General features: G+C 38.7%; 2 protein-coding genes and 2 pseudogenes across 9 annotated transcripts; 1 reads left to right on the top strand and 3 right to left on the bottom strand.

The window, feature by feature from the left end:
* The first annotated feature begins 21,339 nt into the window (after nt 1–21,339).
* Nucleotides 21,340–27,689, top strand: LOC148877857 (uncharacterized). 2 transcript variants are annotated; one of them, XM_088945243.1, is made up of 7 exons: nt 21,340–22,148; nt 22,957–23,097; nt 23,183–23,296; nt 23,384–23,557; nt 24,684–24,799; nt 27,231–27,312; nt 27,403–27,689. In XM_088945243.1, exons 1-7 carry the CDS (start codon nt 21,642–21,644, stop codon nt 27,406–27,408), a joined length of 1,140 nt encoding a protein of 379 aa, XP_088801369.1. In that variant the 5' UTR covers nt 21,340–21,641; the 3' UTR covers nt 27,409–27,689. The 2 variants fall into 2 exon arrangements, with proteins under 2 accessions (XP_088801369.1, XP_088801361.1); XM_088945235.1 differs by having other exon boundaries at nt 27,400–27,689.
* On the bottom strand, nt 27,656–30,310 carry LOC148877856 (pentatricopeptide repeat-containing protein At1g08070, chloroplastic pseudogene; annotated as a pseudogene). Of its 2 annotated transcripts, XR_016099341.1 has the most exons (2): nt 29,940–30,246; nt 27,656–29,826 (listed from the first exon to the last, which is right to left on the bottom strand). The product of XR_016099341.1 is annotated as a pentatricopeptide repeat-containing protein At1g08070, chloroplastic pseudogene, transcript variant X2 (transcript). The 2 variants fall into 2 exon arrangements; XR_016099340.1 differs by having other exon boundaries at nt 27,656–30,310.
* A 6,589-nt stretch (nt 30,311–36,899) lies between these two features.
* On the bottom strand, nt 36,900–39,385 carry LOC148877855 (pentatricopeptide repeat-containing protein At5g27110 pseudogene; annotated as a pseudogene).
* Nucleotides 39,386–58,838: 19,453 nt separating this feature from the next.
* On the bottom strand, nt 58,839–65,733 carry LOC148877854 (putative protein phosphatase 2C 52). Of its 5 annotated transcripts, XM_088945288.1 has the most exons (7): nt 63,968–63,985; nt 63,709–63,828; nt 63,109–63,607; nt 62,678–63,025; nt 62,461–62,578; nt 62,155–62,378; nt 58,839–59,405 (listed from the first exon to the last, which is right to left on the bottom strand). In XM_088945288.1, the coding sequence occupies exons 3-7, from the start codon at nt 63,370–63,372 to the stop codon at nt 58,935–58,937; spliced, it is 1,425 nt and encodes a 474-aa protein (XP_088801414.1). In that variant the 5' UTR covers nt 63,373–63,607; nt 63,709–63,828; nt 63,968–63,985; the 3' UTR covers nt 58,839–58,934. The 5 variants fall into 5 exon arrangements, with proteins under 5 accessions (XP_088801414.1, XP_088801405.1, XP_088801380.1 ...); XM_088945279.1 differs by lacking the exons at nt 63,709–63,828; nt 63,968–63,985 and adding an exon at nt 64,953–65,733; XM_088945254.1 differs by lacking the exons at nt 63,709–63,828; nt 63,968–63,985 and adding an exon at nt 65,092–65,495.
* Nucleotides 65,734–72,089: the final 6,356 nt, after the last annotated feature.

Below are 72,089 nucleotides of genomic sequence, written 5' to 3'. Positions count from 1 at the left end.
TCAACTGAATTAGGAAAACACAAGGTTTATTATGGCTATCCTAATAAATCTAAGGTTAAATGCTTGAATTGCAAGAATGCTGAATTGTACCTAGGATCGATGGCCAATCGATTCAACCCGAACCCTTGAACCAAAATTCGGTAAGACTGATTTTCTCTTGTTTGTTTAGTTTGTTATTCTTTTAATTTTAGTTATTTAATTTTCCCACACAATTACTTTACCCAGTCAGCTAAGAGATTACTAATTTGCTCCCTGTGGGATTCGACCTAGAACCACTTTTACTACAAATATTTTATTGTGGGACTAGTAAAAATTTTGAGGGCTTCGACAAACCCGTCAGTGGCCTTCTTCTTGGCATCTTCAATGCCTTGAGAAAAGATCTGCGTCCTCTCCCTAATATCCTCCTGAAGGTATTCGACCTGATGTTGCAAATCTAGCCTCAGGTCCACCATATGCTTCACTACGACTCTCATGGCCTCGGCATCTCTCTGAGACCTCATCTGCCTGGTTTGTGCAGCGCAAGCAGCCACCTCAGCATCTCGGGAAGTCACCTCTGCAGCATGGAAAGCCTCTTCGGCAGCTTGCGCCTGCCTCGAGCTCCTTTCCACCTGGGCCACCAAGGCATGGATAGAAGAATTCACCTACCAAAAGGATAGAACAAGTGATCAAAAGAATGACAACAAGAGGGATGAAAGCAAAGAGTCTGACAAGAAATCCGACTTACCACCATGGAATGAGTGGCAGCACGACAAGACATCTAGTTCAAAAGAAGATCAGTCCACGCCGCAACCTCCTCGGGGTAAATGGCCTCCCTACTCTTCTGAAGAGTGTGGTTCAGCGACAACACGCTCCTAAATTCCCCTTGGGTTCTCGAGCCTGAGGACCCAGCTCGCGTATAAGCAGACCTAGAGTAAGCGGGAGCCCCAGGGTAAGCGAGAGCCCCCGCGTAAGTAGTCTCAACATAAGGGGCCCCTACCGCTTCTTGCATTGGAGGAGCCATCTCAGGCTCCCTGGGCGGATCCTCTGATAGGTAGTCTAGTACCTCAGGCTCCGCATCTCGGGGCAACTCGGCACGAGTTCGTTTGGCGACTCGCTTCCTCCTCTTCATGCCGTGAAACAAGTGCCCACCACGAGTCCTTTCTGAGTCCATCACACCTGCGAAAAGAGTTTGGCATCAGAAAAAATGAAAGGATGGAGCAAAACAAAAAATCTCTAAGTAAGGAACCTAGCCGAACTCAGACCGGCCGCAATGAGCTTGGCCTCCATCAAATAATGATGGCATTTTAGCCAAGCCGTGCCCATTGCCGGAGGCCCTTCGCTGTCACCTTATCAAGCGTAACACCGGCGTCAGGGGCAGCCATCTCCCACCCAGTTTGGAACGGTCACCCCAATTCACTTTGCACCCCGAATTAGTCCCGTTTCCACGCTAGGACTTTGTTGGGAAGTTCGTGTAGAAGCTTAAAACCCGGGCAAGGAGACAAGTAATACGCTCGCCTACGCTCGGGAAGGGGACCCACTTGCTTCTTAAGCATTAAAATGGAGGAGAAGATCTCCAAGTCTAAAGGCAAGGCCTGTTCGCAAAATAGGGAGATTGTCCCCACCAAGTTATGAATAGAGTTCGGGTGAAGCTGGTCGACTGTAACACCGAAGTGGTTCATTACCTCGACAATGAGGGGGTGGAAAGGAATGCGCAACCCAGCAGCGAGCTGCTCCCGGAATATCATGATCTCATCAGGACCGTGTTCCTAAGGGAAACTGCCCGAAGGTATGAAGCAGGTGTACTCCCCAGGCAAGTTGAACTATGTGATAAGGGAATGAAGCCCCTCAAGCGTCATGGTTGAAGGCCCAAACTTGTCCAACGTCCGACCTCGATGAGAGGAGGATGCCAAACTACCTGAGGCGACTCGACCTACGGGTTTGAACTCTTCCTCGAGTTCTACTTCAGGTTCACTAGGACTGTCGGGGGACGCAACTCGGTTCGTAGAACCTACATCCGACTCCCTTGAACTGTCTGAGCTATCCGAGCTAGACATTGGAAGGAAAATAAGGATTATAGGAAAGTACTCACTCGAAAAAAAGCAAACGGACTACGGGAACATGAACGCGAGCTACAAGCTGGGACATTAACTGAAACTGAGATGCGAGCTCAAGAAGCAAAACGCAGGATAGTGACAGCAATTGAGGTCCCCCACTATTTATACCCACAGTAACCGAGAATCAACAACTCAAATCAAAAGACAATTCGACGGCCCGCAGTCGCGCTGATCGCATGTCTCCAAAGACCAAGACGTGACTGGCCGCACGTCTCCTGAGACTGAGACATGATTGGCCACATGTCTTTCTGAAACTGAAAGTGCCAGCGCACATCTCCTCGCCTTAAAGGCGGCAGCGGCACATTTTTTTTCAAATTTGAAAAGACGCCTGCTATCACGTCTCCCAGCAGCGCGCTTTTTAAGTTTTGAATTTTGAAATAAAAGTGCGCCATCATGTCTATCAGCATTCATAGACAGACTGGCGCGTTTCCCATCTTTTTTGGTGCTCAAAAAACCCGAAAAAATCCTAACGAGCGCACACTTCACGCTATCAGTCAAAACCTGTTCGAAGTACGGGACAATCCACCTGCCACCTCGCAAACTCCCCACGCTAGGGCAAATCCCTTAGCGCGAGGAGTGGGGGGCAATTGATGAAGGAAGATTTGGCCCGACCTCATAATCACTCAACACGTGGCAAAGGCAACAGCTCGGTACAACAATGCGCCCAAGGCACGAGCTCCAAAAGGAAGAACCAGCAGTCTGAACTCCCTACTAGGAGCCTGAACTCCCTACAAGGAGTTCGAAGTCCCCGCAAGGAGCCGAGCTCTCCCTTAGGCCCCAAGCCTTACAAACACAAAGGGAAACAACCCGAACTGGCCTGCCCCATGGCAGTTTGGGACACTCGTCTATCTGAACTCAAGACTTCACCTCGCTCACCACTCCAGCGTTTCGCCTCCAGGACGCCAAACTGAACAACCGTACCAGGCCTGACACCGAGGAGGACCGTATCCAAGGGCGGCGCACCTGACTGACTTGGGATCTGACGCTTGACAGCCGCACTTCAACGGCCACCTACCAGTTGCAGAGACGGCTCCGACAAAGAGAGCAGTGGCGGTTCTGTGCCAGCAGAGGTGATGACACCCGAACTGGCAGGAGCGCCGAGATAATCATACCCGACCTGGTAGAAGCTTAGGAGTGAGTGCGCAAAATGGTTATAAAGGGTCCCTACCCCGCAAGAACAAGGTATGTGAACTTTGTGCTATCTAGTTTTATCTTGCCTTTGAGAGAATACTAACTTGAGCTTCGAAGCAATCTCATCGGGTTCCCCCCGGAGATTCCCCGCTTTATTCTCCATTTCAGGCCCCCCTGTTGCTCCAGTTAGAGGCAAGGTCGTTGACAGTTAGGACCGGCCGGATTGCACACCATCGCTAGTGTTTTAAGAGTAATTCGGATTATTGACATGGTATTTTGTTTGTTTCACCAAAACATTGGCGTGTTAAAAATATCACCAAAACATGATATTTTGTTCGGCCACCCTGGTTACATACAGGTAATAATTTGTGTGTATTAGCTAGGTGCTTTGATGCTTTAAACAGGATCGGGGAGGAAATAGTTCTGGGTCCGGTTTTTGAGTTGAACGGTCTGATTGTCTGGTTCAAATAGACGGCCTGTTCTTGATCGACAGTTTGACGATTCGACCAATCAGACAAATCAATAGTTCACTGATGAAATCAATATTTTTAGCCAAAAAAATGGTTTTAAGTAAAACGAAACCAGTCATATGACCAATTCCCGGCTTTTCCAGTCCAATCCAATTTTAAAAACCATGCTTTGAATCTTGCTCCATCCATCAACGGTGATGCTATTTCCTTAATCCTTGGTGTGGCTGGTCAGTGTAAAATTAAATAAAAATTGTTTTGAAATTGCATGCAGGATTGGAGTTCATTGGTGCATACGGAGAGAAGCTAATCGTGGAGATGAATGGTTGCTATCCTCGTTGGTTTGCAATTATTTTCGCTGCTATGGTTGAACTTGCATGTGCTAGAGGCTTAGAGGTTACCTTGGACAATGCAAAAAATATTTTTAATGAGAGAGACAAGTGATGCTTGAAAAGTAAAAAAAGATTATTTAATTACTTCATCAGATCTGTTGTGTTTAATTAATTTCAAAGTTGATCGATTATTGACGTCCTCTTGTCATTGATTTGTACTTAATTAGAGCTTAATTAGCTTCCCCTTGCCGGGTGCAGTGAGAAGCTTGTTGATGACGAATTTCATCATCACCATCCTTCACTAATATCATATTTGGAAGCGTTGCCTCCAACGTATATATGAATATGATATTAAGCAAGAAGAAATAGTCAAACATTTGAGCGAGGACGGTTCCAAATTTCAATTGCCCTCTGCCACAGCACAAGAGTTTATGGCTACAGGAGATGAAAGGTGTCGGCTGTATTTGGAATCTCTACTTGCAAGATGTGATAATCAAGGTTGTACCACTTTCTTTCGCCTCTTATCATTCTTATACAACACTTAAAAAAGTTTAAAGGTATCATTCAAGGTGCATAAGTGTTTATTTAGGTTGGGATTACATTATTAACCATTTATTGGTGTTTTAGAAATAAGTGTTTATTTTAAAAATTAGGACTTATTTTTTTTAAGTACTTATATTTTTTTTTAAATTATTCCTAGTTAAATGTTAAAATACCACTTATAAAATTATTCTCAGTATTTTCATGTAAAAATACTTTTTATAATTTTTTTTATAAAAATGATTTTGTAAAAGTGTTTTCATAAAAATAATTTAATAAGGGTTATTTTGAAATTTAAAAAAATAAATGAAGGACAAAATAGTCACAATTGCTTTAAGTGCTTATTCAAATAAGCAATACCAAAAACTGTTCCAACAAATGGTTTAGATGTAAATAAGTGTTTATTTGAATAAGCACTTGTTTTTAAGCACTTATTCAATAACCACTTATTTTTACCATAAGCACTCCCAAACATGGCCTAAGTTAGGTGATCATACTTATTCTCTAACAATTAGATGTAGATGGCAATTTAACCCATTCTCGTGGAGCTTGGCCCTGCCCCGCCCCGCCCTGGTCAACATGGAAATTTTTACCTCTAATTGGGGTTTGAGATGGATTTCGGTGAAACCCAAGACTTTGGGAATTGGGAACAGGGTGGGGATAATATTTATCCACTCCCCCTCAATCCTGACCCCGAACCCACCATATATATATATATATAGGATTAAAAAAAATGAATTTATAAATAAGCAAGTAGGAATGACCGGGGAGACGAAAATTCAGAGATCCCCATGGAACGGGGATGGATGGAGTTGGCATTTCTAGCTCCTATGGGGTTCAGGGTGGAGCATTTGAATTTAGGGTCAGAGGCGGGACATGCAAAACCCTGCCCCACCCCGCCCTGTTCCCATTCCCACTAATGATGGGCCTTAGGCTAGTGTTTTCAACATGTGGGTGAACCAGTTAGTCCATTATATATATGGTTACATTTCACCCATAAACTGTTAGTCCATCCTGTCAGTGTTTTATTTATGATGCCATGGATTGATCAATTTGACCTTATGAAATCACTACTGGAAATTAATTGTATTTATGGATGATTTTGACATTGACATTGCTTTCAGGCTCTGGCCATTAGGCCAACTGAATCGCAGTTTTTCTGTACAGTTCCTCCAATGTATCCCATGGATGAAGATCTAACTTATAAAGCTTTGCGTTGTCAATCAAGTGGAACAATTGGGGTTGGCTGAACATTTCCTTGAAGAGATTGAAAATACACTGGCTCAAGTATAGAGGTAATGCAATATTGATAACTTATACAAAGATGTGCCATGCTTGCTTACAAAGCCCCCTTAGGTTAATTCGATTCATTAAATTTGTGAATGAAACATTGAGGAGTTGCATGGATCGACATCATCAATATGTGCAAGTACTGAAAGTTACACCAACACAAGTTTACAAGGACGCATTGGCTTTCCAACTACTTAGAATGCATGGGTACCCTGTATCTCCAGGTAAGGTAATAAGGTTTCTCTCTTAATTTGTCTCTCTTCACTCTAGCTAGTTAGATAATGATTTATTGAATTAATTACACAGGGAGCTTCCTTTCGTTCTTGAGGCGTCAGGATAATATACTAGTTCAGTACTTACTGGATGCAATGCATAATGTTTACAAAGCAACAGATCTAATATTGTTTCTGGGGGAAGATGAACTTGAGGAGGCAAGATCACTCTCAAGGAAATTACTAGAGAAAGCAATATCTTTCAAGGCTACAAAGAATAATGACACCATTTTACTCCCACCACGTTTCCGGAGACTGGTAACTCGATGATCTCCTTGCAAAATCAAACCCCCTCAAGGATTTCCTGTTAGGCAATACTCAATAGGGCTTAATTTGGTTCAGAATGTATTATACTACTTAGCTAGGCCGGCCTGCAAGTCATCTACTTTTGTTGTGACCAGATCCTCACTCGAATGGGATCTTATCCATTAATTGGATTGCAATGGAATATTGAGTAGTATACATATATAAATTAAACTATTAATACATTGAATTAGAAATGAATTTCATATTGTGTTTCATTAACAAAATGTATGGAAGATTACTGGATGTGTTAGAAAATTAATACAATATATATTAGAGTTTGTTGACCAAGTGATTTGGTGTTCAATCTTCGTCGCCCATTATGAATGGGCCTATATTTGACTACTCTTCAAGCTTGACGGAGTTTAGGACAAGGGGGTATGTTAGACAATAAATACCTATTCAGGGACCTCACTTAACACCCTAAGCTTTTCGGTTTTCAAGATGTAGACTTGAAAGGGATAATTGAAATGATTTGGACTGCATTGGTGTTGATTACATGCATGTGATATAATATAGGTTGAGCATGAGTTGAGGCTTCGGTGGTGTGCTCGAATGGATCATGTAGAGCATAGGATGTGAATTGAAGTAAATAAAACGACCTCTCCTTTGATGGGAAAATCTTCCTTGTACAGGTAAGAAGTAAGAACCTCATCAGTTCTTGTAATAACCTTAATTTAGATTAATTTTTCATCTACAACTTAAAGTGTCAATTAATTACACGTACTATATATCAGGCAGTCATTCCTTCATATCGATAATGTCCTACTGCAACTGGCTTGGAAGAACTACTTATTTCGGCAATCTATCTACAGAAGCGAACTAGATGAGCTGAAAAGGTACACAAAATCTAAATAGAATTGGCCCCATTTGATTCGTCCTAATAGGGTCCGAAATAGGAATTGGAATGGGCTATTTTGATTCCGATTGTTTGATTGAAGAGATTTCTGCTGGAATGATATTCTCCCATTTGAGGAAATAGCTATTCCATGCCCCTCTTTTAGAGATTGGCTTCAGTCAGTGAAAATCCCGTTCGAACAGTCTCTATGACTTTGCGTTGGAATATCTCCCTATGAAATAAAGTACATTGATACGGAGATATGTTCCCAATGCAAGGCTGTTCGAACAGGCCTTACATTGACTTAAGCCAAATTCCTCCCTTGGGATAGGAAATCGGATTTACTCCAAATGAGAGAGCATAAAATCATAATATAAATGTGCAGCAACCAACACTCAGCTTGGATCAAAGGTCTTATAACTAAAGTATGAGTCATTTCGATTCCTCCAAATTCTCCACAATACACATACATGAAAAGGTGATAAGCCTATATTTATACATATTTTCATACATCTAACTTGATGATTTTGGGTAATAATATTTTTGGAATTAGCATGGTATTGCACTAATTATGGTAAATTTGTCTTGCAAGATGATTTGGAGCTTAATTGTGCAATTTTAAGGAGGAATTTGATTTAATTGATCAAGATAATAATAGAGGAAGGACCACGCAGCAATGATACTCCATGATGTAGCCATGAAGGAGAGAATCCACTGAAATCGGATTTGATATGTATGCACAAAAATCGGGAAATTTTTTATTTTGATATAGTTCTCGTATTTTGTGAATAACTTTCTGCCTACAACTTAGACTAAGATGATTCAAATAGCTAATTAAAGCTAAGAGATAGGGATACAATACTTATGTTTATAACTCAATCTAATTCCGCCAAAAACCAAGTGAAATTCAATATACAAGTTTCGGGTCTGGCAGTTGGCAATGCAGAAGAAATAGGAATTCAACTGAAATAAAGACTAAGAGACCTAATTTGTATTGAATTAGGAGTCTGCATTGGAAAGCAATTGAGGGGAGGCTGTACTATAAAAATGACCATAGACTCAAGGCAAAGGGGCACATCCTTAGAGAAAATTCAATAGAGAAGAGAAAAGGAAGCAGTCTCAGTACATCAGAAGATAAGAGAAAGCAATTTCAGCACGCCAGAGAATGAGAGGAAAAATCCGAATTCAAGAGGGAGAATGGCTTAGTTGTTGCATTTGTCTTCTACCTTCAAAGGCTAAAGTTTTCTTGTTATTCTATTCAATCTTTGATGTGTTCTTGTTGTGTTTTCCCTTTAATTTTCTTGAGTATGTTGAATTTAATGATGTCTAGTTAAATTCTCTTAGCTAGGGTTTAGATGGATTGTGATCTTAAAATTATATATTTATTTGTTTAATTCAATTCAATAACTTTATTATTAGCATGGAGAATTTTTATTGCTATACTTAATGCTTTAAAAGAATTGGCCAATCTTTTAATGGTTTATTGATTCATGCATGACTGACCAAATGATTGTTATGAATTAAATCCCTAGGCAATACAAATCGCATGCTAGACTATGATATTGAAAGATGATTAGCTAATGTGTGGGAATCAAGGAAGCTTAATGAGTCAAATCCCCCTTCTACGATTAGAGGCTTCCAAAGAAATTAATGCTTATTTTTCCTTTTAACAACCACTTAGAAATTTGATGGTAACATTGGATTAATAAAGGAATTAATCGGGACATGTTGTCAATATTATATCATAATCCTAAGATATAATATTGCAACTAGTTGGATAATAAATACCTGATAATTCATTATTGCATCATAAAAATGTTTCAAAAAATCTCTTATACAAATTGCCATTTCCGAGTCTTATTCAAATATAATATCATTAGGCATTTTTACATTATTAAAATTAGTAAGAACTTGTTTATGAGAAATACAACTTTCTAATATAGAATAGGTGGAATTCCGTCTATTTTTATCATCTAATATAAAATGTTTATATTTTAAACCATAATTTTGACATAAATATTTAAATTATTGTTTTCTTGCTCTAGAACTTTTAATATATAAAATACAATTTCTAATTTTAGAAATATGAGTAGAAATAATATTTAAAGCATCCTGAATATAAGATGTGACATGCACATCTATATAAAATAATTTACCATTTAAACATGGTTTTAATTGAGATTTTAAAATATTTGTTATAGAATCATTATTACTAGCATTATCAAAACTAATAGAAAATAATTTATTCTTAATTCCATAAGCATGCAAAGTATTTAAAATGCTTGCAACAATAACTGGGCCAGTATGTCATCATTCAAGCCTAGTAAAACTTAAAATTCTTTTATTTAAAAGTCATTTTTCATCAATAAAATGACTAGTGACACAAATATAAATTATGTTAAATTTAAAAGTCCAAATATCAGAAGTAACGCCACCGTGTTGGGACCGAGGACTCCAAACCCTAGGCCCAGCATGACCGTGTGTCCGTCATGATGGGCCTAGCACGGCCCACATGCCATCATGTTGGGCCACAGGCAACATGACCCAATTTACACCTTTATTATAGATGTTTCAACTCAGAGCAAATTCGTAAATTGACAACCATTTGACATTGCTCAAGATAGTACATTCTGTATTGGTGATGCAATATATGAATTACATATAAAAAATTTATCAGATGTCTGAAGTTACCATTTGTGTAAGATAATTTGAGAAGAGAGAGCAAGAAATATTGTAGGCTTAGAGAGGAAAAGCTATATAAGGTTTGTAAAGGTTTTCCTACCTTTCCTTATTTTTTCCTTCAAAGCAAACAGGGGCCTAAGTTAAATTATCAAGCTAAGTGCTTCTCATCTCTCAAATATAAATGGGTCTCATTGGATCAGACCAGTTGGACCACACAAGGCTAATTAATATTTTGATTTTGATTCAACTAAAATCTGGGATATCTAACTTCAATTCAAAATCCAATAGAATCGTAAACTTATATTCGGATTTGATTCAATAAATCAACTGATATCCTCTTAGACAGTGTATTCCCATAGCTACAATTAGCTTGATGTACATTATGACATTTATTGTAAATAAAAAAAGTACATATTTGATTCAGGTTATATTGGTGTGTTTTTGTGTAATACCCTTAAACTAGACACTTATGAGACTTGCGTTACTTTAGAATCTTCACAATCGTTGGATAGATCTGGAGAGATTTATCCTGCCAAGTGCTGACACGGATGTGCCGCCAAGTTGGTTGGGGTGGCTTGTCTCAGCTGTTAGGGTTAGACCCGAGGTACATGTAGTGTAGGTTTACTTGAAACCCTGAACCGGACCAGAATTCCAGTATTGCCCTGGACCTTGGTGATTAGTGGGCAAAACTAGAATGTTACATCTGACCCCTAGACTCGATTATGATACTACACTAGGTGTCGGATTGGGATGTCTTTGATATGCCAATCAGTGAGATCCTTAGAGGGGGTCAAAACCTGGTTATGTTGGGACAGTCCAAGAATTCATCTGAGTGGGTGATCATAGTGACAGGATTAGCCTCTTTGTCGGACAAAGTGAATGATTGGGGAATGCACTCTCTCTAATGGAAACCTAAACTATCAGTAGTTGATTTCAAATTGTTGAGACTTGTTTTTGCAAAATATATTTATATAGAAATATACATATATATTATGGTTTCACAAAATGTTCGCAAAAGAGTTTTAATTCCCGAGATCCATGTGAGTAGAGAGTGCAACACTATACCTTGTAGCCGAGGGAGAGGTCCTCTCTTGTCGAGTAGTGTTTGATCATTATAGGCTGAGAGGTTAAGTGTAAGACCATTTATGGATAATAAATCTGATGGCCTAATCTCACATCTGCCCACAGTCTTTGGGCCTTCATAAGATGGTTGGACCCAATGACCATCTATTGTAAATGTTGAGCCCATTAAGAGCCCATACTGATGGACTTAGGGGTTCACTATATTCAATAGTGAATTCGGTTAGGCCTTGTAATAGAGGTTGGGCTGAACTCATGTGGCTGATGTGGAGATCAATGATGGGGTCCCACGCCATACAAAGAAAACCAAACTAGCAAGCACTTAAAGGGAAATGAGCCTGAAAGCTTAATAGGCCTAAAGCCTAATTCAAATTAGGCTTAATATGATTAATTAAATAGGGGGCGAATCTGGGTATGGATCAACAGAAAATGATAGGAGGATAACTCTTATCCACTTAGAGAGTCCAAATCTAAATAGATATTTGGATTAGGAAACTTCTAATTTGATTAGGAGTAGTTGATCTTGATCTGTAGATATGATAAGGGATAAGCTTTATCACTTAATCAGTTCAGATCCAAATAAAGATTTGGATCCAGAAACTCCTAATTAGATTAGGAGGTTAACTCTTTAAGGGTTATATAAAAGGAGGAGGGTGAATTGGAAAAATGTTACATAGTTTTACTACTTTCTGCATTCAGTCCTCTCTCCCTCTACTCTTACCGCCCTACCATGTTCGATCTCCACCTCTTGGAGTGATAAGATTGGATCTTGATATTGTTTTTTGGTAGAAGAAACAATCTTGAAGTTGTGCTCACAACCCTATTCGATTCTTGTTGAAGAATCTGAGGTTCTTGCTGAAGAACCCCTTGTTGATTCTTCTTCACCTTAAGCTATGTCATCTTCATCGGATGAAGGATTTGGCGACCTCTTTGGGCGTGAACACCTACATTGGGAAGAGCTTTTGCATGGATTCCATATCAGGTATATCTCACCCTAATCATGGTACAAATTTGGTATGGTTTGTTTCAAGAAAGAACCTTGAAAAAAGTAGTTTTCTGAAATCAATAGGATTCTTGGAAGGGAGAACGAAATTTTGAAAATTCGCCCAACCACCCTGCATGGTTCAGCCATCCATATGATGGATCTCCCTTCCCTTCGGTGATATTAGAGCTAGGTTCAAGTCTTGAACCAAATCTGGACCAGATCTAAACCTGCACAAATGGGCAAAAATTGTTCTACCCGATTTGCACAAGTTTACTATTTTTTCTGAGAAATTTGTTCTCAGTAATGGGTGTATAGATCTTAAATTAATTATTTATTATTCTTTAATGATTATGGAATGGTTCTGTAATTGTTTCTTAAATTCTTGGGTTGTCGTGTGGTCGAGGTCGAATTCTTTAAAGGTGGCAAGATTTGCATACCCTACAAATTTTATTCTATTCGTTTTGGTCTATAAATATATATTTTTTAATTTTAGACAAATTATATAGGATTTAATGTGATGTAATTAATAGAAAAATAGGTTTTTGTATTTTTTTTTTCATGTCTGAAGACTTACTAGAGTGCTTGGAGGAAGAGCATACCTTTTGTAGTTTGAGAAACTACAAACTCTAATTTGTAGATAACGATTTCACTATCTGCGATTAACCCTTTGGTTTGTAGGTGTGAAATCACATGTACAACCCTCTGATTTGTTTTCTTGTTGATTCTTAATTGCCTTTAATCGGTTTTAATTAATTTTAGATCATAATCTTGAATTGGATCTTGCAATGGACACTAAACCTTAGGTAGGTTTGACCCAAGATTGGTCCAAACTAGTTGGACCGAACCTATGTTTAATAAGGGTCTATTCACAGCCCCAAATTCTGATTTGGGCCAGGGTTTGATGACCCATTACAAGATGCAATTCGGCCCACCTTGTAAAACCTAGTTTCATTAAGTTAAAACTACATTAGCCCTAATTTAGCATAAATTCTATATGATAATATTATGGGCTTTAATGGGCTGATATTGATTTAACTTAATTAATTTAGGGTTTTACAGTTGATTTAATTGATTAGATTAATTATGTGATGCATATGATGTATGTATGTGTGATGTGCTACGTACATGGGCCATAAGCACTTGGCCCATGTTCATTCATTTAGTGTCTCTTTATGCACACTATGGCTAAACTCACATCATTGCCATGGTGTCTATAAGATCATTCGATGATCTCCCTTCATAATGGGTCCCACATCAGGAATTGTGTCATGGTGTCCACAAGAGGAATCATGTGGAACCCTAGCCTATTCAAGGCCCATCTGAATATGACTTTAAGAAAATCAGTGAGAGCCACTTTGGTTTGACCTAAGTCAGAACTAAGGCATAATACTTGTTCCCTCCAAGAAAATATAAGTGCATGTGATAGGGAGATTTATATGATGAACTCTCTCAAGACCTTCTATCATTAGCATGAAAATGGGCTTATTAGTAATTAAGAGATGCACCATAAAACTGGGTTATCCATTTGCTAATGAGTCTATTGGATTGTTTCATAAGATGATAGGGGTGTCATAGACCGATGTGGAAGGGGCCTATCCTAAAATAGAAGACTCTCTCACGGTACCTTGGCGTTTACAAATATGATGGGTAAACACTTACTAGACAGAAAAATTTAACCTAAAATGGCAATGAACCTTGTGTGGTAGAGGCCAAAGGGAAAGCTCATAAGATGAGTGGATATGATCCTTCACAGAAGGAGGTGGGGTTATATAGTTGAAATAGTTGGATCTATGCACTCTATGTGATTTCCCACATTTCCAGAGACATACATCGCAACTTCCGTCACTGAGAAAGGAGAGAAATTTCATAGATGAACAAATGGAAATGAAACATAGATTAAAAGTCATTTCTATATAGATAACATAAATCAAATCAGGTTGTGGACTAATAATTTGCTTTGCCCAAACTATGCTGACTAGTTTCGTAACCTTATGCTAGTTTTGACGTCCGAAAAACTGGACATGGTTGCTAAAAACCCTATCCCAGATCATCCGGATCATATGACTTCTAAGGTCCATAGGAAGGAATATCAAGAATGGGAAGAGAAGAACTCTCTTGCCTAGTGCTACATCATAGCCTCCCTCGACAATCTAATACAAAGACAATTCAATCAGATCGAAGTGTCTAAAGATATCCTAAATAGTCTGAGAATGATGTATGAAGAGCATACTCATTCTACTCGACAGAAGGTCCTAAAGTTGTTTATGACCACTAAAATGACTGAGAGCCAAATGGTTCATGACCATTGTCTAAAGATGATGGGCTACATCAATGAACTGGAGGCTCTCAGGTTAGAGCTTGATCATGTCACCAGGATTGATGTCGTCCTAAATGTTAGCCTTCAAGAACTCAACAGTATGTTACAGAGGGCTGAATAACTAATTAAGAATGACAAATCGATAGCCATGCTTGTTGAAGGTGTCAATTCGGGTAAGAAAAAGAGGAGGGCAAAGAAGAAACCTCATAAGAAGATTAGCAAGCCTAAAAGGCAAAAGAAGGACAAGACATCGAATGTTTGTCACTTTTGCAAGCAAATCGACCACCGAAAGAGGAATTGTCCTCAATATCTGGAGACTAAGAAGCAATGTAATTTTGAATCTTTTGTCATAGAGATCAATTTGTTAGTCACTTCTACTTCATGGTGTATTGACTCTAGGTCTTCTATTCATACATGTAACACATTGCAGGGGTTCAAGACAAGCAGAAGACCAAGTGACGGAGAAGTTACGCTCTACTTGAGGACTTCTACAATAGTTGCAGCTATAGCTATAGGAATTGTAGAATTAGTTTTCAGAGAATGAATTATTATACTTAAAGATTGTCTTTATGTACCTACACTTAAATGAAATTTGATTTCAATTTCAAAATTGTGCATGGATGGTCATTTTATTTTGTTTAGTAATATGATTACTATTAAACGGAATAACAAATTTCTCGCATACGGAGAACATGAGAATGGTTTCTATGTTCTCCATCATTCTCTAGAAGCAAACTTAATTGAAACTACGTCATAACTAATCCCTAAGAAGAGAACTCGTGATACATTTAATCCCATATACCTATGTCATTACCGACTTGGCTACATTAATATATATTGTATCACAAGGTTGGTAAATGATGGTCCTTTGGATTTTCTAACTATAGAAGATATCTTAACCTATAAGCCTTGCCTTCATGGTAAGATGATGAAATGGCCATTTACAGGTAAGATTGAAAGATCTACAGGCACGTTTGACCTTATACATACTGATGTATGTGGTCCCATGAATGTTAAGACACGTAACCAACATGCTTATTTTATAACATTTACCGATGACTTCTTACGGTATGGTTATGTGTATCTAATGAGACACAAGTTTGAATCCTTTAAAAAGTTTAAAGAGTTCAGCCAAGAGGTCGAGAAACAATTGGGGAGAAAAACTAAGGCCCTTCGATCAGATTGATGAGACGAATATCTCTCTGATGAATTCAGGAACTACTTAAAGGATAATGGGATTATATCACAACTAGCTCCTCCTACAACACCACAATTAAACGATGTATTGGAGAGGAGAAATCAAACTCTATTGGATATGGTCCTTTCACTTCTCGTCCACTCAGAATTGCCTATATCCTTTTAGGATTTTGCATTAGAGATTGCGATTTATGTGTTGAACCAGGTTCCAACCAAATTCATTACTAAAACTTCATATGAGCTATGGACCGATAAGAAACCAAGTGTTAGACATTTGAAGATTTGGGGGTGTTCGGCACATGTTAAAAGAACAAGTGCTGACAAATTATAACCCAAAATCAATCGTTGCCTATTTGTAGGTTACCCCAAAAGCTCTATAGGTTACTTATTCTATAATCCAAAAGGGAAAAAAGGTGTTTTATAGTTGAAATGCCTACTTTCTAGAGGAAGATTACATCTTAGATAATCTTCATCAGGAAGTTGTTCTTAATGAGGAAAGCCCAGGGGTAATGGGAGATGTCCCACAAGATCTAGATAATAACCAACCTAAAAGGTCTACCTGGGTATCCAGGCCTCTAGTTCATTACAGTTATGATCAAGAAAGTTACTTGATGGAAGCCATGATTAGTGATGAAGATCCCATGACTTATATGGAATCTATGTTGCACATAGATTCTTTGAAGTGGAAAGATGCCATGAGAGTTGAGATGGACTCAATGGAGTCTGGACTCTAGTAGATCTACCCGTTGGGGTGAAAGCAATTGGTTGCAAATGGATCTATAAGAGGAAGAAGGGCCCCGATAGTAAGATTGAGACCTATAAGGCTCGTCTTGTTGCAAAAGGGTACACTCAGAAAGAGGGAATCAACTATGAGAAAACTTTTTCGCTAGTGGCTATGCTTAAGTCTATTAGGATCCTACTAGCTCTATCAACACACTTTGATTATGAGATTTGGCAAATGGATGTCAAAACCGTGTTCTTGAATGGAGATCTTACTGAAGATATCTAAATGCAACAACCACAAGAATTCATTGTTGCAGGTCAGGAACACATGGTGTGTAAACTTAATTTATCCATATATGGACTTAAATAAGCTTTTAGGAGCTAGAACATCTGATTTGAGTCTACCATCAAACAGTTTGACTTTGAGCAGAATCCAGATGAGCCCTGTGTTTACAAGAAGACAGTGAGAGATAAGATTACATTATTGGTTCTGTATATAGATAACATTATACTCATTGGGAATGATGTAGGAATATTAACTACAGTGAAAGTACGGCTTTCACAACAATTTTCCATGAAAGATCTTGGAGAAGTCTCTTACATCTTGGGACTTCGGTTCTATAGAGATAGATTAAGGAGGATAATAGGATTATCCCAATCTGCTTACATTAACGAGATTGTTAAAAGATACAGCATGGAGAACTCCAATAAAGAAAATGTTCCTTTCAGGCACGGAGTCACTCTCTCCAATGGTATGTCTCCCAAGACTCCCGAGGAGATTAAGAGCATGAGAGAGGTAAGCATATACCAGTCTAAACCGGGACAACAACACTGAACTGTTGTATAAAACATACTCAAATACCTTCGAAGGACAAAAGAGTTTTGTCTAGTATTCGATAGTAGTTCACTACAGATCCTAGGGCATACTGATGCCAATTTGCAATCATATCCAGATGATAGAAAGTCTACATCTGGTTACATCTTTACGATGGGGTCCTTTGTAGTCAGCTGGAGCAAACAGGGGTCCACAGTATATTCCACAACCGAGGCCGAGTACATTGCCATAAGTGAAGCTACCAATGAAGCCATTTGGACGAAGAAGTTTATTCAAGAATTAGGAGTTGTTCCATCCAACACATCACCCATTCCACTATTGTGTGACAACACTAGAGCCATTGCTCAGGCTAAGGAGCCACGAGCCCATTCGAAGTCGAAGCACATCGAGAGGAAGTACTATATATTACGAGAGATTGTTGGCGGAGGGGACGTTCAGATTTAGAAGGTAGCATCGGCGGAAAATGTATCAGACCCATTGACTAAGCCACTAACATAGAAAGTGTTTGAGAAACGTGTAGAAAGTATAGGACTTTGGCATGTACCCGATTGGACCTAAGTGCAAGTGGGAGTTGTTAGATAGTATATGCCCTTAACTCCAATCAACTTGATGTACATTATGACATTTATTATAAATGAATAAAGTACATATTTGATTCATGTTATATTAGTGTGTTTTTGTGTAATACCCTTAAACTTGACACTTATGAGACTCATGTTAGTTTAGAATCTTCACAGTCGTTAGATAGATCTGAGGAGATTTATCCTACCAAGACTAACACTGATGTGCTGCCAAGTGGGTTGGGGTGGCTTGTCTCAACTGCTAAAGTGAGACCTAAGGCACATGTAGTGTGGGTTTTCTTGAAACCCTGAACCAGACCAAATTCTAGTATTGCCCTGGACCTTAGAGATGGATGGGCAAAACTGGAATGTTACACTTGACCCCTAGACTCGATTATGGTACTACATTAAGTGTTGGATTTGGTTGTTTTTGATATGCCAATTAATGAGATCCTTAGGGGAGTCAAAACCTAGGTATGTTGGGATAGTTTGAGAATTCACCTAAGTGGGTGATCATAATGGCAGGATCAACCCCTTTGTCGGACAAAGTGAATAATCGAGGAATGCACTTTCTCTGATGGAAACCTAAACTACCGACAATTGATTTCAAATTGTTGAGATTTGTTTTTGCAAAATATATTTATATAGAAATATACATATATATTATGGTTTCACAAAATGTTTGCAAAAGAGTTTAATTCCCGAGATCCATGTGAGTAGAGAGTGCAACATTGTACTTTGCAGCCGAGGGAGAGGTCCTCTCTTGTTGGGTAGTGTTTGATTATTATGGGCTGAGAGGTTAAGTGTAAGACCATTTAGGGATAATAAACTTGATGGGCTAATCTCACATCTGCCCACAGTCCTTAGGCCTTCATAAGATAGCTGAACCTAAGGGCCATTTAGTGTAAATGTTGGGCCCATTAAGAACCCATACTGATGGACTTAGGGGTTCACTATATTTAGTAGTGAATTCGGCGAGGCCTTATAACAGAGGTTGGGCTGAACTCATGTGGCTGATGTGGAGATCAATGATGGGGTCCCATGCCATACAAAGAAAACCAAACTAGCAAGCACTTAAAGGGAAATGAGCCTGGAAGCTTAATAGGCCTAAAGCCCAATTCAAACTAGGCTTAATATGATTAATTAAATAGGGGGCGAATCTGGGTATGGATCATTAGAAAAGGATAGAAGGATAACTCTTATCCACTTAGAGAGTCCAAATCCGAATAGAGATTTGGATTAGGAAACTTCTAATTTGATTAGGAGTAGCTGATCCTGATATGCAGATTAGATAAGGGATAAGCCTTATCACTTAAAGAGTTCAGATCCAAATAAAGGTTTGGATCAAAATCAAGAAACTCCTAATTAGATTAGGAGGTTAACTCTTTAATGGTTATATAAAAGGAGGAGGGCGAACTAAAAAAATGTTACACAGTTTTACTGCTTTCTGCATTCAGTTCTCTCTCCCTCTACTCTTGCCGCCCTACCTTGTTCGATCTCCACCTCTTGGAGTGATCAAGATTGGATTTTGATATTGTCTCTTGGTGGAAGGAACAATCTTGAAACTGTGTTTACAACCCTATTTGATTATTGCTAAAGAATCTAAGGTTCTTGCTGAAGAACCCCTTGCTGATTCTTCCTCACCCTAAGCTTTTGTGTGGATTCCATATCAGGTATACCTCTCCCTAATCTTGGTACATATTTGGTCTGGTTTGTTTCAAGAACGAACCTTAAAAAAAGTAATTTTTCTAAATCAAGGAATATGATTCCTAGAAGGGAGAAATAAATTTTTGAAATTTCGCCTAACCATTGCATGGTTCGGCCATCCATATGATGGATCTCCCCTTCACAATTCAAAACTAATTCTAAGTAAAAGTGGAATTAGATGAAAACAAGGCACATATTATTGTTTTGTTTATAATTGAAACAACAGTGCCTTAAAAACGAATTTGTAGGGAAACTATTTGGAAAAGCATCAAATTATAGTTTTGGGTAGAAACAACAATTTCTTAACCTGGATTTTATTTGTTTTATAAAAGAAGACGTTTAAGATATCAATCAAAATAGGTTAACAGATTCGAGCCTGGATCTGTTTCTCATGACGCTGGGTGTAAAATGCTATGTAACCCATCCGTGTTTTGTTTTTGTATATTAAGTGTGGTCCCATGTGTCTTCTATATTGAGTGTGGGTCCCATGATTGATTATGTAGAGTTTTAAGTACAGCAAATTGGGATCTGCTCTCAGCTCTCACACAACGCTTCTCACACCGATCTCACAAGCACATCTCCTCATGTATCCGGAGCATTCTCATACTTGTGTGTTATTATATTCATGATAGATATTCCCAATGTATGGTAGAATTTTCCTGTGATGTATGTTCTGTGAGGAGTAGATTTGAACAACAGATCTCAAGGTTTCTAAAACCCATAGAACCATTCTGAGGACCGGTTCGTGGGTCAAACAGTCTGATTTGAATGGATGGCTCGTTCTAACTTAAAAAAAATAAAAAATAGAAAATGACAAAAAATGGTTTAATCACCTGCATCACTATATCGCTGACCAAATCGTAGCAAAAAGTGATTTTAGGATGAAATAAAACCGATTAGGAGGGGCGGGGGTAGATTCAAGCCCATGGGCTACACAGTGGGCCTTGTGTTATGTCAGTTATGATAACATCCTGCCTTGCTGACTCCCGCCACAGGTTTTATATTACGTGACAAAATCAATCACTACCCTCCTGCAGAGAAGTTCTAGGACTTCCATTTCTGTGGTTTCAGAGCCAACCTCGAGATTCCCACAATTTGAGTGGCTCACATAATTTGAGCGGAAATATTCGTGTAGCAACTAATAAATCAAAGAAAATCTATCTGGAATCTAGAAGATGAGCTATTTCTACAAAGTAGTTTTCACGGTCCAATTCACTAAGTTATGGGCCCATGACAAGTGAATATTCAGTGGGCTGTAACAAACTTTTGTCACCACGGGGATCCACGATATTTTCTCTTTAAATTTACACCCATCTGACGGCAGCCATGATCCAGGAATCCATGGGCTTGAATGGTTTTAAAAAACGACTTGAAAATGGAATTATTCTAGTCATTAGTTTCTGGGTTAATAGTTCGATCATCTGATTTGAACAAATGATCTATTTTTACAAAAAAATTAAAAAATAAAAATAATTAAAAATAAAAAATAGCTATAAACTGTCAAATGAGTTACCAGATCAACAGTTCAATTGCTTGAATTAATAAATCATTGACTGATTTAATGATTTTTAGTCAAAGACCAAATTTAGAATAAAACAGAACCGATTATTTAAACGATACACAAACCAAACGGTCCTATCATTCAGGTCAACGGTTCGAAAACCATAACCTGAATCTACTCAAATCCAAATCGCTTGTGATGTGCCAGAATCAACTTCTTACTCGGATCCTATCCCAATAATAGCTTGAATGCACCCTTTAAACCTAGATGGATCCTTGCTAATAACCATTGTAAATTCGACCCGTATTTATTATTTAGGCTGCATTTTGGTAAGAACGGAAAAAGATAAAGAAAAATTGGATCCAAATTGGAATCCGATCCAACCAGATCCAAGTTGGGCTTTTTCTCTTTGGTTCAAAATTCAAGATTTCTTCTGGTTCCCAATTTGTTGAATGGGCGGTTTTTTTTTTCATTTTAGTTGAAGATCTCAACCACCAATAATCATTAATCACATCTCAAATGAATCTTTTCTTTTTGTGGACTACATAGCTCAGTTCTCAGTTCCTCACGTAAATTAGACCCCTCAGATAGATCCGTAAGTTAATCAACGATCAACGGTCCTAAATAACAACTTATGTTTCTAAGATGTTCCGCGTGTCATCCATTATCTCCGGTTAATCAACTACGTATTAAAGCTTCTCACTTTGTCCTCTTCAACTCGGAGAGAAACCAGATCGATTGATTTCTATCTTTTTCAATCGCTTTGTTCTTCCCAACTAAATCCAGTCATGGCTTCTGTAAATAGTGTTGCAGCCCCAAGATTTTTTGCCGTCGCAAAACCCGTCAGAGAATCGAAGACCAGATTATTTAATTTCGGTGTAAAAGGTGCCTCTGGTTCGTCTTTGCAGAGTTCTCCATCGAATTCGAGTTTCTTGAGAGTAAAGAGTAGAGGACGGGTTGTGCGATCCGTAGTAGAAGAGTTCGACGTCATTCCAGTTCGGAGTAGTGTTTCGACAGACCTGCAGAACGGAGTGGTAGCTCGAATTGAAATAGAACAGGAAGGTGGGAGCTCGAATCAGGTCGGTGGGTTCGCAAATGAGGGTAGGTTATCGCTCGAGGGAGCCGGAGAGTTTCAAGGGTTCTCTTCGTCTTCTTCGTCTGTTCTTTCGGATGGGAAGGGAGAAGAGGATGATATTGATAAGTTAATCGACAGAGCAATTAACGCTGCAATCGTTCTCGCTGCTGGTTCCTTCGCTATCACTAAATTGCTCACCATTGACCATGACTACTGGCATGTAAGTAATTCCATTTCGCGATTTGAATTGTAATTACCATACGGGTTTTCGTAATTATAGTTACAAGAACTTAGGCAACCAAAAATGGTTTTCTTTTAGCTCGTTTTTCCCCCAACCCCAAGAAGAAAAAAAAACCTTTTGGTTGGGTTTGTTTCAACGTAAAATGGACGAAAAATTTATCAGGTTGAAACGTGTGAGCTATATTTTCATCCCTTTAAAGGACATCAAAACAAATTAGAAGGGAATGAAAGCTATAAAAGGGGTGGAAATAATAGCTGAATTTTTCAGTCTGAAAAACTTTACGTCCATTTTATGGAGAAATAAACGGAGCCATGATTCTCACATGAACAATAACAATGGAATTCAGCAATTAATTTCCTTTTTCTATTTGTGGAGCAATCTTTCTGTTTTTTTGGTCAGTTGAGGGTCTTTACTTCTTTCTTGTAATTCCTACACATTTCTATTTTTATTCATACTTTTACCTGATGTTTTACATCAAATATGTCTGAGCCTTCCGGTTTTTTTTTTTTTTTTTTATTCAAGGAAACTTCATTACTGATTAACTAAAATATTTACCATGCACAATTTTCTTCTGTGCAAAAGTTTTGCAGTAAAACATGCATGGTATGCTAACTTGTGAGTATTTTTCTCAATTTGGTCTTCGTTCTACTAAAACTGTATGCGAGGAGTTTGACCTTGTTTGTTTCCACCCTTCCTGAAAACGACATAAGAATTATAACTGAAATCAGAATGAACAATTTCTTACTTGATTTTGAACATCAGAACTCATATTTTCTTTATTTCTTAGGGATGGACTCTTTTTGAGATACTAAGATATGCGCCCCAACACAACTGGAGTGCTTATGAGGATGCTCTTAAAACAAACCCCGTTTTAGCTAAAATGATGATCAGTGGGGTTGTCTACTCTCTAGGAGATTGGATTGCACAGGTAAGCCTGTATCTTACAGGAAACTCCTTTTCTTGTTCATTTGTTTATTTATTTACCTTCTGATAATGGTCTTATAAATTTGCAGTGCTATGAAGGGAAACCTCTTTTTGAGTTTGACAGAGCACGCATGTTCAGATCAGGTCTTGTTGGATTCTGTCTTCATGGCTCCCTTTCTCATTATTATTACCAGTTCTGCGAGGTGAGTACTCATAGATGTGTTTCTTAGAGCTGTTTGTTCAACTTATTAGTTGACTTTTTTCTTAAACCTAACAGAGTCTTTTTCCAGGCACTTTTTCCTTTCCAGGAATGGTGGGTGGTCCCTGCTAAAGTTGCATTTGACCAGACTGCATGGTCGGCAGTTTGGAATAGCATCTACTATGTGATATTGGGATTCTTGCGATTAGAATCACCTGCCAATATTTTTAGTGAACTCAAAGCAACATTTTGGCCGATGCTAACTGTAAGAAAATTATTTGCTATCCCTGCTTCCTTTCTCCATTGATTTGTTTTCTATGGGAAATGTTAGACGAAGAAACCTGGTTGTAAATTTTCTTTTTGCACACTTCTCTTATCAAAACCATAATTTTTTGGGCATTGTTTATATGTTTTTTTATTCTTTTCTTCGTTGTTCAAAAGAATGACAGCTTTGACGCTGCAACCTACCATCACCCAAAAAGATCAAATTTTTATTAAAAGCAATGATAACAATAATTTCATTGTAGAATTATTACTTAGAATGGATTCCTAGCATCTGAGCCATCTAAAAATGCATTGAGCTGATAAAAAAGGATGGTCCTCAGGAGTCAGGACTGTCCCAACACTGCTCTTCTTTGTAGGCATTGGTGCTTTGTGCGGTTTCTTATCCATCACTACTTGAGTTATCAGTGCAATAGATGGAATCATGGGATAATGAGCCCAGCATTCCAGAAGTTAGTAAATATCAGATTAATGTTTTAAGGCTTCATGAATAATATAGTATTTTATACCAATCAAGCAATATATGTATATTTATGTATGTATGTATGTATGTATAGAAGTTTTATTTTGAGTCAATTCAATTGAATCTAGGTTTGGGTATGGTAGGTAGTTGATCTCTTATTTTACCCAAGAAATCTAAATGCATATCCTGAATACTCAGTTAAGTTGGTCAAGTACTTCGAACATGGCTATGTATCAGGATATAAGTCCCATATGCTTGACAGATGTTCAGTCAGGAACCTTCTGAATCCAAGTAGAATTTTGAACTTAAAGACTTACTATTTAGACAAGATTAAAGATGGTAAATGTGAACTTATTAGTTAGGGTAGTTTCAAGAAAAGATTCCAATAGCTTTGCCAATGTGCTGACAATAATTGCATTTGGTTCTTTAGTTTAAGAACACTAGTGCATGTATGGGAAGTTATGCAACTCAAACCTAACATATAGCTCTGATATGGTTGGTTTCCCAACTATTGTCTCTGTGAACATGGGCTAAATAATCACATAATGTTATATAAGGCATATATTGCACTTTCTATATGTGTTTCTATGTATGCAGGCATGTACTTGTACATAGTTAACATTCTTTATGGTCATTTCCTTGACAGGCTGGTTGGAAGCTTTGGCCTTTTGCTCACCTGATCACCTATGGTGTGATCCCAGTTGAACAAAGGCTTCTTTGGGTGGACTGTGTGGAGCTCATTTGGGTGACCATACTTTCAACGTAAGTATCTAACAGATTCACTAGGACTGTTGAAGATCAATCAAAAGAAATCTAACAGGGGCATCCCGATTTCTCATAAAAAGATGGTATTAAGTTAGGATAATTAGAAGCACACTTACCTATCTATTAGAAGATTCTATTTATCATTTATTGTTCTTGGTCTGATCCATTCCTGTTTATCAATGTTCATGGATTCAGAGATTATAAGCTTTCCCATCAGGTAGATACAGTCTGGTAATCTATGCCCTCATGCTTTCAATGTGGGGGCCCCACTGCGGCATATTAGTAATTTTCACTATCAGTCTAGGATATACATCACTGATTAAGAAATCATCATCATATTCTTTGGTGATCAGAAGTTATATAGCATTGAGGTTGTTAAGTAGGAGATCTATCATTGCACAATCACAACCTAACTGGAAATATTCTGCTGAAGAGTGAAGAGACCCATCATTGATGGCTAGAAGATGTACAATGGGTAATCCACAAAATAATGTTTCAATTATCTGACTGCAAATTGGGAATATTCTGCTGAAGAGATCATAGTGGGAATGATTAAGGGGGTTTTCTCCAACATGAATCATTTTAGTTGTTCTCATTTCAAGAATGGGCTCTACAAATGGTTTGAATAAACAATATTTTCTTAAAACTAGAAAATATCAGATTTGTTCTTGGTTGCGTAGTGTTTTACTTTTTTTCTAATCCCAACTATATGGTTTGGCTACATAAATCCTGTTTCATCATTCCATTCTATTTAATGCCATGTCCAGTCCACTGTTAAATTATGAGCGTTTAAATCATTTCTTACTATTTCGACCCATGTTCTTTTTCATCTGCTCCTACTTCTAGCCCCCTCAACTTGCAACAGATCACTTCTTATGGGTACTTTCGATGGTCTTCTATGCATGTCACTGAACTATCTTAGTTTACTCTCTCATTTTACCACCTATTGGAGCTACTCCTAGGTTCCTTCGAATGACTTCAATTCCAACCCTATCTTTTCTAGTTTTTCCATTAATCAATTTTAGCATAGCATTTCTGTCACACTCATTTTTTTGGATATGTTGCTTTGTGATTGCCCAACATTATGCTCCATAAAGTATATCTGGCCTTACAACTGTTAGAATTTTCCTTTTGATTTGTATGGTATTTGCCTACCGCATAAGACTCTAGATGACCACCTCCATTTTACCCATCCTGCTCTAATTCTATGGGCATCATCTTCCTCAATCTCTTCCTTGTTATGAATTATTGAACCAAGAAACCGGAAAAGGTCACTTGAGTTATCTCTTGGTCTCCAATCCTAAGTGTACCATGATTTTACTCCTCTTATTATTAAATTTTCACAGCATATATTCTATTTTCTCCTACTTATTTTAAAATTTATAATTCTAAGGTATCTGTGCATAAACTTAATTTTGCATTTATCCTTCATTAGTTTCATTGATTAAAACAGTCATGGAAAACAACAAGCACCATGGACCTCCTCCTGAATATGTTTAGTCAATTCATCTATGATTAGTGCAAATTAACAAGGGTTAAGTGTTGAACCCTGGTGAAGAATCATAGTAACTGTAAAATCTGGTGTTTCTCCTACAAGTGTTCTAAAATTGGTTGTTGCATCCTTGTACATATTCTTAATTAGGTCTATGTATTTATTTGGGATTCCTTTCTTTTCCAAGACCTATCATATTGTCTCTCTAGGGACACTATCATATTTCTTTTTGTGCCCTTTGTTTATACTTCATACCCAATTCCATTCATGTGTGAATTGGAAATATCCATATGAGCTTTCAAGCAGATTTGTAAGAGGATCTATGGGAGATTTTGGTGTGTGTGCTACACACAAACAGTAAGCCATATCAACTATGGAAATGCAAACATGTTTTCATTGCTTTCAGAAACAGAGTCGTTTTTCTTAAATCAAATTGGAAATATTCACTTTATTTTGAGAACACAAATGTCCAATAACACAATTTTGTTTTATTGGTTGATGTGGCATTTTCTAGAAAGAAGAAAAAAACAGTCATGTAAGAGAATAACTCCTAAATTGTTGACCTCCTAATTATGTGACATGTTAGAACAAAATATAATTGATTCCTTTGGCATGTGCAAGTAGGAGATATCCCCTTAAAGTTTATCAGCAGTATTTGTTGATGTCTGATAGAAATTGGTGATTTGGGTGGTCACTACTCTCAGGCTGGGGAAACCGTGGGTATTTTGGATCTCCTTGGTTGGACCTATTGCATTATGGGTGCTTTGCCCCTTCATTCCTTTATGTGCATCATGTCAATGTCCATGCTATTTTATATTAACTGAAGGATAAAGAAAAAAGAAATGGATATTAGTTGGATAACATCTCCGCCAACTATACTGACGCATTATCTTCTTGGATATATGCCTAATTTCATGACCTTTTTCAATTTGTTAGTTATTCAAATGAGAAATCAGAAGCAAGGAATTCCGAGGCTTCCTTAGAAACAAAATCCATTTCTCCATCACCGGGTGCTGAGGTACCGTATTGGATCTTTCTTACTCTTTCCAGGTAAAACATGTTAGAACAGAAAGCTGACATGCTCATTTTTCTGGCTTTTAATTAGCAGGAATAGATAACAAGGGGAACATAGTGGATCGTAAACAGTAGCTGAAAGAGTGATCTTCAAGTCCATTTGGTAGACTCTAGCTCAAATTCAAATTGTCAGTGGTGAGGTGATGCAGCCGGAGGAATTACTATAGTTCATCCACCTATAAGACATGTCATCTGTATGTGATGTAAAGCTATATCCCATTTTTATCCCCATGTATGAAGGGCAATTTTGTCCTAACTTAAGTGATCAAATGTAACAAGGTCATGATAATGGAATATAATGGAGAGAAATTTCTTTCAGAATTATGTTTCTGCTTTGGTAAATATAACCCTTACTTTTCTTTGCTGCATCATTACATGGTCTCTTTTCTTCAGAACGTGATACAACTTTGAAAGTATTTAGTTCTCCAGCTTAAATGTATTTTGACTATTTTCTAAAGTTCTTTTCATCTTTACCCCAGCATCCAATCACTTAACTGCCAATTGGGTGAACCACCGTGCGTCTGCTCCCATGTCCATAGGCCATTCGGTAGTATGTACAGCAAATGAAATTAATTTCCAATAACATATTTTACTAAAATTTGAAATAACATTCAGAAGAAAAGGATCAAATGCAATGGTATATGGTCGTTTGTTGGAAGATACCAGAGCACAAGGAAAGATTGATCACCTCATTACCAATAATCCATGCATGAACACCTTCCACTCCTAAAATGATGAAACCGGCGCTGATCTCTAACAACGATTTCACGATTATATATCTTGGATACCATTTTCATGAAAACATGACAGTCACTGCACATACGAAGGTTCTTAACCACATGAAGAGGAGTTCCATGTAAACTGTTAATAAGACCAAATGCAATGGCCAATTTTTCACTGTGATGATAAATTGCCACTTCCTTCTCTTCATCATCCATGTCGAACAGCACCAGCTTTTTCTGGGGCACATATCCCATTGACTTCAGCTTGTCAGCAATTTCATTTAACATGTTATGGATCTCTTCCATCCTTGGATGTGATCTATCTCCTACAAGGAACTCATGAACTGTGTCCCCCAACTCAATGAAACTGAAACCAGGTTCTTTCCTTACTTTGCCATCGTTCATCATCTTCCTGATCATGACTGCATCGCTGGACCGACCTACTGCATCATATATGCTTGACATCAAGACATACGTGCTACTGTCGTTTGGGTTAATTTCGATTAGTTTGCGAGCTGCAAACTCACCAATCTCTACATGACCATGTATTTTGCAGGCTCCAAGCAGTGATTTCCAGATTACATCATCAGGTTTTATGTCCATATCACTGCATATTACCTTCTTTGCTTCTTCCAGTCGTCCAGATCGGCCAAGAAGATCAACAATGCAACCATAGTGTTGCAGTTTTGGTGTCATTCCGTATACATCCTTCATGGCAGCATAAAAGCCAAGACCTTCATCAATTAGGCCTGAATGGCTGCAAGCGTTAAGGACAGATGCAAGTGTAATGTCATCGAACTCTAAATTTTCTGCTTGCATTTGAGAAAATAGCTTTATGGCATCCTTTCCCCGGCCATTGATAGCCAACCCAGCTATCATGGCATTCCATAACTCAACGGTTTTATCTTCAGCCATAGTGAAAACTTGCTGAGCGAGCTCTATACATCCACATTTTGAATACATGTCTATGAGTGCGGAATTAAGGGTAGCATTCATCCCTATCTTTCTTCTTTTCGCATACGTGTGAATCCATTTTCCAAGACCAATAGCTCCCAAATCTGCGATTGCAGGAAGCACTGTCACAACAGTAACATAATCAGGTTCAACGTTCTCTGACTGCATTGTTCGAAATAAATCTAAGGCATCTTCAAATATGCTCTTTCGGACCAATCCTGCGAACAGGGGATTCCAAGAAGCCACGTTTGCTCGAGATGGGTTACTTTCAAAAACATGTACAGCTTGCTCTAAGCAATCACATTTCGAATACATATCTATGAGAGCTGAAGACAACAGACCATCCACCTCTATCCCTGCTTTGAGAATAAAGGAATGAACACATCTACCCAGTAATGCGCAACCCAAATCTGCAATTGCCGGAAGGATGCTCAGAGAAGTCACTTTGTTGGGCATTAACGCAGTTTGATTTAGTGCATCTATAAAGGTCTCGAGTGCCTTCTCAGAGAAACCATTACGTGTGTAGGAAGTAATCAAGGAATTCCAAGAAACAATATCGCGTTCAGGCATCTCATTAAACAGCCCCACTGCAGCCTCGACATCCCCTTGTTTTCCATATCCAGAAATCATAACATTCCAAGAAACTACATTTCTCATTGGCATGGAGTCAAATAACTCTTTGGCATCATGCATCTTTCCAAATTTTGCGTACCCATCAACCAAGGTGGTCCAAGAAACAACATCCCGATGAGGTGTTTCATCGAACAATTTACGTGCATCTCCTAAATCACCGTTAATAGCATAAACATGTATAAGAGAATTGATAAAATAGATATTAGAAGAACCCAATTTAACAATGTAGCTATGCAGCTGTTTTGCTTCTTGAACTGTATACCGATTTGAACGAGCCTCGACAAAAAACGAAGTGGCTGGGTGTGGTTCCTCGACCACTAACGGTGGTTTACCAGAGGCGCGCCTAAATGGAGGAAGATTATTTACCACTGAGCGAGTATGGAGGTTACCACCTGGACTCGTCGGGCGTATGTTTGAATTTGAAACATGAGAAGGAGCAATGGTCAAATGGCGAATGTTTACGAGGGTATTGAAGATGAGTAACATGAGATGCAGTGGCGGGAAATTACGGAGAGGATATGCAACCACAAAAGCTTTACTAAGAGGAGGACGGACAACTCTGCGACTACGGGACTGCGATCAGTTGCTGGAAATCCATTTTGATTTATTTTGGACCGTCTGATCCCAATCAGAAGTGGGTCCCAACGAATTACAGGAAGAATCCAGGTTCTGGGTTGGCATTACTTGTCTCGTGTCGTGTGTCAAGCAGGTATAGTAAAACCATAAAAACCAGGATGAATGAGGGCCCAGATCTACGATTCTGCCGTTCTGCGTATAAAGGGTTCTGAGAAGGAAAGCCCGAATCTTCGAAAGCGCATTAGATATCTGGGATCTGAGATATAGATTTTAATGGCAAAACTAGAACTGTTAGAGGAGAGTAGGAAGAAGAAGAAGAATCATGGATCTACAAACTTCTTCATTTTTGTTGACTATCTGTTCCTCTTCATTTTCTTCGGGTTCCTGGGTTTCTTCCTCTTTAAGATGGCCGGGTTCTGATCTCACCAGAAAAGAACATGAGATACAGGGAGAGAGTGTGAATTTTCTTTAGCATTTTCTTCTGGATCTGATGGTGGAACAAGGTAATTGATTTTCTTCATCGTTTTTCTGCTTCTGATTGTTATGTACTACAGCGAATTCATGTTTCTGACTAGTTATGCCTGATTCAGTTTACCGATCCTAGAAGTTAAGGCATATATTTGCATTGTCGTAATATGCTTCTTGATATCAGCTTCTTGTTTTGTGATTGGTGTATATAGACTATAGAGCTTCTTGTTATAATAGCTTTTAGAGCCGGATGTTTCATTTTCAAAGGAGCCCTTGATATTTAGATCTGCAACGTTCAGAACTTTTAGTCTTTACGCTGAAAGTGCTGGACCTCCAGATTGCCTTCGCCCAATGCCCACTATGCAGTCAGCTGTCCCTGTTTGTTTCTTTGTGGGTGAGACTTGAGAGTAATAAGCCAAAGACTGGTTATGAACTTCGGGAGGGCTTTCACTCTGCGGCTTTTAGCTTTGCAAGGTGGAGGCGCCCCCTGAAAGCCTATAAGCAATGCTTGGTAAAAGAAATTTTAAAAGCCAGTTTTGACCATCATACAGCTATTTACACTGCTCTCCATACAAGCCTCTCTCAGTGGCTTCTTCAAAGCAACTGATCCAAATAAGCATCTTCAACTCTTAATAAGCATTATTCACCAAGAAGCCCCAATACATGACCTATTTTATTTCTGTAACATTGATGAATGATGTGGTGAATGCAACCACCCAGTAGGGGACCCTCTGAATTAATGGCATTATTAATCCTTCAGTTTACGTCATCCTTGTATGCCACCATGTGTTGGTAGTTTTTTCGAATTAAAGTTAGGCAGTTCAGTTAGCTGTTTAAACTTTTAATTTTTAATACAGGACTTGCTCTGATGAAATTGACTTGTTTTGAACACCTGGGAAGTGGGAGGGTAAGTTGAACCAAAATTTGTTTCGAACATATGGGGTGAATACAGGAGCCCTATTGGGCTCCAAAGTCCAAGCAATTTTTCCATGTAGAAGATTCCTGGCTCCAAAGTCGAAACAATTTAATTTCCACTGCTGGTGCACCCATGTTTCTTTGGGGGTTGCAATGGTTGCAGCAGATGTGAGCTATCAAACTGGTTTCTGATCAGGTGAGGCATGAAGCTTGCCTATATGACTTAGGGTCCTATGCTGTTCTATCCATGTGGAAGATTCATGCAATTAATCCAGTGCATTCATCAGATGGGATCATCTAGATTGGCCATGCATTGAATCCTTCAGTCCATGTCAGGTCTATTTCAACCTGGAATGGAGTTTTGCTTGATTAATAATAACCCTCTATTATTTTAATTTCTAATTTAAAAGTTGCCATAAAAGGCAACTTATCCAAAACACATTTTCCATGGACCTAGGATGATGAGAGGAATTCAAGAACTTCCTTTTGAGATCCAAACTAACTTTCCATGTGGAAGATTCATTAGTTATTTAGTTATGTAGGAAAATCACTAAACAATATAAAAGGCTACCTAATAAGCCTATGGTTAGAAGTATATGAGGCCATGGTTGTCAAGGTGTCACCTAGGTGACTAGGCGCCCATGGCTGGGCACCTTGCTCAAACACCTTGACTTATAGCAACTAGGCACCCACCTTGACAACTAAGCACCTACCTAGGTGACAAAAATGACAAGGAAGGTGCCTTATATAATATTATTTATATTGTTGTATCTTATTAGTATGTGAGTTAATACATTTTATTATATGTTATATATATTATTTATGCTTTGTTTTAATGTTTTACTATTGAAATTTAAAAGATAAAAGGGTTTTGAGGAGAGAAAAAGAAAGAAAAAAAGAATAGAAGTATAAAGAGGTTCTTTTTTTCTATTCTCTCTTCTCTCTAATTAAATAAAACAGAAATTATATCCTTTTTTTTTTTTTACTTTCCATCTTGAATATTTATCATATAGACCCATTTCAGTAAGTTACTTACCCTGGTAATTGTTTCCCAGGAAAGATTTACCCGGGTAAGTGCATTTACCATGTTCTTTTATTTCCCATGTAAATAAGGCAATGACCATTTTATCCATAAAATTCCATTATTACAAGTGGCATTTTTGTCCCTTTCAAGTGTTGGCAACTTTCCTCCAAGGTGGGAAAGTTATTTATCCTCCTAGGAAATGGGTATCACTTACCCGGGTAAGTGATACCCAAGAAAATAAACTTTCCCTGGTTCCCACATAGATCTGAAAAAAGAACATGGGATTTTTGGTCAATGGGAATCAAAATCCCATTGTCCAATTTTCCCTCTCTCAAAATCCAGAAAAAAAACGCCCCCATAAAGTTAAATAACCTTCTTTAGCTGCTTATTGATATGAAATTTCTCTGTTAAGTACTTTTTTTTTTGAAAAGGTACAGTAAAGTATTGTATTGATTATTGAACAGTATAAAGTTCTGTACAAGAGGCTGTACAAAATCCACAATAAAGCCCCCCAAAAAAAATTCACCCTCAAAAAAGAACCTGAACAAAACACATCTTTAAAAACATTAGAAATAGACAACCAACTCCTCAGTTCTATTAAATACTTGTTATAGTAGTATTACTTTTGAAAATAATGAAATTAATATATGTAAAAGATTTTTTTCTCTTAGATGTAATGATTTGTTAGATTTTTAGTGGAAATTTAATGTTCTTAATAAAGAGAATTGCTATTTTTCAATTAATATACATGCTGAACTAATTTAAAAGTTAGTTCTTTATATTATAACATTCTTTCTGCCTAGGCGTCTTCTAAGTGCCTCAGTGTTTCCCAGAATCACCTAAACGGCTTGAAAGGTGCCTCTGGGGCCAAGTTGGTTGACTCTTTGGTGGAATTCAGATGTTGTGCTATTCCAAGAGTCAAAGTTGGAGGTGGTTGATCCTTTGGTGGTTAGAATTGTCTAGGGCCAAGGTCAAGTGCGGTGGGTGAGTAAGCTGGTGCAAGGGAGGGTAGGGGATTCCTGATCATGTGAGATTGCTTGAAGTGCAAGCTGTTGCCATCACACTTGAGTTAGTTTTTAGTGTTTTTGGTACTAGAGTTGGAAGGGGAGTAGTTTCCCAAGTCACAAATGTCTATGTGCCGACGGAAAATGAGCATACGGCAAGGCTTTGGGAAGATTTGGCAAAGGCAAGAGGTTCCTGTGTTTGTCTGTGGGTGATAGGGAGTAACTTTAATGTTGTTAGATTTGTTGAAGAGAGAAGTGGGGGAAGCAGAAGGTTGAGAGCGATGAAATTGTTTGCAGTTCATCAGTCACTTTATGCTAATAGATTTACCTGAATTCAGATTAGCTGAAGTGCTGAACACTTTAGCTGTTCAGCGGGCTGTGGAACCATAGATGAGGTTCCACGCCAATAATAAATTCATGGGCTCCACTGTAAAAGATGCGATTCCCATGTATTTAATCCTGGCATGGAACCTTATCATTGGTTCCACAGCCCTTTGAACAGCTAAAGCTTTCAGCTAAACCTTGCCCGATTTACCTTCAATGAGAGCTCAATTTACCTAGACAAATAATCAGGAAAATCCTATTTTGGTGAAGTTGGATATATTTTTAATTTCCCCAGGGTGGGAGGATCTCTTCCCGGATCTGAAGTCGGTGGCCCTTCCCCGGCCTGTTTCAAACTATCATCCCATCCTTTCAAATTGAAGAATGCCTGGTTTGAATAATACGACTTCCTCTTCTGGGGGGAAGTGGCTAGAGCTGCAACTGGAAGTATCAAGCTCTTTTATAATTGACTACGATGTGTTTCTTCATAAAACCATTAAAATATATTAATTTAATATATGTACACCTCATTGAGGCATTATATTTAGTGTTATAGATGTAATTTTTATGATTTATTAAAGTATTTATTATGTTTCCATGCATATCTATGTGTATCTTAATTTTTCTCCGGTACACATGTATCCGAGGTGTATCCCGATACGTCTCTTAAAATTGCCTTTTCGATACACTTGGCGTTTCTGATGCTTTGAACCTTGGGGTGGGGGTTTGCAGATTAATGACTTTTGTCAATAAGGATCAAAAGATAGATTAAGAATACAGGAAAGGAGCTCCAACCTCTGCTACACTGGGAAGATGTAAGATTGATTTTATTCTACTCTCCAATATGATCTGATCTTTGTATGTCTAGTCGACATTCAGGTCAAGTGTAGACTTGGTGAAAGATACTCTGAATATGTATTAGTAGGAGTTAGTGTTATACGGTATGACATTGATATTTTAAGTTTTAATTTGATGCAAATTAGATTTAAATGATATTAATTTCATATTATCATATTTTTTTATATTGAATGAATCAAGCTGTCAAATAGGAGAGTCAGACCATTCGATCTGTTTCCCAGTGACCAACATGGTTTTGCATATGGTCTGAGTCCTAAATCACTGTTTTTTGGTTTTTGTCAAAGATAGTCCTTAATTTCATTATATATAGCTGATTAACTTCCCTTTCTCTTTGAATTTTTTTTTTTATTACAATTCAATAACTTTGTAAAATTTTATTGAAACCCCTTCTCTGAAAAGACAATTATACATATGATCTTAGGATCAATAATGAGGTTCACTGGTATCAGTCCTAAGAGATCCTCAATGAGGTGAGATCTATTTTGTTTGCGGCCTCCTTGTGATTGTGGCACTGTTCATTGTTAAGGTTGCTGGCACCATCTTGCCCTGTCATTGATCTCCATTGAGATTATTGGAGGAGGGGGGAATGCAGGTCCTGTCATTGATCTCTGCCTGAGGCATTACCTTAGGCATAAGCAATGACCAATTAGAACCAAAATTTGGAAGAGCAAGTCAACTTCCACTAGCTATGTTGTTCTTTACTACTCAACTGGTGGAAGAAATAGAAGGGCAAGTTGGTACAGAGCAATTCGTTGAAGTTGTTGTTCTCTTAAGAGCTTCCACAAGTTGTGCCATATAACAAATTATTAAAAGAACCAACCTTTCTTTCTTCCTCTTCATCACCTTTAGTTTTCTTTTGGAAACAAATCTCTGCCACAGAAGCAGGCAAAAGTCTTGGGAAAAATTTTACCACCACCCCAACAGATTATACAAAAGTGCTTCATAAGGACACATATATAAGTTATAAATTTTGATGTTGCAAGGTATATGTCCATGTAGTCAGGCAAATATCATGTCCAACACTGCCAAGCTTGGCTTGTAAGCTAAAGCAGAAATAATAATTTCCAACCCATAGAATTGATTCATGTAGAATCTAGGGATGAACCTTGAAATCTAGGAAGTCAGCTACTGAACTTGTTCTTCATTGCTTACAAACAGATCTAAAAGTGGCATTTGTACTTAAATTTCCAGTTTTGAAAACAAATACAGGTCAAGTTTAAAGAAACATATTTGAAACACATTTTTGCCAATAAAGGGAAGGAGTTTAGGAAGACCCACTAAGCACATTTTTTTTTACTGAAATTTATTTTCAGTTTAGGAACCCTAACCCAAGAATGTAACAAACTTCATTGTTTACTCCAGCAATGCTGATGTACTAGGACTAGATGAGACTAATAAATCCAAGGAGACTTGCAATCATAAAGCATGAAAGATACTGATTCTGAATCATGATGCAACCAAAATGTATGAAGGCCATTACCCAATGTTTGACCCAGCCATTGCTGGTCTTGGAAGGGGTGGACCGGATACAGACCTAACAATTGTGAAGTGACTGAACTTCACTACTTAATCAAAATAGACTGCTAATAAGACAGTTGGGATGATAGGCTGACTTCATAAAGAATCCTTGGCTCCTTATTGTGAACATGTGATACGTTTTTTGTTCACCAACCCACAAACAAATTATCCACTTCTTCTTGAGAAATGGAATTAAAAACCACAAGAACATATGAAAAGCATGCAGACTATTAGAAACAAATCTACAAGCAATTGACTTAGTACAATTTCTATAATTATTTAGTAATTGTTTTCAGCTCTGACCTATACCTATATAGTTGGTAGGAGACTTGGAGATTTGCAACTTTAACTTGGTCAGCATTTTTCATGGGGAGATTGCAGATGAAGCAAAAAACAGTAATATAAAAAACCTCTTAACACCTAAACAAAGTGCAGATGATGGTGTGCCACCACTCAGACTTCTAATTGATCCAAGATTCAATCATGTAGAAGTGTCAGGTCTGGAGAAGTGCATCTTCATCCATGTTCCCTCAGATTCCTAATCTAATGGTATTTCATCCTTTTCATTCTCTAGACATACATAGAGCATATCTGCCCTTGGGTGTGATTTATCATCAACAAACAAAGGGTGGATTGTCTTATCAATCTCAATCCAGTTGCATCCTAGGCTTTTCTTCAATCCTAACTCTTTCATCTTTAACCTTACCTTGTGTACCTCATTCCTTTTTCCAATAAATGCATCATACATGTTGGAAAGAGTGACATAGATTGATGGATCATTAGGATCCTCCTTAATGAGCAATCTTGCAATTTTCTCCCCCAATTCTAGATCACCATGCATGTTGTATGCAGAAAAAAATGTGCTTAATAAATCAACATTTGTTTGTATACTTGGTGTGTTTTGGATGATGCTATAAGCTTCACACAGTCTACCAGCACGTCCAAGAAGATCAATTAAGTATAAGTAGTGTTCCAATGTAGGTTTAATCCCATGCTAGCTGTCATTTGATTGAAAAAATAACACCCTTCATCAATCAGCCCTGCATGACTACAAGCAGACACTATTGCAAGGAAAGTTACTTTGTCTGGTTTTGCATTGGAATCCTGCATTCTACTATAAAGCTCCAATGCCTTGAAGGCTTGCCCATGAGACCCATAAGCTGTATTCATGGAGGTCCATGAGACAAAGTTTCTCACTGGTAGCCTATCAAAGACTTGGCGTGTTTCTTCTGCAGTGCCACATTTTGTATACATGTCTAAGAGAGCACCCATAACATTCTCATCAGATTCAGAATCATTCTCCTTGACATATTTGTGGATCTCCTTTCCCTGTTCTAGAGCTGCTAGTTGTGAATATGCCGGTAAGATACTAGTGAATGTAACAGAATATGGTTTCACACCAGCATCTCTTATGTCATAGAAGATGCGAATGGCCTCAAAGACATGTTTAACAGAATCTGGTTTCACACCAGCATCTCTTACATATCCTGAGATCATCACATTCCAAGAGACCACATGTGTCTTTGGCATCTCCTTGAAGACATGTTTAGCTGAAATAACACTTCCACATTTGAAGTAAAGATCAACAAGTGAGATCTAAATGAATATATCAGCTTTTATCTCATTTCTTGTTATATAACCATGAATAAGGGCTCGTTTGGCATGTCTTTTTTGGAAGATCTTCCGGTATCTCTGACAGTCAAAAGACGCATTGAGCTTTTGCATGAAAATCTGAGCAGCCCGAAGCACGTTTGGCAGATGTACGTCTTTCCGTGCATCTTTCCGTGTCTTTCCACACGAGAATAAAACCTGGAAGACGCAAAAAGCTTCATTTGGAGCTTTCCGAAATCAGCCCAAAAGGGGCTTTTCGTGTCTTTTCGGCACTCCAGCTCTTGGCGTTTAGGTCTTCTGCGAGCCAAATGGAAATAGACCGAAAATCAGTCCGACTTGTAAACAGCCGAAAGACTGCACGGAAAGACATGCCAAACGGGCCTTAAATTTCCTCTTGTGGAGCTTAGCTGATTTGGAACAAGCTATCAGGATGCTAGTTAAAGTAGTTGAAGTAGGTTTCACTCCTTATTCATCCTCCAGAAAAGCTCCAGGCATGAGTGATTATTACCAGTTAGACTGTATGCAGCAATCATCAAGTTCCAAGAGATCACACTCTTCGTTGGAACATGGTTGGGGATGAGATTCATAAGAAACAGGACTACTTGGTTCTGGATCTGGACTTATCTTCTGGATTTGGAACGTAGGTCCTTGTGGTCGACTTGGGGAATGGAGGGATTCTGATCGAATATACAGTGGTGGGCATGCAGATGCACAGTTAGCATCCATTAATTCTTGACCTGTTGATTTTGATTCAGTACTGAATATATTATGAACTGGGGAATAGGTGTGAGTCCCTCCTCTAGAAGATTCTCTGTTTTACAGTAACAATACCGGTTCATGGTATTTAGATAAGAGGCAAATAGTTACCCGCTACATCAAATTTGAAAAATGGAATCTGTGAATTCGTTAGGGGACTTCTGCAATAGATGTTTTCTGAATCAGAAAAGGTATGGAAGCATAAAAAATAACTACATATAATGCCAGAATTTTAGTTCTTTTGTGGTACAATTCACAGGAATTAAGATTTCAATAACAAACATAATTTTACTTCTTTCTAAAGTCAAACACCGTGGTGAACAATAACATTCATCCATTTTTGAAATATGGATCTTCTCAAGAAGGATTCCCACTGAATTTAATATCAAAGAATAACTAAGCTGAAAATTTACTTAATAAACTAAGAGATGTATCAATTACACTGACACTGTACAGTCTCCTAATAGACACTATTTGCTTATGTTACTATGTTCTCTCAAAACTATTCTTTCTCGTATTTTTTTTTTCTTTTTGCTTTCATCGATAACATTTCATGGCAACAAGGATAGACGGCAAATTTGTGTATAACAAACAATGTAGACAAACAATGCATAAGATAGAATCAGTTTGCTAACTTACAGAAGTATAATGCGACATTTGTGTATGACAAATATTTTGGTGCTGACAAATATTTCCTAGAGTAGCAAAGCATCAATATCCAGTGGCTGCACTCTTGAATATTCTTCTAGTTATTAACTTGTTATTGCTTTTCTTCTTCTAGTCATTAATTAGTTAATGGTTATTTCTGAAACTTTTTTAAATATTTTTCTTCTGTATGATCTTTTATCAACATTGTTTTGATGAGGTCTTAATTTATAGGTCCATTTCTTCGTTTAGGACATAACCAACACTTCAGCATTTTCAAGGTCATAATCAGCATTGTTTGTGTTGAACTATTTGTTAGAAAGAAGTATTCATGTTAAGTTAATTGCATATATTAAAATATTACTTGTCATGTAGTGATCTATGTGAGTCCTACATTGATTATTTTGTATAGGTGAGTCCATGGGTGGAGCCCATAGATGATAACTGCATATGTCAATGTGTAAATAGGGATTACATTGTTTTCTTGTATAAGGAAATGCATGAGTGAGCCCCATTTTAATATTTTGTGTAGGTAAATGTGTAAGTGGAACCCACAAGTAATATTTGCATGTTTGAATGTGTTATTGGGTCCTGCACATAACACTTAACATGCATGTAAGAGGGACTAACAAGTAGGATTGCCAAACAGCCTTTCATACTTTCTAGCTTTTGAAAATATCTTAAAAAAATTGCAACCAAATGGTATTTGGTCTTTGAAAATCTAACTATGAAAGATCATCAGTCTTTTGAGGTCTTGAGCTTTTGGAAGATCTTCCTAAAAAGACTTGCCAAATGCCTCCTTATTTTTTGTCTCTGTTTCCAATCATTGTGAAGGTGGCCCAAAGACTAGAAAATATGTAGGGGATTTTCTTTGGAGGTATTGATAAAAATAAAAAAAAGGATTTTCTTTGGATGGGGTGGGAGGAGGAAAAAAAGGTTCACTTGGTAAGCTGGGATCAGGTCTTCTTTCCTCTGGAGAAAGGGGGGTCTGGGGATTAGGAGGTTAAAGGTGTGCGATCAGGCGTTTTTTACTGGCTAAATGGCTCTGGATTCTTCCCACAGCTTTCAGCTAGTCGTGGGCCAAGATGATTTAGTGGCTGATTACTATGAATGTTTGGGAAATGCCGTTGGATATGGTCTCTAGATGGGCTCTTTCTTTTATTCTTGGGTAAAGAGGTGGACACTAGGAGGACAGTCGGTGCTAGATATGGTCTCTAGATGGGCTTTTCTCTTTTTTTTTTTTTTTTCTGTCAAATCCTTTGCTCTCAAGTTGTCTGATTGTAGTTTTTGCCCAGTCCCTGCCTCTGAGATCTGGAACCCTACCTTGCCTTCCAAGATCAGTGCCTTGGTGTGGGCTGCGGCTCTGGACAGGTGTCTTTCTAAGGCAAACCTGACAAGAAGGGGATAGCAGATTCACGATTAGAGGTGTACTCTTTGTGGACATGTGTCTAAGGGTGCTAGTCATCTATTCATACACTGTCCTTTTTGTCTCTCATATCTGGTGACAGTGACGCTACCTTTCTGCAATGCGAGTGGCTTGGGTTATGCCTGGGACTGTTTTGGACCTCTTGTGAGGTTGCAATATTCAAGGCCTCTCCAAGCTAGCGAGATGTGTCTGGGATTCTGTTCCGGCTGCAGTGATAAGTACTGTTTGGGCTGAAAGAAATAGAAGGATTTTCCACCAAACCTCTAAGGAAGTGAAGGAGCTTCATTCTTTTCTTTTGGGAAGGTGGTGTCCTTGGTCTCAGCTGTTAAGGGCCTTCAGCAACATAGGCAGTTTTGCTGAGATCTAGAAGCTCGTGGGACTTGTAATCTTGTTGTGTTGTTTTTTTGTCTGGCCAGGGGCTGGTGGTTCCTTGGAGGTATTCTAGTTGGTTCTGATTTAATAAATTTTAGTGTACCTCCTTTCAAAAAAAAAAAAATATTGCAAACTCATCTATTGTTACATGCACCAAGAAAGTAGCCACTATGGGATGGCTGGTAGGTTTATCCTACCATGACAATGGTTGGATCCCAGGTAACCCATCCAATGAAGGACATATTTGACTGAGATGAGATGCATATGATGAATTCATCACATAAAATTAGAATTATGTTTTTCTTCTCAATTGCATTTAAATGGTTCCACAGTGTCTAACACTGTTTATTTATTTAATTGTTAAAACTTGATTCTTTCTACCTTTAGAATAACTCTGAACCACATGAGTTGAAAGAACTTCAGAACTTTCACATACATTACAAAGAAAAACTGATGTTTGCTTTTGTCTTTTCCCTGAAATTTCTCTGCTTATGAAACAGGTCAAAAGAGTTTAATTAGCTAATTATCTTAAAGGAAAAATCAGATTTACATTCATGTACAATATAAATTTCATGTACTTCCACTGTATTCTTTGATCACCTGGACTGTGTCTTTTTTTTTTTTTCCTTCTCCATAATTCCTTGTGGTAAAATATTATTGTTGCAGTATATATTGGAAGATATACAGCATTTACTTGTCTCTATTTATCTATAAGACTAGTGGCCTAGAAATGTTGAATGTGTATATAAGAAACTTTCTTGGTTGTATCATGAAATGTGATATTTTGAGTAATTTTTAAAGTGTTTTATCTTAATTTGTTTTTCTTAGTTATTTTATTTGATAGGATTTTATTCTTTTCTATTTATAGCGTTCAGTTTGGTTTTTTCAATTGCTACTTTTCTAGCTTTCCTATAAATCTTCTTCGTTCTTTTTCTTATACATGCCTCCTTGATATTTTCCATGAAAAATCCTTTTGCGAGCTTTGGACTCACTCGGTGCTTTTAAGGGAATTATTGGGATTCGTTCGTTCTATTACTGATAATGTAATGATAAAGTCGATCAATCTTAGACATCTTTAGTAAAGATCATGTTGCATTAGGTTTCTGATGTATGAGTTTACTTGAAATTGAAGAATATTCCATATCTTCATGATTACTATGGATGAACATTCATTATCAACGAATCTAAGTTTTTGATCATCGATTATTATATATTGATGAGGGCGGATTTGGCCTTCCAGTGAAATTATGACACCTGGCACCTGATGCCAATTAAGTGTAGCCTCTTGACAAATAGGTGGTTCGCCATTTAGGGGCAGTTTGGCACTTATAGGTAGCTCAGTATAAGTAGCTCTCCATTTAGGGGCAGCCCGCAACTTGCAGGCAATTCGGCATAGGCAACTCGCCACTTAGGGGCAGCTTGGCACTTATAGATAACTCGGCATAGGTAGCTTTCCACTTAGGAGTAGCTCGACACTTACAGGCAGTTCGGCATAGGCAGCTCGGCATTTACAGGCAGCTCGGCATAAGTAGTTCGCCACAGGTAGCTCAGCATTTACAGGCAACTCGCCACAGGTAGCTCGACACTTACAGGCAATTTGCCTCCTATTAGGCCACAAAGACTTGCCTCGGGTAGAAGCACCTTGGCATATTATCTGCAACTCAATGAAAAGTAGTTCGATAAAAAGTAGTTCATTGCAGAGCAGCTCGGCGTATAGCAGGAAGATTTCTTACCTATTAATCTTACTTGCTAGATCTGGAGATTGCACCCACCTCTCTGGCTAGGCGGCGTCGTGCCTGCCAACTTTGACAATGCCTCATGTCTGATAGGGTCGTACCCTGCAACAGTTACCTACGCCCACCAGCTCAGCCCTGGCAAGTAACGGTTATGATAGAGAATCAGAGGTGGTTACACCAGATCTGTTAGGACACCGTTATATAAGAGCTCCGACCCCCCCAGAGGGGGGAGAAAAAATGGAGGTAATCCTTACTCTTTAGATCTCTCATTTCTCTAATATCATCTTCAAGCTCTCTATTATCAGAGTGCTAACTTAGCCATCGGAGTGGCCCCGTCGAGTAAACACCCCTAGGTCTTCTAATTTAGTTCTCGTAGGTTGTTTAGTTCCCATCGTCTACAAAGATGAGCAGATCATCTCTCACAGGGAGGATGGGACCTTCAGCTCCCGCCGTCTGCAAAGAGGAGTAGATCATCTCATGTAAAGAGCAATCGGGTTGCACTACACTAGGAGGCTCGCCACCAAGGCAGCGCACCCAGCAACTCATCAAAGTAGCTCACCAACAGGGAGTTCGTCACAAAGTAACTCACCACCAGGGAGCTCGTCACCAAATAGTTTACCACTGGGAGTTCGTCACCAAGTAGCTCACCACCAGGGAGTTCATCTCCAATTAACTCACCACTAGGGAGTTTGTCACCAAGTAGCTCACCACTAGGGAGTTCGTCATTAGGTAGTTTACCACCAGGGAGTTCGCCACCAAGTAACTCACCACCAGGCAGTTCGCCACCAGGGAGTTCCATCATCCTCTAAGTCACAGGCCACTTGGGAGCAGGTCAAATGACGAAGTACTTAGCCACTAATTGGTACATTACAAAAAAAAATTAATTGGTACGTGACCAGAAACAGTTACATCAATTGGCGTCATCTGTGGGAACACGCTACAAAAAGCTAAGTTTTCATTCTACAAAAGCTAAGTTCTCATCCTACAAAAGCTAAGTTCTCATCCTACAAAAAGTTAAGTCCTCACTTTTTATAAACCGAAGCTCTCGCTTTATAATTTCCATTTTGTATAAACTCAAAGACTATGCAAGGAGTTAACAAGTTAAGTAGCTCTATCAACTTTACTTTTAATTCAGATAAAACATCGTCAGTCCTCTTCGTGAGTTTCCTCCTACAAAGTTGAACTCTTCGTGGCTTCCGCGGGAGTTGGCGGCCAACAGACTGCACGAGAGCCTTTACTGGTCGAGCCTTCCAAGGCTCCCGTGTGAGTTGGAGACCTAAAGTTAGTAGTGTTGCCCCCGAAGGTCGAGCTCCTAGTAGCTTCTTGTAGGAGTAGGTGATCAGCATTACGAGGCTGACGCAACGCAATCATAGTTCTAAGGCACCCACCTGGTCAGCTCGGCACCTCACAGGTAGCTCGACACCCGATCAGCCCAGCACCTCACAGGTAGCTCATTACTTGGTTAGTCCGACACCTCACAGGTATCTTGGCACCTGGTCAGCTCGGTGCCTTACAGGCAGCTCGACACCTCACAAGTAGCTCGACACCTCATATGTAGCTCGGCACCCAGTCAGCTCGACACCCGGTTAGCCCGACACTTCACAGGTAGCTCGGCACCTCACAGGCAGCTCGGCACTTGGTCATCTCGACACCACATAAGTCCCAGTCGCCTCTTCGGCATGGGCAAAGTCAAGAAGAGTGGATTACAAGTCGCTCCCAAAGCCTACGAGCAACATTACTACTGAAAAAACCTAGTCGTCTCTACGGCATGGGCAACACAACTACTTAAGACCCAGTCGTCTTTTCGGCATGGGCAAAGTCAAGAAGAGTGGACTACGATTCGCTCCCAAAGCCTACGGGCCACATTACTGTTTAAAACCCAGTCGCTTCTTCAGCATTGGCAAAATCAGCAAAAGTGAACTATTAGTTGCCCCCAAAGCCTAAGGGCTATAGTATTGAATTGACGTAGACCTCCTCACCTTACAAGCAGATCCCAGAGCCTGAGAAATTGGATCAGCGCTTACTAGCTTGTCGACTTACGGGCCAAAAGGAGAAATCTACTCCCTTCGCTAAGTTACTCAACTCGGGAGTGGGGGCAAATGATGAGGGTAGATTTGGCCTTCTAGTGAAATTATGACACCTGGCACCTGATGCCAATTAAGTGCAACCTCTTGACAACTAGGCAATTCGCCACTTAGGGACAGTTCGGCATAGGTAGCTCCCCACTTAGGGGTAGTTCGGCACTTACAGGCAGTTCGGCATAGGCAGCTCACCACAGGTAGCTCGTCATAAGCAGCTCGCCACAGGTAGCTCAACACTTACAGGCAGCTCGCCTCCTATTAAGCCACAAAGACCTGCCTCGGGTAGAAGCACCTCGGCATATTACCAGTAGTTCGGTGAAAAGTAGCTCGGTAAAAAGTAACTCGATGCAAGGTAGTTCATTGCAGAGCAGCTCGGTGTATCGCAGAAAGATTTCCTACCTGACAACCGACCTGCCAAATCTGGAGACTGCACCTACGTCTCTAGCCAGGCGGCATCGTGCCTTCCAACTCTGACAACGCCTCATGTCTGACAGGGCCGTACCCTGCAATGATTACCTGCCCCCACCAGCTCAGCCCTGGCAAGTAACGGCTGCAGTAGAGAATCAGAGGCGGTTACGCCAGATCTGTCAAGACACCGCTATATAAGAGCTCCGACCCCCCAGAGGGGGGAGGAGAGAAAAAATGGAGGTAACCCTTGCTCTCTAGATCTCTCATTTCTCTAATATCATCTTCAAGCTCTCTACTATCAGAGTGCTAACTTAGCCATTGGAGTGGCCCTGTCGGGTAAACACTCCCGGGTCCTCTGATTCAGTTCTCGCAGGTCCCTCAGTTCCCACCGTCCACAAAGATTAGTAGATCATCTCTCGCAGGGAGGATGGGACCTTCAGCTCCCGTCGTCAGCAAAGAGGAGCAGATCATCTCATGCAGAGGGCAGTCGGGTTGCACTACATTAGGAGGCTCGCCACCAAAGCAGCGCACCCAGCAGCTCATCAAAGTAGCTCACCACCAGGGAGCTCGTCACCAAGTAACTCACCACTAGGGAGCTCGTCTCCAAGTAGTTCACCACCAGGGAGCTCGTCTCCAAGTAACTCACCATTAGGGAACTCGTCACCAGGTAGCTCACCACTAGGGAGCTCGTCACCAAGTAGCTCACCACCAGGGAGCTCCATCATCCTCTGAGTCACAGGCCACCTGTGAGCAGGTCAAATGACAATGTACTTAGCCAATAATTGGTACATCACAAAAAAAAAAAAAAATGGTACCTGACAAAAAAACGGTTACATCATATATGATTTATATTTAGATGTTTTTGTTAATTAATCAGGGATCCTCTTCTATTATTCCACCCCTCTAGTCCATTTTGTTATTCCTAGGTTCTTGTTTCGAGTGATTTTGGAGGCAATCCATGTCCCACTTCCACCTTATTGTGGGAGCAGTTAAATTGGGGAAGTAAATGAATTAATTTCCGTATGTGAACCAAAAATAATTTGCAACTACGTAAACTTACTGTCGCAATTTGGGTTGGAGTCGGCAGATTATCATATTTGTAAGAGAGACATTTCTAGGTTTCTAAATTAGAGGATGGTTAATGGTCCAAAAAAAAAAAAAGTATTGCAGATTACAACCCTTACTCAAAAACATGCTTTTATCATTTGATGAAAGGTCGGTGGTTATTTATTTTCGGAGGAAGCAAGGCCAGCCTATGGTTCAATTTACTACATTTGTTACAAAAACAGATGTGCATGGATCTATCAAGGTTCAGTAATTTGGATATGCATGATTATAGTCGAAAAATACAGATAAGCTTTGATATACTTGGGGAATCTTTTATCAACCGCACAAATACATTAATAATAATAAATTTAAGGTTGAAACAATCATGAATAAGGTATAAATATATAAGAAAATGCGCATTTTTAATAGTTTATATGAAGAACTATATCACAATCAATGATATAGGGAGTCTAGAACATGTATATATCAGACAATACGTTAACCAAAATTACTTCAAACAATGTTTGAATTTTTAATCTACTCAAAATTCATTACAAGATATGTCAAATTGGTGTTAGATCAATGACTTTGATAGAGTTTTGATGGAGGTATATTATAGTTTTTACCATGAAATTCATTTGGAATATATAGAACAAATTATTTTTTAATAATTTTTTATTCTTTCTAAAAATAAGAAAAATATCATTTTTGACATAAATTACTCCTTAGATTGACCATCGGACCATTCCCCAAACCCATAACCCTCTAACTTTGTGTAGGTAGGATTTGATAAATGACAAATTATCATTGTCACAGTTAGGGGTGTTCATTATATGGTTCAGATTGCCAAGCTAAACTGTAATTTGAATTTTTGAAACTAAACCAAACTGTAAATTGTAAACTAAAGAATATATATATATATATATATATATATATATATGTGTGTGTGTGTGTGTGTGTGTATGTATGTATGTATATAATATTATAATATATAATAAAATAAACTCTGCTGGTTCTAACTGAATTAATACTTGCATAGCATACTAATTGCAATGATCCAATGATTTATGGGGATTAAATGACTATTTATTATTTATGCAAGCATATATGTTGTTTGGGGCCTTTGGGCTTTCTAATTTGGATTAAGCTCAATAAAATGGCCCATTGAGACATTCAATTCAATTCAGTAGAAAGCTTTTCACAATTTAAGGGTCCGTTTGGTTCATAGTTGGAATCATAATCAAAATCCTCCGGAATTGGAATCGGAATGGTCCATTCCCATAGTCTGTTTGTTTGAGACAGGAATAGGAATGAGAATTAAAATCAGCAGGAATGATTCCCAAGGGAGTGACAGGGAATGGTCATTCCCTCAAATGGGAGAATGTCATTCTAGCAGAAATGGGAATGGAATTTTGATTCCGTCCAACCAAACAGTTGGAATCAGAATAGCCCATTCTGGTTCTGATTCCAGACCCCTATTCCTAAGAAAGTAACAACTCAATTCAGTAAAAAAGTGTAAAACTAACATGTAAGAATTCAACAAAGTTCATCAAGAACTTGCGGCCGATACATCATCAAGAAGTTTACGCTGATCATCAAGAATTTGTTATCACGAAGAATTTACCACCAATCAAAGAATTTCCTACATTGCATCATTCTTCTCCAATTGGTTACAACTAAACCTAGAAAGAACGTCCCTAATTATATCTTTGTGAAACTTAAAAATTCTTTTCAGTTTGTAAATTGAAATCCTCTTTTGTAATGGTTTCGTCATGGAATGGATGTTGTTGATATTCTACTAACTTATGATGGTGTTCTTCCAAAAAATTTTCAGCCTTTGGACACATTATCGACATAAACATTAAAGATTTTTACCATCAAAGATTATACAATCGTTCCGTTAACAATGGACTGAGACCTCCTCTCATTTTTATCATCAAAGATTTTACATAAACTTTTCAGCCTTAAATCTCGCCTCGTTTTTTTCTAAATATTAAGACCTCCCCTTCCGTGACATCATCGGACAAAATCCTCCCTTCCGTTAACAATCCGTCAGAAGCACTAGCTCTAACAATAGAGGCTCTAATTTTGATAAGCAACTAGAAGTTCAACTTCATTAGAGATGGAAAAATGATAAAGATAGAGCAGTGGTGAGATATAGTGTCTAGTCTGCTTCAAGGATCCGAACTGCTCACAAGGATTTTGATTGCAAAAAAGATTTTCACTCTTCTGATATCAGTATCACGATTTCCCACCACAATGAAGAGGTAGCTGAAGACAACGATGAGGCGATTTTCTTTAAGAAACCTCAAATCATGGTTTTCAAAATGAGACCGAATCGGAAAATCCGGGAACGGTTTTCCTCAAAACCAGAAATTTGCCCAAAATCGTTGATTTTGGTCAGCAAATCACTGACCTAGGTGGTTAATCATTCGAATGGTTTTTGACCATTTTTAATTTTTTTATTATTTTTTTAATTTTTAATTTTTTTTGTCAGAATGGGTCTACTGTTCGGACCCAGTAACCGGACCCCTGATCGGTTCGGTCTCCAGGTCAGTTTTAAAAACCATGCCTCAAATTGTTAAGAAGGTGGTTTTGGAGTTAAGATCCACTACTTCCAAAGTGATTGATTTGCAGGGTTAGGTTGGTCACAACTGATTTATAAGAGTGATGTCAAAGACTCTTGTTGGGGAATAGAGGTTCATTTTTCTCACAAAAAAGAATTAAGGCCCTGTTTGGTTCGTGGGAATAGGGGTTTGGAATGGACTATTCTGATTTCAACTGTTTGGTTGGGCGGAATTATAATCTTATTCCCATTCCTGCGGAATGGAATTCCTCCATTTGAGGGAATGGCCATTCCCTTCCCCTCCCTTAAGAACAAAATTTCATTCCTGTTGATTCTAATTCCCATTCCTGTCTGAATCAAACAGACTATGGGAATAGACCATTCCAATTCCAATTTTAAAGAATTTTGATTCTAATTCGGATTTCAACTACGAACCAAATGGACCACAAGGATGAGGTTGGGACCCAATAGGGAACCCATTCAGACAAATTTGACAAATTCTGAAATTAGTTTTGTATAATTACAATAATGTCACCGATATTAAAATGAACCCAGGTCAAGGATGGGGAGTTGCTTAGAAATTGGTGAAGGGAAGTATGTTTTCTGGATACTAAATTATGTCATGTCAATATATTAAATTAATCAAAAATTAGATATGCGTAATATTTTATTAGATGTTTTAAATTAGTTATTTAATTTGAAATTATGTGTATGGTGTATTTATATTTAAGTTCCATTTAAAATAAATGAAAACGAACAAAGTCTAATGAAAATTAGTTATTTATATTTATATTTATTTATTTAAAATAAATAAAAATCTATCTAACAAAAAAAGTAATAAAAAGCAAAATTCATTTAAATTCAATTTAGAATAATAAAAAATAATACCAATTTATCTAACCATGATAAAAATTAAAATAAACGTTAATAGAAAAATTAACACAATAAGTTTACATAACGATACATAACCCAGAATTAATGATTCAGTTGGAATCAATTTCACTTTCCCTAATTGTAAAAGTCACAGGGCCCCTACTAGTTCACTTACAAAAAAAGTAATTATCTATTTGTAAAACCTTGGAAAATCAAAATACACTTTAATTGAGCTATTAAATTCACTTTCTTGTGAAGCTAGTTTCAGTAGCTTCTTCAATGTGGTTCAGTGACCCTCCCAAATGTGCTCTAAGACAGATGGAAGCTTGATAGAGAAGGTTATGCCCTGAGCCTGTATAGACCATTAAGATGGATGAATTACTTTTCTTGTTGCAAGTTCCTAAAAACAAAACAAAAAAATGAATTGGTTCTTAAAATTGAAACAAAGAAAACATGTTCTTGGTTATTTTTGTTTTCAAACTAATAGTTTAAAGAATATGTTTTCCTATGGTTATTTAATATCATGTTTTCACAAGTTATATAATTTAATTTCTGTACTATAAAATTTGTTTTCTATCAGTCTTAATGTTTTCAAAAACATGTATTACTTTTTAAAAGTTAAAAGAAAACCAACTTATTTTTGCTTTCAAAACGAAAATACAGTTCAAGAGAATATTTATGTTCTCTACTAATTTGATAATTTCAGAAACAAAATATAGACATTTTAGAATACCCCCTTAATTGCAAACTTTCTACTGTTGTGTAATTGGAGTGAGAGAGTACTTACCTTATCTACCCTGTTTGTTACCTCACCAATTTTTTATCTACCCTGGGAAGTAAACATGAATGGCTGACAAATATACTTTATCATAAGGTATGAATCAATAGAATTATAAGATTATTATTTTCCCATAAGTGATGCTCACTTAAAAAAGAAATCCGGTATCATCTCTTTCCGGCATCATAGTGGAACCTACAACAATTATAAGATTATTATTTTCCCATAAGTGATGCTCACTTAAAAAAGAAATCCGGTATCATCTCTTTCCAGCATCATAGTGGAACCTATTGGAAAAATCAATGATACCCAAAAGTCTTTGACCAATCAAAACCCCCCAATTCACATGATTGTTTACCATTTTTATGATGTCGATCGATTAGTTATAAGATTTTTGGAGAAGTAAGGGCAGGTCCAATGTAGATTTTTTATTTCCATTGTAAAGCTATAAATATTCAAAATGTCAAAAACCTATATTTTAGGTACTTATATTTGTCCGCGAATTGGCATCAATTTCGAGCTGGCACCTACCCCAAATGTACTTTGACCCTATAAATTCTCACCCTGAGCTGAACCATCATTCTTCCTAAATTTTTCTGGTATGCAAACAATCTCATCCTTGTTTGTGAGTGCCCACACGGAGCAAGGTTCAAAAAATCAACACATATTGATTAATACGTATCATTCCAACACCCCACTAGTACGCCCCTACAATGGATGTATCGGTGGTCTGACCGGTTCAGGGTGTAGCGAAGATGTAAACCGACTCCCCTGAACCAATTGGCAAAAAAACAAAAAAAAAAACACGAAAAGGAGCGTATCGATGTCACGGAGCATGTCAGAGGGGAAAAAAAGAGATGGAAGCATCCATCCAAACAAGTTGCACTAAAATTCAATCTACATAGACACATTTAGAATTTGACTTTACCCAATTTTCTTCCTAGAATCCTAATACTTCCAGTCCTCCCCTATCAATCTTTCCATTTTGAAATTCACCTGAGCTATTTCCTTAAATTCCTCGGTATCCCCGTTTAACTTGTACCTCCTATCGTATTCTTTCTTTTTCTTTTATTTTGGATTTCATGTTCTAGTCTTCTGTCCTTCAAAGTTCAAATACAGGGCAACAGGTTTCTGACAAGCTTAGGTAGCAAACAAAATTCCATGTCATCTTATCTTCCTTTTAGGTTGTTTTTGACCTTTTGTCCAGGTGGATAAGGAGAGAGCTGACGGTATGACTGAAAGTGTATGGGTTTGCATTTTGGTCCCTTCTGCAAGGAATTAAATGCTGCCTTCTTTTTCAAATTTTCAGGTTCATATTATCTGTGGTTTGAGTTATGGACAGAAGCTACCCTCAATGCACACCCCAGATCTTTTTCCAACGGAAACTCCCATGATTAGTATATGAGAGCTTACAAAATGCACGGTTTGGATTGCACTCTATGGGGGAGTCCTTGCTGTCTACACTGGCCGTTCTTCATCCTACACCCAAAATAACCACCCCATCTAAAAAATCAAGGGAATAGGAAAGGGAAGAATGTCATGAACGGAACTGAGATAATTCTTTCATGGAAAATTCTTATGAGATACCTGCATCTTTTTTTTTTTCTAGATTTTTGTATTATGGAGTGTGGGTTTTTAATTTTTATATATATGTTTTTTTTGGTAGAAGTGGTTTTCTATTTTATATTCCATTCAAATTCAGATTCGATTCCTTTAAGCAAAATCTTGGATTTATATCTATATTAGAAGAGGAAAGGTAGGTGAGGGGTCATCTCATCACAGAACTAATAGACAGTGTATGCCATTAGCTTCAACCAGATTGATATACGGATACATTTATTCTAAATGTATAAAAGTGCATTATTGTTTCATGTTGATATTAGTATGTTTCTGTGTAATTACTCTTTTAAATTGGACACTTATTATACTCGTGTTAGTTTAGAATGTTTTCAACCAATTGATAGACTTGGGGAGTTTATTTTGCCAAGACTAACACTGATGTGTTGCTAAATAAATTATGACAGCTTGTCTCAGCTTCTAGGGTTAGACCCAAAGCATATGCAGTGTGTATTTGGATGAAACACTAAATTCGGGCCATTTTCCAGTTATGCCCTAGACATTGGAGATTGATGGGCAAAACTGAAAAATTACACATAATCCCTAGACTTGATTATAGTACTACACTAGGTATTGGATTTGGTTGTTTTTGATATGCCAATCAGTGAGATCCATCAATGGTCAAAACCTGGGTATGTTGGGGCAGTCTAAGAATTCACCTATGTGAGATCATAATGATAGGATCGATCCCTTTATCGGACAAAGTAAATGATAGGATTTACACTCTCTGATGGAAACCTAAACTGTTGGTAGTAAATTTCAACTATGTTTGAAATTTGGTTTTGCAAAATGTTTAAATTCCCGGAATCCATCCGAGTAGAGAGTGTGACAGTGTACCTTGCAGCCAAGGGAGATGTCATTCCTTGTTGAGCAGTGTTGTGATCATTATGGGCTAAGAGGTTAAGTGTAAGAGACCATTATAGGGCTGATTACCTGATAGGTTTTATCTTACTTAAGTTTATTAACTTTGAGTCTTCATAGGATGGGTGAATTTAAAGATCATTTAGGTGTAAATGTTGGGCCCATATTGAGCCCATAGTGATATGCTTAGGGATTCATTACGTTTAACAGTAAATTCGGCTAAACCTTTTCATAAAGGCTGGGCTGAACCCATGTGGACTTATGTGAGTTTATTGTGGGGTCCCATGCCATACAAATCAGGCATAAATTGGCCATGCGACATCTTGGATCGTGAGCCTTTGAATGAAATGGGCCTAAGGTCCATAATTAATAAAATTAAGTAAGTTGTTACATGTAGGGGTGGCAATGAGTCGGGCTTTTCATGAGCTACTCGAGTTTGGCTTGGCTCGGCTTCAATCAAGCTCGAGCCCAATTCATTGGCTCAATTATTAAACAAGCCAAGCTTGAGCCTATTAGAGCTTGGCTTCTCGAATATATATAATATAATAAAAATATTATAATTCTTAATTTTTTAAATATCAAATAAAAAATATTTTATATATAGTTTTTTATTTTTATAAAATATATTTTCTCAAAATCGAGCTCTAGCCGAGTTAAGCACGAGCTTACGAATTTTTGACTCGAGTTAAGTTCAAGCTCAAGGTTCTAGCTTAAACCATGCTCGAGCTCAAGCCTTGTAGAACAGTCTTGAGTCGAGCTCGAGCCTGGTAATATTTGGCTCGGCTCGGCTCAAATCCACCCCTAGTCACATGACAATTTAACTATGTGTCAAATCTGAGTGTGGAAATGGGTATGAAGCACCCATCCTCTTAAGATGATAAGCCTTATCTCTTAATAGAGTCTAGATCCAAATTAGACTTGGATAAACTCCTAATTTGATTAGGAGAGTGCTCTATAAGTAGATAAAAAAGAAGATGGTGAACTAGACTATAAGACTCGCTCTCTCTTGTTCTTTGTTTTTCTCTTTTGTCTTCTAAGAAACACAACCTAGGCTTTCAAGGACTGATAGAGATAAGTTTTCTTTTGATTTTTGCAAGAAAATTTTAAAGGAATTTTAGGCTTACCTTCCCCAGTTCAATCCAAGCAATTGGATTGCAATTTTGCTAAAAACTGTGTTGTTGAATCAGCTTTACCTAAACACTACACCATCTTCAGTGGAGGCTGGTTTTAAGACTGGTTTGGGCGTGAACTTCCACCTTGGATTTGTGTTTGTGGTATACATATCAGGTATAAATCTCCCTTTTTGTTTGGTTTCAAATCTGGAACGGTTCAATGCAATACCGATCCTGAAAAATGTAGTTTTTTAAAACATAGGAAATTCGATTCCTAAAAGGATTAGAAAATTTTTGAAATTTCACCCAGCCATTTAGCATGGTCCAGTCATCTATATGATGGATTCTAACCCTTCCAACAAGAATTCATATGCACCTTATACTTCTCTCATTTTTTGAAACATGTGGTTATTTATTTTTAAATTAAATTATAAACTCCCATCCAATAGTTTATATTTGTAACATCTTCCCTCTCCATTAAATCCCTTCTTTCCTCTTAAATGATTCCCTTTAACTCTCTTAATAAAGGGGTATGAATTAAATGGGGTCATCTCACCACAAAGATCCTCCTCTCATTTTTCACCCACATGGTTATCTATTTTTAAATTGAATTATTATAAAATATAAATGGCCATAACAAAATCTATTTATGTCTTAGTTTTCTCTAATAAAATCCATCATTTACTCTTATCTAATAAGATCATTCTTAAAACTTTCTCCCCTTAGGTGCAGGTGCTATGGGCCCTTACCACTTTGGAGCCAGATTTATACTTCGTGTTTGCTCATGTTATTCCGTTAAGTCCTCTATCTCCTTTAGAGGCTGAAGCGACAAATATGTTTGAAGCTATCCACTTTAGTATGGACATGGGTCTCCCCTCAATAATTTTTGAAGGCAATTCTCAATTGATCTGTACTCTTTCTGTTGGACGGGAATCTCTCCACTCTTTTGTCACGGGGGTAGTTCTACAGCGGAAGAAACCCGTGCGGTGTCCAGGCCAAGGCAGGCCAGGACAAGCCTTTATACGCATAGAGGCTAGGAGTTGCTCGATGGGATGGCTCCACCAAAGTCAGTAGCACTAGATCATGACCTCAAGTCCAATGGTTAGGGCACTCTCCTGGCTCAAACCAGTCCATGGGAGGGGCCGCTTACGTGCTAAAGGGGGACAACCACAATGCAAGGCGACCATGCGCCGATGAGGTGACTTGGCACCGATGTGATAGGTCTCCTGTATGCCGATGATGACAGGCACCTGTGTGCCATGATGATAGGCAACTGCTTGGGCTAGAACACACCCGTGCACTAGAGGCAACGAGATAGCTCAATCAACTTGGGCAAGGGGCTGGCGAGGTGAAGGGTCATGCTTGAGACAGTCCCGCACACCAAAACTCCCTTGAGTATCGGTAGCACAGTGTCGGTCCAACACTGTCCCCATGAGCAAGTGTGCGCCCATGAGGAACCCTGGTAGCCATGCTAGCCTTTAACCAGGGCCGCCCCGCAAGGGGATGATGGTCTAGGATTGCCAAGGTTAGGCACCCAAGGAGGTCCACCACCCCTCCTCGAAGAGTACGTTAAGCTTTTGGTGGTCTGCCTAAAGATGACATCAGTTCTCCCAAAAATCTTACAGGCAAAAATGACAATCATGTCCCTAACGTAAGTCTGCCAAGCGTAGGCAAGGCTAAGCCAGTGTTGAATCGTCACAGGCTCCCCCACTCAATCCATTGTCGTCCTCGACAATGGTCTTCCTCATGAATGGGCGTCTGTGTCCCGCGCCATCCACTTCCTTGCCAGTTCTAGGGCCCGTCCGGCTAGCCCGGGTCTTGCCTATATTGGTGTCCATTTATGGGGACGAAACCATTTCACCATGCCGGCCTGCCTGGACTTCACCCCCACTCTTGAGGTTACTCAAACCGCGCAATGGCTATGCCGTTGAACTGTGAAAGAAGGGCCCTCGAAGAAATGTGTGTGATGCTTCGCGGAGGTCCGCCCCATGTATCATCTTACCTCAAGGCTCAACCGTCTTCTTGGTAGCTTTTCAATGATGCTACCGAACACGCTGATAGGTCTACTCCTGCTATTGGCGATGGATGCTAGGTGTACCCTTTCACCATGCTGGCCTGCGGTCTTCACCTCGCCCTGTGCGGGTTACTCAAACCTAGTCATGGCTTATGCTCTCACGGCCCTCGAAACTACGCTTCACCTCGCTGGTTCGGGCTACATGTTCGCTCCGAGGAGGCCCCAATGCTGCTGCCTCAAGGAGACCAGACCACAATCTGTGCGAGTGGTGGCAACTTTTACGCATGATGTTGCCGAACATGCACTCGCCTTCTGATGAGCTTCTACTACTGCAAGTGTTATGCCTAAAAACTGAGCATGTCCACCTGAAACTTTGCCAATGCAGGGCCGCCATGCTCCAACGGCTAGCATAACCACATTCCTAACAAGGCCCACGCGTCTGCCCCCGCATGAGGACAACAACCAATGCATCTGCACCTGCAAGGGAAGCTGTTTTAGGTCATTGAAATGGGAACGCGAACAATGAATGGCCTCTTGCTAGGCCTGATAAGCAATCTGCTCAAACAGTGCACCCACATTCCTATCAAGGCTCACGCGTCTGCCCCCGCATGAGGACAACAATCAATGTGTCTGCCCCCGCAAGGGAAGCTGTTTTAGTGTCATTGGAATGGGGACACGAACAATGAATGGCCTCTTACCAGGCCTGATATGAATTATGCTCGATCCTGGGTGGAAGTGCCTAGGGACCGCACCCCACAAAATGTTGCTTGTCATAATGACCGCTTCAACTGGCTCTGGGCTAATCTGCTGAAAACCAACTGTTACTGCAATTAGCCAACTTGCTTTGATACCAACTGTCACGGGGGTAGTTCTACAGTGGAAGAAACCCATGTGGCGTCCTGGCCAAGGCAGGCCAGGACAAAGCCTTTATACGCATAGAGGCTAGGAGTTGTCGGATGGGATGGCTCCACCAAAGTCAGTAGCACTGGATCATGACCTCAAGTCCAACGGCCGAGGCACTCTCCTGGCTCAGACCAGTCCATGGGAGGCGTCGCTTACGATAATGCAAGGCGACCATGTGCCGATGAGGTGACTTGGCACCGATGTGATGGGTCTCATGTATGCCGATGATAACAGGCACCTGTGTGCCATGATGATAGGCAACCGCTTGGGCCGGAACACATCCGTGCGTTAGAGGCAACAGGATAGCTCAATCAGTTTGGGCAAGGGTCTAGCGAGGTGAAGGGTCATGCTTGAGCCAATCCTGCATGCCAAGCCTCCCTTGAGTATTAGTAGCGCAATGCCGGTCCAACACTGTCCCCATGAGCAAGTGTGCACCCATGAGGAACCCTGGTAGCCATGCTAGCCATCAACCAGGGCCACCCTGCAAAGGGATGATGGTTTAAGAGTGCCAAGGTTAGGCACCCAAGGAGGTCAAAATACGTTAAGCTTTTGGTAGTCTGCCTGAAGATGACATCAATTCTCCCAAAAATCTTACAAGCGAAAATGATGGTTATGTCCCTAACGTAAGCCTGCCAAGCATAAACAAGGCTAAGCCTATGTTGATCCGTCACACTTCGGCATATACATATGCTCATTTGTAATTGCAAAAGTATACTCTCTTGCTGAAAGGGATTTCTCATACTAAAAGGGAGTCAAATGCAACTGCTTACCCAATTTGTTTTGTCATGAACCAAAATGTAACCATGTCAACGTGGAATGATGAATGAATTTGCCTGCCTTTGGACTTTTGAAACCCCACCCCCCCGAACGTTTAACGTTTGTAATATAAATTAGATCAAGTTAAAAACTAAGCCAAGATTAACACTACACATGACCCTAACCTAATCTAAGCTGATGTCAAAACTCAAATTAGTATTTATTTATGTTTTGATTATAATCAAAGCGATTACACGTCAGGACAAATACAATTAGAAAATTCTAGTGGATTAACTTTAATAAATGAACAATTTGGGCTCCCACACTAGAAGAACAATCTAAGAACACTCTCCACCAGATCATTATAAAAGTAAACTTGCTTAGTGCCCATGACGACACCGACCAAAATGAGAAGAGGGATCTTCACTCACCAGTCCAATTTGTTCCTCAGATTAAATCATATACACAGTCCACGGCAATTGCAGTTTCTGGGCTTCAAGGTTTTATCAAATTTTGAAACGCAGATGTTCCTCAGAGCTAAATTTCAACTTATCATGGTTGGTAAGAAATCAACGGGTTTGCCTATACAGGAACACCAGAGTCTGCGACCCCTTTATATCATTATTCACCTGGCCCCCTGGTATACGTTTAAGCGAGTTGACTCCGCCCGACTGATTCAATTTTTACCCTAAAGTCAAATCTCTATCCCTGATATGTGATTGTGGACACTAGATCTGCTAGAAACAAGATGTTGAAACCAGGCTTGGGACACCAAGCAGAAGTAAACACGTCACTGTTCCGTACTGTTACCGGATGTACCATAACTGATCGTGTGCCTCCTCCCCAGACCAACGCCCCTAATAACAATTTAAGTGTAGCCACTTGTCAAAAGTTTTCCACCCAATTACAGCGCCCTGGGAAGACTTTTCTAATTTGATTGCATTTCTGAGGATCCTAAGCCATTGAATTACAAGAAATACATAACAAATGCACCATTCAGAAATGCACGAATCAAGCGTTCGGCTTCTCTGTGGAGAATCTTGGAAGTTGAACAAGCGAGTTGACTCGTGTCACACCTTCCAAACCTGACCAGTTTTGGTCATCAACTATTACAGTTCCATCCTCTCCCTCAACTTCAACAGGTATTCTGTCGTTTTGGTTGCTCTCTTCTGCTGTTCTCACTGTAAAATTCCTCTGTAGAGATGGTTCCGAGTTTTGGCCATCATCTGACTCAGTTGCAGCAGAAGGCTGATGGCCACAATAACTGGCAGTACATATACCTTGCTCTTCTGCCTCTGATTCAGAGTCCATCTTGCCATCCAGAAACAAGCACACTACTGCACAATCATCCATTTTTGACGTGGGATATTTTAGTTTCCACTCGCGAGCAGCTGACTCTACTAGGATCCGTGCAGCTGATGATCGGGTTGGAGCTGAAGAAATAATCTCAACCACTTCTTCATTGCTCAAGACATCCCAAACCTGCAACAGGGAGATCCATGAGACAACTTAACAAACCCTGTAATGATGACAACTTCCCAGAAGATAAATACAATCTCAAGTTATGCGCATGCATGGATATCGTTTTTCTATGCTATTTCCCTGCACTATCCTGTGAGCAATCTAAGCATCACCCTTTTTTTTTTATGCACTACTAACTTTGTGGGGTCCTGTGAAGTATGGAAACTTGTTAGATGTCTCTGGAGGTGCAGAAGATTGGTGCAACTACACTAAAGAAAGAGAGCAAAAACATTAACAGGGATAGCAATCTCATCAAAATAGGAAACAGAAGTATAACAATGACTTCCTAGTTACATCTTTCTTCTCCACATCTGGCATTACAGACTTGAAGGAAGAAAAGGTCTAATAGTTGTCTCACTGCTTTGGCAATTCCATTAATCAAGTAAATTTAAGTTAATTGAAAGAAAATGTCAGAAAAGTAAAATAGTTCAACAAAAATTAAAAGCTGCAGCAATATAACTAATCGTGTAAGTTGATTTGTAAGAATAAACATGAGTTGGTAGAAGATGAGAAATATCTACTGTATTTGACACTCTTCAATATTTTCAATGGATGAGGTGTTAGAACAATGATCTTTCTTATGTTTTACAACCCCTGTAGTACTAGGATACGACTTAAGAGTAAGTTAAATGGTATATGAACGATATGAGCAAATGGGGCATGTTAGAGAGGCTAAATTTAGTGAGTCAAAAAATAGGATAAATTATCATGCTTTGTTGAATTACAAGTTCACTCAGTAGATGAATGCCTTGTTTACAACAAAATTGAGAAATGTAGACTATTCCCGTCTTCTCTTGATGTTCAAGTTCAAAATTTTCTAACTTCAGAGGCATAGCCCACTTTTACCAATTCTATACTTTGCTAGTTGTAGTAGTAGAACACTGTTAATTTGAACCAGGATTAATGCAACTAAGCGAACATATCACCATGAAGAATAGTACTATATATCAATGTTTTAAAAAGCATTTGAGGCATATGCCTGGGGATGCACCTCCAGGCAAGAAGCACTCAAAATGCCCTCAGGTTAATGTTGGAGGTATGGGTGTATACCTTATCAGAGAAAGGAGAAAGAGATCCTCCTCTCGAAGAGGCTTACTCCTCCTTGCTCTCAGAAGGCTTACGCCTCTTGCATTCTTAACCATGCCTCATGCCTCCAGGTAGTGGAACATTGCCATATATATTTTTCTCTCTCCATGCAAAAATTCCACAAATAGCTAATGTTGGACTAGCACATGGAGGTTGGACTAATCAAGTGGCATTTAAGTGTAAGGATATTACTAAAATGATTGAGGCTTGCTCCATTGTGACCTGGGTGACTAGGGTTCCAATCTTGGAAACAGCCTCTCTGTATGTGCAGGGGTAAGGCTGTGTACATCTGTGCCTCCCCAGACCCTGCATTGGTGGGAGACTCGTGCACTGGGCTGCCCTTTTGATATTACTAAAAAGATTCCTAACCAGCAACACTGCATAAAGAAGAAATTAACACCACATTCATACAACATGGAAAATGTTTTGATTTGCAGATGATTATTTTCTTCTAACAATTTCCATATGTGAAACACATTTTCAGGATTTGTCTATATTACAACTTAAAATAACACCCTCCAAACTTCATTCCTTTTCATCTTGGTTCTACTTGGGAAAATTTGTAGTTTATGTATTTCAATCTACAAAGAGATGTCCTTTCATCTGTTTTATTGCTATTGATATTGTTATACAACTTCATAAATATGATCTGTAACAGTCTAACAGAACCACAGTATGTGATGCTCTGTGCACCATAGCTAACAACTCAAGTCCAACTATTGACAAGTCTCTATGCCCAAGTTACAGAAGTCATTAAACCACATGCCTCAGAACTAAGAAAACCACTAGAAATAACATGGTTAAGCTTCAAACTTGATGTTAAGAAAAACTCAAAACTCAAATAGAGCTTCATAAAAGAAAACATGAAGCTGAATTTGCAACTCTATTAAGTGACTTCTAGTTTTCCTCCTTTTTTATAATTAATTCAGAATTGTATTAAATATAAAAAGAAAATGTCCTTAAAATTCCTTTGGGAAGGGTAGGATATCTAGCACTTCCACAAATAGATTTTTTACTTTACAACTTGCCAATTTGGCCCAATAGATTTCCCCCCTAGTAGCCCCTTGTTTGGGTAATGCATCAATGACACCATTAGCCAATGTGCACAGAGGAATATCTTAAAACCTACAGTTTAACAAGCCTAGATAAAATGAATTCTGGATGACCGACCCCAAGTATTAGGAATAAGGCTTCATTGCAATAATGGGGACACATGGTTAACAACTTAGCATTCATTGGCTGAAGCATAGATACCAAAAGTTATTGTTTTATTTTCATTTTTTTTCACTTTCTAAGTTAATTGAGCCATCTTCTAATCAGAAATACAAATCAGTTCAAAAAAAAAAAAAAAAAAGAAAAACAAAGTTGCCTCTTTGTCATTGTAGCTTGCAAATTTTGTTATGAAATAGGAAACAGAAAATTCACTTTCTAAGTTATTGTTTTATTTTCATTTTTTTTCACTTTCTAAGTTAATTGAGTCATCTTCTAATCAGAAATACAAATCAGTTCAAAAAAAAAAAAAAAAAGAAAAACAAAGTTGCCTCTTTCTCATTGTAGCTTGCAAATTTTGTTATGAAAAAGGAAACAGAAAATTCACATGCCCTACAAAAGAGAATATACTTACTCCATCTGAGGCAAGAACAATAAATTGATCTCTCTCTGTAAGTATTCTATGAGAGAATTCAGGTATAGATATCACTCCGTAGTCCTTCAGACAGAAATCCCCAAATGCCCTAGCCATTGCTAATCCAGGAGCATCATCAAATGGCAACCAAACTCTAGGAACTTCAGGCTCATCTTGCAGAGCAAAGACCCTTCCTTTACACCGTTTAATCCTCTCAGCTTCCTCTATAATGAACAAATCAAATAAACAGGTTTATGTTTTGATAACATGCAAATCAGAAACTAAATTGATTAATAAAAAGCGTACTTGGTAAATCAGGCTTTAGATCAACTGTCAACTGTACTGCAACCATGGAACCACTGCTGTCCCTGGAACCCAGGATTGCACGGGAATCACCGATGTATCCCATGAAGAGATTCAACCCCTTCAAATCAGAAGGAAGAGAAAAAAAAAAAAAAAAGATAAGAAAGCAGAAAGGAGAAAAGTAGAAATGAAAGATCAAAGCAGTGCTTTCGTAATGGACCTGTTTAACTATAGTGACAGCAGTGCTACCACTGCAAAAGCAGTCCAGAGTAGGATGGGACCTTAGCTCCTTGTCCATGGATTTGTATGATTTGAGGAAAGCTTCTCTCCACAAAGATCCCGGGTCCTCAGTTGGATCATCCTTCTCAAACTCCTTATCCATGGAATCTGGTTTTGCTTTTCTACTAAAACAATTATTGCCTAAGCCATTTTGCCTTGATTCTTGAGATTGAAGGAAAGAGAGTAGCTTCAATGGCAGGGTATCCCTCACTTTGCGGGCAACAAGATGACCATGCGGGCCATGACCATCAAAAACCCCACAAAAGATTGCTTCTTCTGACATGAAATCCTGCATGAAACAAAGGTACATGTCTCATTTTAGCAAGAAAACCATACCAAATAACTTGGTAAGGTTGGAAGAACAGAACATACTTCCCAAACAACCATGGCATCCTGGTTAATGCCCTTGCGCCCTTGTTGGGTGAATATGCAAGAAGTTCTGCTGTTTCCATTTGCAAAGATTCGGTTGGAAATAGAAGGCAAACGCTGCAATGTAGTGACATTCTCAGACAATGATTTCTTCAGTCTCTTGGTCCTGCATGATCTGAATCCCAGGCAAGAGGAGGAAATTGCCTCTTCATTGTTCCTGCTACTACTGCTACTGCAACCACTACTTACCGATACACAACACCCCATCTGCTCAGCTCCAAAACATAGGCATCCGAAGGAAACGAAGGACAGATTCCTACTTTTGCCGGATACAGATGTCACTAGAAATCCCGGGATTGGTCCAGTGGTCAACCAGTAAAATTATTCATATTTAGAAAGATTATCGCACATAGAGTTGCAACCAAAGGCACTTGAAACCTCAAGTAAGCCCGGAGAGAAACTTCAACTAGGGTTTGATTATTTTTAGTCAAACGTGGATCCACTGCAAGGAAACGTGAATCAATGTGAGAACCAGCTGAGTAAAACGAGATTGAGTTAATTAATTGAATTATTTAATCCACAATTGCATACAAGGTAAAATACCGCATTTAGACCAAATGAGAAGTTAACCAAAACAAAGACCGAATGAGAAGATTTGAATCCTCTAGTTGCAGAAAAGAAAATGATCCTCGGACAAGGAAATAGAATATACAAAAAGGTGTCCTGTTTCTTTCGTCGGTCATCAAGAAATACGAAAAAACAGTAGGAAAAAAATAGCAAAGAATTATTAAAGAAAGAGAAATTTATCTGGTTAAGACAGACAAACAGGAGAATCTGAAATAGAAAACTTCCAAGGACATACCAGAAAACGAGAAACCTGTCGATCTTCAGACTTAAGAGAGAAGTTAAGAGGAAAGAGATTAAAGATTTAATTTCTTCATGGACAAAGCAAAAGGTGCCAAGTGGAAAACTCGAAAAGAGTAGAAGTAAACAAATCCATATCCTGTTTATCCAAGGAAAACAACAGAAGAAAGGCCATGGAAATTTCGAACAATGCAGCAAGATCGATGGATCTTCAGCAAATGTTAAAGGAAAAAGAAAATTTGCTCACCGAATTCAGAGTGATTTGGCACAAACTAAGAAAAGCATAAAGGAAACCACACAGCACGCACAAATAGAACGAGAATTGGCAAAAATCTCGGCTTCCATAATCTACTTCAAGTCCTAATGGAAACTGGGAAGGGTAGAAGTCCCAAGACATCCAACATAGCTCCACAGAATCCTAAAAGAAAATGAAACCAACCGAGAAAGCAATAACATTGAAGCAAAACGGCTCAAGGACGGCAACAATGTAAACAAGAAAAGAATACCAATTGGATCTGGACTTCTCATAATAAGCACGAAACAAAAACAATTAAGGAAAAAAAGAAAAAAAGGAAAGGCAAGTCACTGTAGATTTTTGAATTTCTCTTCTTCAGGGCAAACCAGAAGAGAAAGTGGGGGGAAAAGCAACCGATAAAGTAGAAAAGGCGAAAGAGAGCCATGATTTTGCCGATCTATGAAAAAAGAACTGGAAAGGGAAAAAAAGACCACAAAAACTTACGTAATGTTTTTTGAAGAAAAACAAAAAAGTAGAAAAGAAAAACAAAGCGAGAAATGACTCAAGATAATACAGAGAATCCGAACAAGTTGCTTCATAGATCTTCAATTTATTTGCGTATTTCAGGAGAGAAGACTGATAACTTGCCGCAAAACTTAAAATTTCCTTATGCAACAAAACCAAAATAAAAATGAAATCAGCCTATTGTAGTAGAAAACAGATATCTGGATCTCATATGCAAGATTACCTCCTGCCTTTTGGTTTGAAGACGCTAACTCCTATGTTCTATAACAGAACCTAAAAACAAAGAAAGTAGACTCTGCTGCAACTATGATTCAACCTGGAAGAAAATGAGAGAGAGAGAGAGAGAGAGAGAGAGAGAGTACAGGATTCAGAGGTCTTCTAGAGAAAATTTGTCCCAGGTGCCAGACGGAGCTCGTTCAACGGAAAAGAGAAATTTGATTGGAAGTGGAGAGAGTTAGTTCACAGTCATACGAGTTCAGGAGCTTTCCATGACGAGTGGTACCTGCTCTGTCTGAAATGGAGGGAGAAAGAGAGATTATTAAGGAAAGGTGGTGGTGCAGAGAAATTGCATTTAATGCGAAGGCAAGCCAGAGACGCTCTGTGAGAGAAAGAGAGAGAGGAAGTGGCTATGGATTAGAAGAAGGTTTACAGAGACCAGAGAGTGAAGAATGATGATTATTACTCTACTGACTGATTGAGAGAACAGAGAAGAAGGTTTAATTATTTGGCGGGCACGGGCCACGGGCAAGGCAATTCTCGTGTGCCTGCCCGACTGCCCGTAAGCTCCCAGTAAAAAAATAGAAAAATAATTATAGAGATAAATAAGCAATTAACAAAAGCACGCCCCACATCACAGCTGGCCGATCGTGCCACGTGGCGTAGGCATTTATTTGGCACGAGAAAAAAAGCTGACCTAGTAACCTAACTCGTAACTCCAAAAGACCAAAACCCTCTCTCTAGTCTCTCCCTTTCAAGTTTCAACCGTGCCGTGTAACGTGTTGTGTGCCTTCCTCTGATCAGATTTGATTCTTTACTTGGGAGGCTGGGTCCATCGGACGTTGAAGGGCTTTTCTGGTAATCGCGAAACCCAGGCTCCAGGCCCCAAACGAGCTGATGACACAGCTATCGTGCCACCGGGGTGCTCAGTTGGAAATCTTGGGACTGCATGCTTCTGCTTCTGCAGAGTAGAGGAATTGTAGATAGGACAGAGAAAGAGAATAGAATGTTTCTCGATGGGCTCAAATACTCATTGTACTTCGATCAGCATCATATCAATCTACCGTTATCCTATCCAATCAACGGCATAGAAATCCTTAATCCAACGACTGCTGAGTGGTGGACGACATACTTATTTTTCCTATCAAAGCTCAAGCCCTCCACTCTGAGAAAATTCAATTTAAGAAATCGCCCACTCCCTCTGCCTTGATCACAGTTGAGTTTTCTAAAACCCAATTTTAAAATTTTAATGGCGGACCGTTCACCGTTGTTTGGGGTCCACATTCCACATTCAATTTTTTCACAGTTTTCTCAGAGCTAAGGTCGAAGAAATGGAATGATGAAAGAGACCAAGATCATCTTACTTTTCTGTTAACAAATCCACCGAGAACCCCATCTTGTCAAAGAAAAAGGTAAGGTACTTCGTGATTAAAGCTGCGGGCATTTAAATAACAGAGTGCATTATTGAAAATATCGATCGCTCATAGGTTAAACCGTTTTTTTTCTGGGTCAAATGGATTAATAGTTAATCACCTGGACCAAATTAATAGTTTTTCAGTTGGTGGTGGATTTGAGGTTGAAATGGCGGTTTTATCTGTTCGATCGATTGGGTCAACGATGATTTACAAACACTGACACAGTGATGCATATATTACAAAGGCTGTCCCCTCTCCCTCTTAATTGAAATGGCTAAATGCCTCTAGGCTGCATTTGACATTCTTTATTTTAAGACTTATCTCATTTTGAAAATTTGAACGAGTTAGATGAAGGTTAAAAGTCCTTATCTCATTTGAAAATTTGAACGAGTTAGATGAAGGTTAAAAAAACAATCTGATCTCATTAATAACCTATATGGATTCATTCATACTTAAAACTACCTGCTATATTTAAACTCAGCCCAATGAACACATATCTAACCCATTACATGAAGTTGGCTAGACTGATGGATTAAATGGATTGGGTCAAACAAGATTCAAAATAAAGGAGTGTATTGGTACCTTGAACGCAACACCTTTTTTTAACTTTTTTTTTTTTTAATTTGAGAGGTGTGTAAATAATGTCAATCAACATTTAAAACAAACATAAAAAGACTTAAAAGCAATGCATGGATGATATGATGACATGAACCAATACATTGGGAAACTTTGTTCCTTGGGGTCAGACCCAAAGTTCCTCCCCTAATATAAGATGAGGAAGGGAAAATGAATAAGAGCAAGGATAAGATAAGACCTCATAGAAATTAAAAATGAACAGGATCAAATTAAGGCAAGAGATCATAGCTCACAATCTCACTTAGTTAGGGATTCATGATGAACTAAAGTTTTAAATTTTTTCTTATATTTATTTTAAAAATTGGGGGTGATTTGGTTATATTCCACCTTTGATAATTATCAAAACTTAAAAAAAAAAAGCATAAAAGCACAAATCCCTATTTTCATAAGTCTACCACATCCTCGGGAAAATAAAGAGAGATACCAATCAATACTTGGAAGTGCTTTTTCTTTTAAAACATGTACTTTCTCAGTAAAGGATCAACGGCATGCCCCCTTTGATGTGCCCAAACCACTCTAAACTCTAAAGTATGAGGCTTCTCTGCCTATAATAAGTTCAGCACTTCAGCCCAGCTTAAGATTCAGTAATCTAGCTCTTGGACGAGACGGGATCTGCTCCTCATACACATGGTGCTTTATACTGATTTCACAGGCACATTCAACTATATATTTGAAACATCTCCGGTATTTATGTATTATTATTTATGAAAAATATTCTAAATGCACAGTGAGATATGTCCGGGAGCGCCCCGTGTGAAAAGCATATCCCAATTCCTCTCGAACTTGATCATGCCAATCAAAAGATTAACCTTATACATGGGTAGTTGGTGGGTGCTCCAGCTAATTCGGCCCATTAGGAAGAGCTAGTTACAACAAAGAAATAGAAGTATCGGATCACTTTATACATGGCTGACTCATTTAATAGAAATTTAATTAGGCTCTGCCAAGAAGAGTTGGATGTCAGTTATGTAAGCGTATACTTAGACAACCTCATTTAATTGGTCGAGTGGTTTTGGTTGTCTACTTTTTGCCCAAACCTGAATTCTGACTTTGCAGGGCAACGCCCATTCCAGCTCCGCAATATATATATATATATATATATTGTGGGTAAATTGCATATTATCATCCTATAGTCTGGATAGTGACACTTAACCTCCCAAACATTTATATGCCATAAAGACCCCTTGAACTTTCATACTCCAACACTTTACCCCCTTCTTTAGCATTCCATCAATTAATTTAGTAAAAGATTCTTATATGATTGTTATGTCCTTATTAAATATCCTCCAAACTGCTCTTTCATTAATTTGTGGGATGATTTTGCCCTTTCTTTTATATATCTGTACATACGTTTATGTTTCTTTCTTCTAATGGAGGTTTTGTTTAATTAGGGTTTAGAAGCAAGATGGACAAAAAAAGTGATAATGTACTTCGCCATGCCCATTTTCAATAAGTTAATAAAGAATGGGAAAAGTATTGGAATCTAAAAATTGAAGGGAGCTAAGTGTAACTACCAAAGTTCAGGATGGTAATAAAAATAAATAAAGAAAAGAGGAAATTCTAAGTGGCATGGAACTTTCTGGATCAAAGGAGGCCATTGTCAAGTGTCAACCTACTGAATCTGATATGCCGAGTGGGTTGGATTGGATATTGTTTACTTTTTTGACTTTGACTTGAATTCACTCAGACCATATCCAAGCCATTGCCCACTGCATTGTATTATCCTGCTTCAAAGCTGTTTCATTTTTCAAAACATGGGCTTGGTCTTCGAGGACTCTGGATTTAAGATCGGCAGCCCATACATGGGAATGTGATGGATGGGTCATGGGTGGAGTGGAACGGGGCCCGAGGGTCGTCGTCCTCCTGAGGCTGTGGCCTGTGGGCTTCAAACTTTTTGAAAATCCGTAGACGCATCCTGGTGGGAAAGCAGAGAAGGAAGGTTCACTTTTTGACGTTAGGCCATCATTTTATTCTGGTTTCCCGCCGAAAGACAAGCCAGAGAATTTTCAGTTTTCTAAAGCATGTGGAGGAGTGAAGGGCCTTGGCAATGGCAATTGGCAAAGCAATCCTTCTTTATTGTTTGGACTTTGGGATTCCGAAGAAATTATAAAAAAAAAAATCATCTAAAGGGATGTTTGGTTAGGTTAGAGCTTGGAGGCAGGGGTTCAGGGTAGTTATCCACATCATGGACGCGTGGGGTGCGGATCTAATCTGGCCCCCTTTGGGCCCATCTACCTCCGTTTTGTCTACCGGTCCACCTTTAATTTAATTCTTTTATTTTTATTCATTTATTTACTTTTGTTAGGCATCATGCTTCTGTTTTTTTTTTTTTTTTAATACAAGAACGAATGGCAGTTGTAAATTGTAAAGTTAGATAACGGCATTACAAGATCGAGGCTTTGACCTTTACATTACCTCCACGTCGATATTGCCCTTTAACTACTTTCCTACAATGACAGAATTTTGGGGCGTGGAAATTCTTATTTGCCACGTGGCAAATGAGAAGCGGGTATGCTAATTGTAAATATGCCGCTGGAGCAGATTTTATTATGTGTAAGGGTGTCAATGGATCGGTATTGGGTTGGATTTCGTCTAAATCAAAATTCATTTAGATTGATTGGACGGATCAATAAGATATATTGAATTTGGACGGATTGGATGGACCAATATGACATATTAGATTGGACCTGATTTATTCATAATGAATTTATATTAGATTGAGCCAATATCTGATCTAGAATATAAGAACATAAGTAACAATGGACCAAATTTAAGTTGAAACCAATCTAAAGTAACAGAAATTTGAATAGATTGGACAGTCTCTAAACAGGTCTAAAATATTCATTGAATTAGATTAGATCAGGAGTTCACATTGGACTGGACCGGATTGGGCCAAATCCAATTATAAGACAGTGAGAGTGCGCCTGTGCTCAACCGGAAAGGGTAGGTGATGCCGCGTTGCTAATATTTTTACCACATGGTATTGCGTGTTTGATCGTGATTTTTTCCTTTTCTCTCTTTCCGTGAATGAAGTAAGTTTATCAAAGTTAGTTCCCCAAGACTTTGTAGAGAGAGAAAGAGAGAGAGAGGGGGGGGGGGCGATACTATTAAAGGTGAGGTAGTGGTAGAACAACCCCACCAGAGCCCAATAAATGTGCTCATCCTACCTTTTTCAACCGTCGTCGAGCATGTTGAGGAAGTTGGTGCACCAGTCGAACAACTGGACCAGGTTAAAAAGAGTAATGAGGTGTGGTCCAGTGCTAATTAAGCCAGTTGTGAGCGCAAGCCTTTCAGAAATGTTATTACCAGCTGGGTAGGTTCTAAATATTGAAATGTATTGGATGAGGGGTATATGGGACTTAAACCGAGCCCCCTGAATCGGTTAGAAAAAGATCTAAAAATAAATAAGGCACAACTCGATACCTCTATCAATATTTAGAACCTCGGTGGTCATATGACCCACAACCCATAAGGCCGCCATAACCCAGATTATACTTCCATTTCAATTTCTAATTCCCGTGAGCCTGGGAATGCTTTCATGAAAGCATGGATATTTCAGTTTGGTATTGGGCATTAAGCCATAAGCCAGCTAACCGCCTTCTGTATTTCACAATATCACGGGTACACTAGTAATTGGCTTTTTCTTTGATCCACCCAGAAGGGAAGCCAGAAGGAAAATGGGGTTATCACGCATCACTTTCATACGAGGAAGGGGTTGTAGACTTGTAGTCCAAGAGTCTGGACATGGGTGGTTTCATATGGATTTGGACATCTCATTCGTAGTATAATTCAGAAAGAGATTAAGTTCACTGTTTGGACAAATCAGTCCCATACTCTTGTTTGTGCTCAATTCTTTGCAGTATCCAAGGTGGCAACTTTTGTTACCAATAACACTTCTTCACAGAGATCTATCGGATAGAAAATCTTTGGCTGTATGTTGGGACCAACGGTCAATGCTGTTGAGAGCGATTTTAGGAATGCCACGTTACAATGAGAGTGGGTAATAGATTAGTAATTATCCCTACTTTATTTTGATCAAAAGAAAGACATGGACGTCAATAGGTGAAAAAAACACTCCCAACAGCTTATGATGTTGCCTCGCAACAGCCAAAGTTATTCATTAACGGATTACTTCTTCATGGAAAGTGGATTAGCTGCTGTATAGCATGTTGTCATTAAATGCATATGATCCACAACCACTCACTTTCACTTGGCATTTATGGCTGGTATGGACATTGTCATTGGTTCAACAACTACTTTCTCTTGCTCTAGGCATGGTGCAACTATCTATTGATTTATAAATAAAAACTTTATTTTTCACATTTAAATCTTATACACTAAACCCTAACTTTTAAACGGTTAAATTCATAACTTAATTCTTATAACTTTAAACCCTAAACTCTAAAATTAACCGTAAAAATCACTTGTGGGAAGGAAAACTACAATCGACCAATATTGAGAGTGCCCCCACATGACTGATTGCTGCTCTTGATTAGAGCCCACAAAGACGAACCATTTAAGAAAAAAGTTGTGTTTGTAGGCTGTTTCCACCGCGTAAAATGGAGTAATGATACTGTATCGTGATTTTACTTGAGTCATGTCATGAGAAATCACATGCCCCATGAATTGGCCATAGTTGACTGATTAATAATCCATGTGAACTCTATATGTATACCACACTCTCTCTTGTAGGCTTTTTCCTAAGCAATAAAGTTGTTGGAAGATTCAGACTTTTTTTTTTTTTGTTTCAGAAAATAAAAGCAGGAAAAAAAAAGGGTTTTTGTTTGCCATGTGGGAAATGGGTCCTTGTCTCATGAGGTGGGGTGGGAGCCCTTTGGAACCACCCTTAAAATTCAGCATGGAAGATTCCTGGGTCACTTAAATCTCTTAACTTGGTGACAAATTCTAATATGACTAAAGTTGGGTCTGGGGACACAGAACCCGTACCGGTTCCTACTTGGAAAGTCATTGCACAAATAAAATCAATTTGTGCATAAGTTATCAATCCTTTGATATTACTGCACTTAAATAATAGGTGAGGGTGATGAATTTTTCATACAGTTAAAGAAAAGTGGCTCTACAGAAAAAATGTT

Source organism: Nelumbo lutea, chromosome 1 (assembly GCF_056320005.1).
Source record: "Nelumbo lutea isolate HS-2025 chromosome 1, American lotus-T2T, whole genome shotgun sequence".
In the NCBI taxonomy this organism is placed as follows: domain Eukaryota; kingdom Viridiplantae; phylum Streptophyta; class Magnoliopsida; order Proteales; family Nelumbonaceae; genus Nelumbo; species Nelumbo lutea.
This window is presented reverse-complemented; position numbering and strand designations above follow the sequence as displayed.

What these genes read in the sequence shown, in the direction of transcription:
- LOC148877857 (XM_088945235.1), top strand. Translation starts at nt 21,642, where the DNA reads ATGGCTTCTGTAAATAGTGTTGCAGCCCCAAGATTTTTTGCCGTCGCA. An exon ending in ATTATTACCAGTTCTGCGAG is followed by an intron (nt 23,297 to 23,383) that starts GTGAGTACTCAT and finishes GTCTTTTTCCAG; the next exon opens with GCACTTTTTCCTTTCCAGGA. An exon ending in CATTTTGGCCGATGCTAACT is followed by an intron (nt 23,558 to 24,683) that starts GTAAGAAAATTA and finishes TTTCCTTGACAG; the next exon opens with GCTGGTTGGAAGCTTTGGCC.
- LOC148877854 (XM_088945279.1), bottom strand. Translation starts at nt 63,372, where the DNA reads ATGGGGTGTTGTGTATCGGTAAGTAGTGGTTGCAGTAGCAGTAGTAGC. An exon ending in ATGCCATGGTTGTTTGGGAA is followed by an intron (nt 63,026 to 63,108) that starts GTATGTTCTGTT and finishes TGTTTCATGCAG; the next exon opens with GATTTCATGTCAGAAGAAGC. An exon ending in TCTAAAGCCTGATTTACCAA is followed by an intron (nt 62,379 to 62,460) that starts GTACGCTTTTTA and finishes TGTTCATTATAG; the next exon opens with AGGAAGCTGAGAGGATTAAA.